The following is a 71,646-nucleotide window of genomic DNA, read 5'->3' on the forward strand; positions in this document are numbered from 1 at the left end:
AATGGTTGATTCAATTTACGCAGCATTGGAAAAAATAGATGCAAAAAATGTTTCTCTAATCATTGGAGAAACTGGTTGGCCTACTGCAGGGAATGAGCCTTACACAAGTAAGGAAAATGCTAAGACATATAACACAAACTTGATTCAACATGTGCAGAGTGGTAAAGGCACACCAAGAAGACCAAACCAAGCTATAGATGCGTTTATATTTGCGATGTTTAATGAGGATGAGAAGGCAGCTGGAGTGGAGCAGAATTGGGGACTCTTTTATCATGACATGACTCCTGTTTATCCTCTTCTAAGTTGTTGATTTGTAACATAGAATAAATCAAATTGTATTGAATTGTGTTTCTTAGATGGCTAAAAGTTGCCATAAACCAGTTGGTTCCGTTTGTACCTTGTATGATGAAATTATCCACTTGATCATAAATGAAAATGGTGATTTACCATGAAAATCGTGTGCCGAATGTTGATTTTTTTCTTTATAACTTTGATGTCTGTAGCCGATGATAATGAATGAAATTTCGTTCAATCGGTTCTCCTATGGTTTAATCAAATGATTTAATAAATAAGTACATAAATATTAAGAAAAGTAAAACGAAAAACAAATAAAAGTATTCATGTAGCGGTTTAACCGTTCTATTAGACAAATGTTCAGAAAGATCGAACCGATTGATATATTAATCGATTCTCGGTTCAATCAGTTGAATCAACTGATTTTGTCTGATTTTTAAAACATTATATAATATATGATAATTTTTTTGAGGGAAATGATATTCTTACTAAGATAAATCAAACTTCAACATAATAGGTTAAAAGTTATGTTCATATTAATTTTTTTTGAAGGACATTACGTTTAGATTAATAGAAATGGATAGAATGAAGGCTAACAACCTTTAATATTATTAATCATTTTTGCTCGAGATATTAAAAAGGTATTTTTTTTTGAATTTTTAATTATTTTCTCCTAGATATATAAATCAAACTTCAACATAATATGTTATAAAAGTTGTTTACCTGATTTGCTTGTCCTGTTATTTGTTTCTTCAGTTTTTTAGGACTTGTTGTAACTCTTGGTAATCTTCCCTGACATGATTTCTACTGAAAATAGTACCGTTAATGATATTTTATTTTGGCTTGTTCAAGAAAAAAGAAATGCTCTTTATCTTGTTGTTCTTGCTTTAATTGTGGATTTGTTTTACACATAAGGTGCTAAGATTAGATCTAAATTTCATTATTGTCTGATTTGAGTCTGAATAATACAACATAAAGCCTAACACCTTTTCTCACCATTGCACCTCCTTCCATGTGTTGATACACTGGGACAGAAGAAGGACCGCAGTAGCATTAAGTCGTGAAAAGTGAGTATTATGTGGACTTGACAATACTAGAAATTATTACAATTACAACACATAATATACTCTCTTCTTTATACTCCTGCGTAACACATACTCTACTCTAATTAATACAAAACTTATTACACTACCATATCCAAACAACAGCAACAACAACAAAATTGATGAAATAACAGAAGGATACTAGTATAATCCCAATAATAACACATTAAATTCAACTATTTGGAATAATTTTTCATTTGCGTTGAACAGTAATGGGACTCCTTACAATATGCTTTCCATTTGTCCATTGCAGTTCTCCAAATTGGTATTTTCCCCTTGGAGTCACACTTGTTGCTTGCACAATAACTTGAAATTTCTTCTTTTCACCTATTTTCTTGAAATTCAAGGAACTTGGTACAACAGCAATTTTATATCCAGGCAATTGGACTTTTGCAAAATATGTACTTGGTGGCCCAACATTGGTGACTATACGAGTGACATTAACAACATTTAAACCAATATTTGGTAATGTGATTGAAGGATAATTCAAGTCATCTATGCTATGAGTTCCTGAACAAGTAAATGTCATGTTGAAATTAAGTGCTGAAATGAGTTGTTGGTTGTATCCAGAAGCACATAAGAAGTTCAAGTAATCCTTAATCCCTAGGTCATAAACAAGTCCTGGGTCCATTGCACTGTTGGGTTGAATATGTCCTGAACCATAAGCAAATGGATTTGCAGTTGTGTTTTCGAATGCATCACTTATAGGCTTGTTGGTGTTATCTCTTGTGGTTGCTGCAAGGCACATTTCTTCACAAGTAAGTAATAAGTAAACAATATTAAAAATAGACCTATACAATTGTTATATATGATTTTAATCGTGATAATAAGTGTGATTGTAGAGGTTACTTGGGCAGGAAGTTACTAACTAACCGCTTGTTAGCTGTTTTCTAACTAGAGTTAGTTGTTATTCTAACTGTAATTAGTAGAGTATTGTCAATTATAGAAGTTATAAATAAGCGCATAAACACTACGTAAATCTGATTTCTGATTTGATCAATAAAATTGTTTAGCTTCTTATCTGAAGCTTTTCTCTTCCATCAATGGAGTTTCATCTTCTATTTTAACATAGGAAAAGAAGTCCAAATGACCAAATCTAGTGATAAATGTGAGTTTGTTGAGAAACTCAGAGATCATAAAAAATGTTAGCCACCAATTTTATCCTCTTCAACATTGATCAATGAAATTAAAAATCAATTTCATATTTTTATGTCTCTAATTTCATTCAATGATTCAACTTTTTATATAGTACTTAGTTATGATTTCATATATATGATTAGGATTTTCTCTTAACTAATCCTATATAATCTTGATAATAGTCATACATATATGAAAAATTAATTTAACTTCTAACTTAAATCCAATATCAATTATGATTGTATATGTGATTAGAGTGTGCTCCTTGTGTGTAGAGTGAGAGAGAAAATACCGGTGGTCATGATAGCTGATTTAATAGCCGCAGGACTCCAATTCAGATGAAGTGTTTTGATTAATCCAGCAGTCCCAGCAACATGAGGGCAAGACATAGAAGTTCCTTGCATTACATTGAATGGGAAACCTCGACGATTGTCTGTTGGTAAGTTAGATGCACTTGCAAACAATGAATAGGCTGCAAGTATGTTCACACCGGGCGCCGTTACATCAGGCTGAAACAAAATAAATAAATAAATAACAAAATTAAAAAAATCCATTGAATAGAAATAAAGACAGATACAGTAAAGACAGATGCAAAGTACTATAGATACTTTATAACTAGTTCAAGTGTATAACACCTTTAGTATTGATGGCTGAATTTCACTTGGTCCTCTAGATGAGTATGAAGCCATAACTGGAGCTGGCTTTCTTCCAATGAGTGTTTTTGCTTGTGACATTCTTATTTTAGTAACTGACTTTATTGTATCACTGCAAAATACAAATATATGAGAGTATGATGCAGTATAAATATGTCAATTTTAAAAGCTTGTCACAAGATGAATAATTTTTTTTTTTTTTGGTTGATAGCAAGAAGGGTATACTAGTACATGATTTCACTAAAAAAAGGTATATATATAGTTAATAATTACGTGGTACTTATGCCTATACTATGTCCTCTTGTTAATTGATGCTTGTCATAATAGTTGATAGTAGACAAAACATGAGGCTCAGAGAGAAGTATTCTCCCATTGATTCTTGGTTGATTTCTCAAAATCACTCCCTTTGCTCTTGCCGATTTAGCTTCTTGACCCTGAGCAACTGAACTTATGGAAAATTCTTTTCTTGGATATTGATATCCTGTAGATGAAATTAATTTAAAATTAAAATTTACTATAACATAATTAAATATAAAAGAATGAGATCACATTAGTTTAGGAGTTTATTTTGCTTTCTTTGAGAATAGGTGGTTTAGGGAAAAATATTTCAATAAAAGAATATTTCAATAAGCTCTTAATTATCGAAAAATAAATAAAAGAACGACATCCCATTATCGAATAAATGATGAATAGGTACCAAACAATACTCCAGATGTCAAAGTGTTCGAAGTTATTTCCCCTTCTCGAACACACGCCACTATTTTTCCACTTGCTTTAGAAGGATCAAGTGTTCCTGGTCTACAAAATCGTCTGCAATGATACGCATATAAAAAAGGTGTAAGAGACAATACTCTAACAAATGCTTCAGTAATAACATCAACAGAATTGCACATTTTATTTGTAAAGAAAAATTCTGTTGGAATTTACACTTACGCATCTCGATTTGTCACATTGGTAAATTTAACATCCGTAGAATCCACTAGAGTGAAAGACTGGTTAGGTGGCAAGTTTACAAATAGACTGGCTCCCTAGTAATATAAAAGTTGGAAAGAAATTATTCCAAATCTATGTTGATGATGATTAATCAATAACATCAATACTAGTTTTTCAAAAACAAAGAATACCAGAATATTACCGTGACAGTTTTGTTACCAATGGTCATAGTACTGCTGAAGTCTCTATCAATTGTACTTGCAGCAACTGTGAATACCCATGGAGCAACATTAGTAACACTTCCAGGGGTTGGTCCATCATTTCCAGCAGATGCAACTAATAAAATATTTCTAGCAAGCGCATGAAATGCACCTATTGAAATCATATCCTTCAAAATTCCTTGAGAATCTGTAATAGTACTGCTTCCAAGAGAAAGTGAGATTATATCAACACCATCACTAATGGCTTGCTCAATAGCAGCTAATATATCAGCACTATAGCAAATAGCACTTTGAGACCAACACACTTTGTAGGTTGCAACTCTAGCTCTTGGTGAACCACCTTTTACAGTACCATTGCCAATACCAAATATGCTTGCACCTGGTAGGAAGTTTCCACATGCTGTTGATAGTGTATGCGTACCGTGGCCTACAAAGTCACGTGCTGTTTGTTGCGAACGAGGAAGTTTGCCGTTATCACGTTCATATGCTTTGTTGAAAAATCTTGCTCCAATTAGCTTCCTGGTTTGTTTATGTAGTGCAATTCATCAACAAATAAAATGATTGTTAGAGCTTACATATATGTGCATAATGAATTAGACTCAAATAAAAATTAAAATATTGTTTTATTCTTAATCAGATTCAAAGAGGAATCATTGCCGTAAAGAGTTATGTAATAGGAGTGTAATTCTTAAAAATAAATTGGAGAAAGATTATTTTGGTGTTACTTGCTTGCATTTGTTACCTTATTAATTGTTGTGCATAAGGAATTTGCATTCTTCTGACAATCAATACAATGTTTTTACTTAGGTAAAAATTAAGTAAATATTCAACCTGTTGCATGGAAGTTTCTTTGAACCTTTGAGTTTGTTAATTTGACAGATGTTTCCCCCACGCCATTTTGTTGGAATTGGGCCTATTCCTCTGTCGCTAAAACTCTTCGTTTCCGGCCAAACACCTAATGCAAACAAGGATAATTTACTTTGAATAGTTTAGGCATCTAAGTTTACTTAATTAAAAAAGAAACAGATATTTCACATGAAGATTAAAATATTAGCAAAAAAGAAGATTATAATATTGATCTGTCAATGTGATCTTCACTTTTTCATACAATAATCAATAATAAAAATGATAAAATTGGAATTCTTGTAACCTGTGACCAACTTGATTTAATTATTACAACATGCATGTAAATGTAATCCTCCCTTTCGCAAATTTCAAATAAAGGTACAAAGCACAAAGATATTAAGAACTCAAGAAAGCATATTGTCCACTCAAAGAAAGCACGTGGTTTTTGTCTCCATATAGGTTAATTAATCTAAGAAAGAAAAAATGCAAAGCATCCAATTGTTCAATAGCAAACATTATCCCAACATTGATGGTCTATCAAGTCACTGAGATTATAAATTAATGGCGAATAGGAAACTGCTAAGAGTGTTCTTATGACACTTGTTATGGAAACTAAAATAGAAATACAATTTTGGAAAATGTAAGAAAGTGTATATTGAACTTTTTAAATGTTTAAAAATTATTATTTCAAATACAAAGTATCTATATTTTGTTTTCTTATCAAAGTGAACTACATGACCCTTAAAAACAAATTTGTGTGTCGCCGCTTCTGTCTTTGCAGTCATCATCATCGCTGCTTCCGGCGCGACCATCTCCTCGATGCCATTCCCCCTACCTCATTTTTCTACTGATTTCTCTTTTACTTTAATGACAAATTCTCTCTCTCTCTCTCTCTCTCTCTCTCTCTCTCTCTTATTATATTTATTTACTTTAGATTCTTATGAGATGTTAACTTTTGATTGGATATGATCAAATCCTATTAGTTAGTCATGTGACTATCTAAGAATTACTCCTTGAATACAAAAAAAAAAAAAGAAAAAGAAAACTGTATTTAGTTTAACAAGGACCAAAGATTCTTATGTATTTAGTTGAACCAACCAACAGATTGGCCAGTTTCCGGTTCAACCTGGCAGTCGCTATATTTCTCGATAGATTTTGACAGTGATCAATGATTAACCGATAATGTTTTTCTTTGTAGTACATTCAATTCTATTTTTTATACTCTTTATGCTGGAGATGAATTTTTGTTAGTATTGATATATTTCATTTTGACTTATTCTAAAAAAAAAACAGAACATTTTTCTGAAAATTGTAATTATAATTAACTATGATTAAATAAACGATTTTGATTGGATATTATAGAGCATAGAATTATTGTGGCAAATATGAAAAGTTAAGTACCTGAATCGATGTTAGCTATGATGGTATTTTCACCAAACCTTCCCTTTTGCCAAGCTGAGTTGATATCATTTGTACTTAGTCCAAGAAATTCCCAAGAACGTGTAGTGTGCAGTTTATGCTCTTTGCTCAAGAACACAGATACCACCTTTGGATTTTCTGCATATAGGTTAAAAAAGAAATACAAAATGAGAAATATTTAATTAAAAATTTAAAACATTAGATCTACAAAATGTTTGTGACAGTGGAACCATGCTAATTCTGTTACTCACTTGCAATTTGTGCAGCTTCTTCTTCTTCAAGTATAGCTGCAAAGCCATTGATCTGTTTATTATATGAATAAATTATTGCTTCTTTTGCATTCTCTTTGCTGTGAATCATCCATACATATTAGTTAATCAATCAATTTCTTATAAAGAAAAGAGCAAGTAAAATATTGCAATGGTTAATTTTCTTATTGTATGCACCTTCCCAAGATTGAACCCAGTAAATCATAATGAGAAGATGTAGCAGTTTCAAGGTCAATAGAGGAAGGGGTTGGACCATGTGAATGTGCTCCCAAGTATACAATGTAACACTGTAAATGATAAATAGGATAATAATAACAAACAAATAGCTTAAGAAATTTAATGAAATCATGATCTTTATTACAATGTATAAAAGTTTATTACAATCTATATGTTTGTGTGATTAGGAAGCAAATTTGGCTTACCTTTTTTCTAGCGTGAACATTAACCAGCAAAAATGTGAAAATTAGAAGAGATGAAAAAAGAAAATGAAGATATAAAATGGAGCAACCCATTCTTATCTGTTTGTGGAAAGTGTTTTAGCTTAGCTTTATGCTCTATGCTTAATTCCCCTCTGAAATATATAATGACATACGGGATAATAAAAGACAGCTTAAGGCTAATTTATTCTTTGCTTTTTAGAAAGCTAAATGAAAGTATTATGTTCGTGAAAGTTGTCAACTTAGTGGTAAGAATTTTTACTTTTAACTTTAAAATGAGAGTGTTGTAAAATGAATATTAGTGACACCATTATTGATAAGAATTTCCCCTTGCCATTTTTTTTCTTTCAAAATGCAATGTGAAATTTTAGAGTTAAATAAGTTTTTGGTTTCTTTCTTTTTTTTAGAAGCAGTTTTCGGTCTCCATAAATATGTATCAATTTTTCATTTTTAACCCGTCTAAAAAATTCCTTCAAACAATAGTCCTCCAAATATTTTCCATCAAGATATTTGATTTCCACCGTTAGCATCGTATAGAGTGACTAAAAATGAAATTTAATATGTTTATAGAAACAAAAAACTTATGTTAAAAGTTAAGTTTTTAGTGATAATATATAATTGCCACAATAGTTGGGTAGTTCAACTAGTTTGAACCAAGTGTTTAAGGAGTTTGAGGTCCTGAATTCAAACTCTAACGAATGAGTAATACAGAAAAAACCTTCAATAATGCAGATCTGCATAAACATTACTGAAGGATAAATCCGTCAGTAATACTTGGAAGAATCTGCTAGGGAGATTACTGAGGATTATTGTGTCAGTAATTATTGACGGACTGTTCCGTCAGTACTGACGTCAATATTACATGGGAAAATTAAAATTCCGCCAGGAACATTACTGACGTCAGTATTACCGAGTGATATTTTTTGTTACCAGTCCCTCAATAATATCCATTACTGACAGATTTTGTGCATTACTGAGGGTTTAGTTCCGCCAGTAATAAGCAAATTTCTTGTAGTGGAAGGCTTGTGAGCATTTCCATATGATTAGATCAGGTGAAGAGAGCTAGGATCAAATAGGTTGATCTAACATGCTTTTATATAGCTCTTTAAGTGAGTTCTCAAATAATTGCATGTAACTCCCTTAACTATATCATTATCATCAACTATTATCGTGTAATGCTTAAATAAATCTGCGCTAAGTTGAGAAATTGATCCCATATTTACTTGTGGGGACAGTTTGATTAAAAAAAGAAAAGAATAAACAGTAAAGAACGTGGCAAAAATAAATAAATGAAAAGCTCCCATCCAATAAATATTTATTTAGTGCTACACTACCTTTGAGGCAGACTTAATTTGACCACCAAGCTTAATCACAGAATCATTTTTTTTAAAAAATGTAATAGCATCCAGTCAAAAAATGTAATTACATATTCACACATACCCTACCCACTATGAGCAAAAAAAAAATTCAGACATATAGCCACGTGATTATTGTTTGTTTGCTTTGACACTGAATCAAACTTATATATACAGATCCGTGAAAAGAACGTAAATCATCCATCAACATTGATTAAAAATAAATCCATCCAGCTATTTGAATAATGTTACTACTCAAGTTGTCCATGCTTATGTTCATAATTCTCTGTGTCCTTGCGACATTGTGCGTAGCTGAAGACATTGAAGCAAAAATAGCTCTGTTGAAGTGGAAAAATAGCTTTGACATCCAAAGCCAAACACTCTTGTCAACTTGGAAAAATAGCACAAATCCATGCAAAAAATGGAGAGGAATTGAGTGTGACAAATCCAATTTAATTTCTACCATAGATCTTGCAAATTTTGGACTAAAAGGTACACTTCACTCTCTCACCTTCTCTTCATTTCCCAACCTCCTCACCATAAGTATCTTCAACAACTCCTTTTACGGAACCATCCCCCCACAAATTGGTAACATGTCAAAAATAAGGACATTAATTATTTCTCGAAATTATTTTGACGGTTCAATCCCACAAGAAATGTTTACATTAACAAGTTTAGAAAACCTTGATATTTCATTTTGTAAACTAAATGGAGCAATTCCTAATACCATAGGAAATTTAACCAATCTATCATATCTTGCTTTAGGAGGCAACAATTTGTCTGGTGGACCTATTCCTCCTGAGATTGGAAAATTAAACAAATTATTGTTTCTATCAATTCAAAAAAGTAACCTAGTTGGTTCCATTCCACAAGAAATTGGGTTGTTGACAAATCTTGCTTATATTGATTTGTCAATAAACTCTCTATCTGGTGGTATCCCTGAAACTATAGGGAACTTGAGCAAATTAGATAGACTTGTCCTTTCTAATAACACCAAGATGTCTGGTCCAATTCCACATTCCTTGTGGAACATGTCTAGCTTGACCGTACTCTACTTTGATAACATAGGTCTTTCTGGTTCAATCCCTGATTCCATACAAAACTTGGTTAATTTGAAGGAACTTGCACTTGATATCAATCACCTTTCTGGATTCATTCCTTCCACTATTGGAAACTTGAAAAATCTCATTTATTTGTATTTGGGAAGTAATAATCTTTCTGGACCAATTCCTGCGTCTCTAGGAAATTTGATCAATTTGCAAGTCTTTAGTGTCCAAGAAAACAACCTCACTGGAATTATTCCAGCTTCAATTGGAAATTTGAAGCGGCTCACTGTTTTTGAAGTAGCTACCAATAAACTTCATGGTAGAATTCCAAATGGTCTTTATAACATAACCAATTGGTTTTCCTTTGTTGTGTCCGAAAATGATTTTGTTGGCCATTTGCCATCTCAAATATGCTCTGGTGGATCGTTAACGTTATTAAATGCTGATCACAACCGTTTCACCGGTCCAATACCAACAAGTTTGAAAAACTGTTCTAGCATTGAAAGAATCACGCTTCAGGGTAATCAAATAGAAGGTGATATATCACAAGATTTTGGTGTGTATCCAAATTTGCGACACTTTAATGTCAGTTATAATAAATTTCATGGACACATTTCACCAAACTGGGGAAAGTGTCTTAATCTTGATACTTTCCAGATATGCAACAATAATGTTTCTGGGGTTATACCATCAGAACTTATTGGTTTAACCAAGCTAGGTAGGCTTCATCTTTCTTCAAATCAATTTACTGGGAAACTTCCAAAGGAATTAGGAAACATGACATCATTAGTTGAACTCAAGATTAACAACAATTATTTCTCAAATAACATCCCAACAGAAATTGGATTGCTGCAAACACTTAGAGAGTTGGATCTAGGAGGAAACGAATTGAGTGGCACGATACCGAAAGAAGTTATGAAGCTACCGAGGTTACAAAAATTGAATTTGAGCAGAAACAGAATTGAAGGAAGTATTCCCTCTCAGTTTGGTTCAGATCTTGAATCACTTGACCTCAGTGGCAATTTTTTGAATGGAAAAATACCAACAGCTCTTGAAGATTTGGTGCAGTTGTCAATGTTGGATCTCTCACATAATATGCTTTCAGGAACCATTCCTCAAAATTTTAAAAGGAGTTTGGTTTTTGTTAATATATCAGACAACCACTTAGAAGGGCCGCTTCCAAAAATTCCAGCTTTTCTTCTTGCATCATTTGCATCATTAAAAAATAACAAAGATTTGTGTGGAAATATCATAGGTTTGGATCCTTGTGCTACAAGCCATAGTCGAAAGAGCAAAAATGTCCTTCAATCGACATTCATTGCTTTAGGAGCTGTAATATTAGTGTTGTGTGTGGTTGGAGCTTTGATGTATATAATGTGTCGAAGAAAAAAACCAAATGAAGAAAGTGAAACTGAAGAAGTACAGAGGGGAGTACTATTTTCCATTTGGAGTCATGATGGAAAAATGATGTTTGAAAATATTATTGAAGCTACTGAGAATTTTGATGACAAATATCTCATTGGAGTTGGAAGTCAAGGAAATGTTTACAAGGCAGAGTTATCAGCAGGTTTGGCTGTTGCTGTGAAGAAACTACATCTAGTAACAGATGAAGAAATGTCATGTTTCAGTTCAAAGTCTTTTAAGAGTGAGATTGAAACCTTGACAGGAATTAAACATAGGAACATCATAAAACTTCATGGATTTTGCTCACATTCTAAATTCTCATTTTTGGTTTACAAGTTCTTGGAAGGTGGAAGCTTAGATCAAATACTAAACAATGACACACAAGCCGTTGCATTTGATTGGGAAAAGAGGGTGAATGTTGTTAAAGGTGTGGCCAATGCTTTGTCCTACTTGCATCATGATTGCTCAACTCCTATAATTCATCGTGATATATCAAGCAAGAATATTCTTCTGAATCTTGACTATGAAGCTCATGTCTCCGACTTCGGGACAGCAAAGTTTCTAAAGCCTGGCTTACAAAGTTGGACACAATTTGCAGGCACTTTTGGGTATGCAGCACCAGGTTAGAACCATTTCCACTCTTATATAGAAATTGAAATTATCATATATATTTTCTCATATAATATTTAAAACTCATATTGTTTGTGCAACATATAACTTATAAGTGCATTTGTTTGTTTGTAGAGTTGGCACAAACAACGGAAGTGAATGAGAAATGTGATGTATACAGTTTTGGAGTACTTGCTTTGGAAATCATAATAGGAAAACATCCAGGAGATCTCATTTCATTATTTTTGTCACCATCTACAAGGCCAATGGCTGATAATATGTTGTTAATAGATGTTTTAGATCAAAGACCTCAACAAGTAATGGAACCAATAGATGAGGAGGTTATCTTGATTGCAAGATTGGCATTTGTTTGCTTGAGTCAAAATCCACATTCCCGACCAAGCATGGGTCAAGTTTGTAAGATGCTTGCAATAGGAAAATCACCTTTGGTGGGAAAGAAACTTCACATGATAAGACTAGGACAACTTCACTAACTCGGTGAAATAATTTATTGTACATATACGTTATAATGGTAATAACATCCTTGTCTTTTTGTTGTTTCTTCAGTATTGTAAGCTTCGTGGTAAGAGTTTGAAAATTGCATATGGGAAGATTGTATAAATGAACAAATTTACACCAATTTCTTTCTCCCTTACCATTGCACTAATTTCTACCTCAAAATGAACATGGAAAACGCTTATATAACAAAATGAACATGAAAAACAGATTCATTCATGAACAGCAGTAGTGAAGGTTCAGCAGCAGTAGTAATGGTGATAAATTCATCATTAATTTAATGGTCTTTTTAACGAGTGCCCCCGGGCGGGGCATTCTTTAAGCATTCTAAAATAAGCAATTATTCTTTTAAAAAGTCAAATATTTCAATTTTCAAGACAATGATTGCATGTATTTTTATAAATACTTACTCCTTATGGTCTTTAAAGAGTGCCCCGGGGGCACTCGTTAACATTTCTCTTAATTTAAATGCAAAAGTGCTGATCATTTAATTAGGTGTAGAAAATTAAAACATTGGAGAAGAAGTTAATGAACAAATTTAAATTTAAAAATCATGTCTAAATATTGAGCGACTAAAATTGATCACATGGGGAAGAGTTTCTTTATTGATCACGGAATGCTTGACTAACTGGCTCCCCGGAGTTGCGATTTCTGTAATAGAATAGAAAAGAATGGTAAATGGTGGTTACGAATGGTGTAGATGCGGTGATGTTTGGTTGGGAGTTTCCTCACAAACAGACCCGTGAGGGTGCATATATACAAGGCAGGGGTCCAGTCTCCAGTTCGTGGTGTGTCAATTATGGAAGACGTCCAAAAAGTTTTGATGGGAGGGCAGTGGTTTTTCAATAAACACATGTTGATAATCGGAGCTATGAACGGAGAAGAGGAGATGTCACAAGTGCAGATGTATACGGTGCTATTTAGGATACAAATTCACACCTTATCAACAAGGCATATGACAGAGAAGGTGGGAAAGCAACTGGCGGAGGTGATCGGGAAGTTCCTACTGCATATACCAACACAAGTTCTACACATTGCTTAAATAGAAATGGAGATGTTGACTTAAAAAAGGTGTACCAAAATTTTAAAATACCAAATATCCTTTCAACTACATACCTTAATGACACATGCTGGAGATTGAATAACTCATTTTTACTTCGAGGGTCATTACCATGACGTGCAAAATCTTGTAGATGATATCGCACAACTCAATATAAAGTTAAAAACTTGCGTTAATTGAAAACCCATAGTCCACTAAGCAATATTCCTTTAGTTATATATACAATACATATAAAATCAGTATGAAAGTTAAAATAGAAAAAACATACCTATAATTTAAAATCACTTTTGGTTGTGCAGGATATATAGATATCACACTCTCATACATCAATTATTAGATCACATATACTCTAGTTGTTATAAAACTCATTACTATTATAAATCTCATTAGACTACCATATCCAGGCAGCAGCAGCAACAACAAGAGAATTCATGAAATTACAAAAGCAAACTGGTATAATCCAATAGTCAAATATGCATTTACATATATGCATCAACATTTTATTGTTATAACCTAACCAATTCTGAAATTATATCTTTCATTTGCGCCGAACAGTAATGGGACTCCTCACAATGTGTTTTCCATTTGTCCATCGCAATTCCCCAAATTGGTATTTCCTCCTTGGAGTCACACTTGTTGCTTGCACAATAACTTGAAATGTCTTCTTTTCTCCTATTTTCTTGAAATTCAAGGAATTTGGTACAACAACAATTTTATATCCAGGCAATTGAGCTTTAGCAAAATATGTACTTGGTGGCCCAACATTGGTGACTGTACGAGTGACGTTAACAACATTTAAACCAATATTTGGTAATGTGATTGAAGGATAATTCAAGTCATCTATGCTATGAGTTCCTGAACATGTAAATTTCATGCTGAAATTTAGTGCTGAAATGAGTTGTTGGTTGTATCCAGAAGCACATAAAAAGTTCAAGTAATCCTTAATCCCTAGATCATAAACAAGTCCTGGATCCATTGCACTGTTTGGTTGAATATGTCCTGAACCATATGCAAATGGATTTGCCAGTGTTTTATCAAATCCATCGCGTATAGGCTTGTTGGTGTTATCTCTTGTGCTTGCTGCAAGACCACATTTTTTGACAAGTAATAAGTAATCAATTTAAAAATTAAACTTATGCGGAAAAATAATCTTGATATAAAACATTCATCAATATATGAAATTGTTTAACTTAAATTGGAATCTACTACACTATTAGAAAAATTGAATTGAATTAACATTTAAAAAAAGTTGGTATCCAATTTTATCATCTTCAACACCTAGCAATGAAATTAAAAATCATTTTGTTCTGACTTTATTTTCCTTCGATCAGTGAATTATGAATTTATAGGATTGCTAGCAATATCATTCTAACATTCTCTTTCATACATTCATTTTTTTATTCGATGAAATTTTTGTTGGTTCCGCCATTTTGGGAATGATCCCCACATAAAGTGATAAGACCAACATGAATTTCACTGAATAAGAGAGTGAGTGTTGGAAAGACAACGTCAGGGTGATTGTTGATAGCATTACTCATGAATTTATACTTAATAAAATGGTTGTTTGCACTTTATAAATCATATATAATCTTGATAAATAATCATGCAAATGGATATGCAAAATTATATAACTTAAAACTTAAATCCACTATCAATTACTAATGCAAAATTATATAACTTAAAACTTAAATCCACTATCAATTACTAATGCAAAATTATATAACTTAAAACTTAAATCCACTATCAATTACTAATATATGATTAGGATTTGCTCCTATATGTAGCGTGCGAGTGATGAGAGAGGAAATACCAGTGGTCATGATCGCTGATTTAATAGCTGCAGGACTCCAATTAGGATGAAGTGTTTTGATAAGTCCAGCAGTGCCAACAACATGTGGGCAAGACATAGAAGTTCCTTGCATTACATTGAACCGAAAACCTCGACGATTGTCTGTCGGTAAGTTAGATGCACTTGCAAAAAATGAATAGGAAGCAAGTATGTTCACACCTGGTGCAGTTACATCAGGCTGAAATACAAACAAAAGCAAAACCATATTTAAAAATCAACATAAATTAATGAGGTTAGAAAAATAACAAGTGAAGTTGAATACCACATTATCATTCAAAATATCAAGTCATTTAGATGTATGAGTTTTTTCACTTATATGTTGCTCAAATTTAACACATCAACATATAACAAGTATATAACAGATCCAAGTGTATAATAACACCTTGAGTATTGATGGTTGAACTTGATTTGGTCCTCTAGATGAGAATGAAGCCATAACTGGAGCTGGATTTCTTCCAAAGAGTGTTTTTGGTTGGGACAATCTTATTGTTGTAGCTGACTCTATTGTATCCCTGCAAAATAAAAATATATGATTATGTGTAAATTGTTCCCTTCATTTGTAACATGTAATTTTATGATGTCACACTTTTAAAAGCATGTCACAAGAAGGGTATTATTATTATTTTTTTGGTTGGTGGCATGAAGGGATTCTGGTACATGATTTAACTGAAACAAAGGTATATATAGTTAGTCCCTCCGTCTCAAAATAATAGTAGTTTAAGGTTTCTGCACGATTTTTAAGGAAATGATTAGTACAATATCATCTACTAAAATATCCTTATTAGTTGTAGTTAGTGGAGTAATTAAGTTGGATTAAATTCAATAAATAAGGGTATAATAGTGGAAAAAATATTAAATCTTGCATTGGTATTCTAAAGTGATGATGATTTTAAGAAAGAAAAACAATGTTAAAGAGCAGAAGAAGTAATAATTACGTTGTGCCTATACTATGTCCTCTTGTTAATTGATGCTTGTCATAATAGTTGATGGTAGACAAAACATGAGGCTCAGAAAGAAGTATTCTCCCATTAATTCTTGGTTGATTTCTCAAAATCACTCCTTTTGCACGCCCCGATAAAGCTTCTTTACTCTGAGCAATTGAATTTATGGAAAATTCTTTGGTTCCTTGTAGTTTTGTTGGATGTTTATGTCCTGGAGATAAAATCAAATTAAATTTAAATTTATGATAAAATAATGAATTATAAAAGAATAACATCACATTAATTTAGAAGTTTATTTTGAGGTGTAGGCGTTTATTGTATGGTTGTTTAGGGTTTCCTTGGTGACCTTTTTTCTATTTATCCTTTTGGATAAAATATTTCAATAAAGTCTTAATTATCGAAAAGTAAATAAAAGAATAGGTACCTGGCGATATCGAAGTGTTCAAAAATATTTCCCCTTCTCGAACACACGCCACTATTTTTCCACTTGCTTTAGAAGGATCAAGTGTTCCTGGTCGACAAAATCGTCTGCAATGATATGCATACAAAAAAAGGTGTAAGAGACAATACTTTAATATATGTACATATTATTTTGGGGGGAAAAGTTTTTGAGATTCACACTTACGCATCTCGATTTGTGACATTGGCAAATTTAGCATCAGTAGAATCCACAAGAGTGAAAGACTCGTTAGGTGGTAAGTCTACAAAAAGACTAGCTCCCTAGTAATACATAAAGTTAGAAAGCAAAATTATTCCAAATCTATGATGATTAATTAATTACTCCAATTGATCTCTATTATAAGAGAAAAATTCATTTAGTAAATGATGTATCTAATTTCTATTATACTATCTATAAATAAAAAGTTTCTAATATACTAAATACATCATTATATTGAATGAATCTAAATATAAACTTTCTTTTGTAATAAACCCTAGAGTAATACATCAAATAATAAGTTTTCAAAAACAGAATACTAGCATATTACCATGACAGTTTTGTTACCAATGGTCATAGTACTGCTGAAGTCTCTATCAATTGTACTAGCAGCAACAGTGAACACCCAAGGAGCAACATTACCAACACTTCCAGGGGTAGGTCCATCATTTCCAGCAGATGCAACTAACAATATATTTCTAGAAAGTGCATGAAATGCACCTATTGAAACCTCGTCCGTAAAAATTTCATTAGAGTCTGAACTTGTTCTGCCTCCAACAGAAACTGAGATTATATCAACACCATCATGAATTGCTTGATCAATAGCAGATAATACATCAACACCATAGCAAATAACACCATTTGAATCTGCATTTGTTTGAGGCCAACACGCTTTGTAGGTTACAACTCTTGATTTTGGTGAACCACCTTTAATTGTACCATTGCCAATGCCAAATATGCTTGCACCTGGTACGAAGTTTCCACCTGCTGTTGACAGTGTATGAGTACCGTGCCCGACAAAGTCACGTGCTGTTTGTTGCGAACGAGGAAGTTTTCCGTTACGTGCCTCGTAAGCGTTATTGAAAAATCTTGCTCCAATTAGCTTCCTGGGTTGTTTATGTAGTGCAATTCATTAACAAATAAAATGATTGTTAGGGCTTATCTATATGTGCATAATGAACAACTTTATTTTTCTTTCCTCTTAAGCCATCAATATTGATTAGATTATTGTAAGAACGAATTAGACTCAATATAAAAATTAAATTATTATTTTATTTTTAATCAGAAAAGAGGAATCATTGCTGGAAAGAGTTATGTTCATAAGGAATTTGCCTTCTTCTGACAATCAATACAATGTTTTTACTTAGGTAAAAATTAAGTAAATATTCAACCTGTTACATGGAACTTTCTTAGAACCTTTGAGTTTGTTAATTTGACAGATGTTTCCCCCACGCCATTTTTCCGGAATTGGGCCTATTCCTCTGTCGTTAAAACTCTCCGATTCCGGCCAAACACCTAATCCAAACAATAGGATAACATATTTTGAATAATTAATGTAGTCATTACGGTTTAATTAATTAAGTAATCAGATCTTCCACATGAAGATTATAATATTACTAAAAATGAAGATTATAATATTGATCTGTCAATGTTATCTTCACTTTTTCATACAATAATCAATAATAAAAATGATACTCCCTCCGTTTCAAAATGAGTGTCACTTTAGCCAAAAAAATTTGTTTTAAAATGAATGTCGCTTTACATTTCCAATACAACTTAATTTTTTTCTTCCAAGTTTACCCTCTCAAACTTTTCTCTCACACAATTTTCAATGCAACTTTAAGTTTGTTTTTTCTAATAAAGTAAGGACAATTTAGTAAAAGCGTTATATCCAATGATTATTTTATTCCATTTCTTAATCTGGGTGCCAAAGCCTAAAACGACACTCATTTTGAAACGGAGGGAGTAGTAAATTGGAATTCTTGTAACTTGTGACAAACTTGACTTAATTATTACAACTTGCATGTAAATGTAATCCTTCCTTTCGCAAATTTCAAATAAAGGAACAAAGCACAAAGATATTGTGGTAAAACAATATATTTTTTATATTAAAAACTCAAGAAAGCATCTCGCCCACTTAAAGAAATTGCATGTGGTTTTTGTCTCCATACAGGTTAATTAATTAATCTAAGAAATTAAAAATAAAGGCAAAGCATCCAATTGTTCTATATATAACAAACATTATATCAACATTGATGGTTTATTAAGTCACTATGTTTATATGCACATGACCATAAATATTAAATTATATACACGAGATCATATATAAATACCATATTGTTAATTGTTTTAGCTTAGTGGCAGGGCTTGACTCATTTTTATGTTCGTTTCAATGTTAATTAACGGATAATGTTTTTTTTTCTTTTTCTTTCATGTAGTACCTTAAATTCTATCTTTTATACTCTTTGTGCTGGAGAGGAATTTTTGTTGGTATTCATATATTTTCTAAAAATTGTAATTGTAACTAAATAAATGATTTTGATTGGATTATAGAGCAGAGAACTAATGTGGCAAAAATGAAAAGTTAGTACCTGAATCGATGTTACCTATGATGGTATTTTCACCAAACCTTCCCTTTTGCCAAACTGAGTTGATATCATTTGTACGCAGTCCAAGAAATTCCCAAGAACGTGTAGTGTGCAGTTTATGCTCTTTGCTCAAGAACACAGATACCACCTTTGGGTTTTCTGCATATATGTTGAAAACATCGTATGTGTAGTGAAGTTGAAAAATTAAAACATTAGATAAATCTAGAAAACATTGTGTTTCTGACTTGCAATTTGTGCAGCTTCTTCCTCTTCAAGTATAGCTGCAAATCCATTGATCTGTTTATTATATGAATATATAATTGCTTCTTTTGCATTCTCCTTGCTGTGAATGATCAATACAAATTAGTTAATCAATCAATTTCTTCTAAAGAAAAGATCAAGTAAAATAATGGAATGGTTAATTTTCTAATTGTATATACCTTCCCAAGATTGAACCCAGTAGATCATAATGAGAAGATGTAGCAGTTTCAAGGTCATCAGAGCAAGGAGTTGGACCATGTGAATGTACTCCCAAATATACAATGTAGCACTGTAGAAAAATAGGAAATCAAAAACCAATAGCTTATGAAATTAATGAAATCATGATCTTAATTACAATTTATATGTTCATTACAAAGTATGTCTGTGTTATTAAGAAGCAAAACTGGCTTTACCTCTTTGCTGGTATGAACATCATTCAGCAACAAAGTGAAAATAAGAAGAGATGAAACAAAAAGGTGATGAAATGAAATGGAGTGACACATTTTTCTGTTTATGGAAAGTGCTTAGCTTAACCTTTGGGGATCTATGCTAATTGCTCTCCTTTTGTAATGAAAGGCATAAATAATGGCATATGAGATAAAAGACAGCTTAAGAGTATTTTAGTTTTATTCTTAGCTTTTTGGATAGATAAATAAAATATTATATTATAAATATGGAAAAGGAGACAGAACCTAAAAATGCGACCATGTGCTTTTTGGTAAAGCTCAAAAACGGGAATGAGCTTGACATTCAAATCTTGGGTTGGCTTGCCTCTTTTGGATGAAAAAAAAATTTGATTAACAAGGACTATTGACCTTGTGTGTTTCAAGTTTTCTGATGAACAATCACTATTCACGACAACGGATATTTGGCACCTGTCACAAAATCATGCAAAAAATGTGTGATACAGGAGTTTTTAAAAAATCAAGGAGTCGGAGGACAACGGAATTGCTAAATTAAGTTTTATCGGTTGGATATTGAAGTTCCATGATTCTTAACATGCACCCACACTCCTAAATTTTTTTATTTAACTCTTACTTTTCCTATTCTATTTCCTCTCCATCTTGAACCTTCTTTCTCTCCGTTGAATCTGAACATCCTTAACATAGATAGATTATAAGACTGATAATGATGAAAATCAACAAAAACCATTTGACACAATCCAACTTTCCTAATTGACACAAAATTTGGTTGGTGTCAAGTGAATTCAAAGACCTGGTAGAGCTCTCATTGGAATAGTTGACACACAAAAAATGAAAACTTAGTAACACAATTTTATTTTGTTTCTTTCCTAAATTATGGAAGCTTGAATCTTTATTGTTGGCAGCGCAACTCACTTTTGCACCTTACACTTGCACCGATACCAGATGTTAATGAAATTCACTTTTGCACATTCACTCACTAGTTACCAGAGAAGAAGAAGAATATAATAACAGAAAAAGATAAAGTTGTTTGAGTAAGTTTAGAGAGATAGATGAAAGCACTCTTGTGGAGTTTCTGAATTGATCACTTCACTTGTGATTCTCACTATACTCATTGTGTAATGATTCACTTTACACTCTCGTGTTTATTTTCACATACACTACAGTTATTTATACATCACAAAATATACAACAGTATTTAAAAGTAACTAACAGACAATAAAAACTAACTAACTGCCACTACAAAAACATTCTGAACTCAACGATTTGAACTCTGTCTCTTCTTACTTTCACTACAAGTAAGCTATTAGTTACTAACAAATATACCTAATTTGAATTACACACTAACACGCCTCCTTAGTTCAGATTTTCACAGACATGTAATTTGAACAACAAAAATTGTTCCATGATTCAATTCACTCCTAATTGAACTTGACATGCTCCAAGACAAGTGAACTTGACCAATGAATTTTACATAAACACTTTTCTGCAATATCGCAGCTTTAGCTCTCCTCATTTGCATATATCATCCCAACTTGTGCTATTTCTCTTGCTTCAGGACCATTTCATTCATGCCAGCTGCAATTGATTTGCACCACACTTTACATAGTTGATAATAGGCAACCGGTTCATCAATCTGTTTAGTCTCACTAGCATAATCACACATACCAATGTGTTCCTCAAGAGACACCAACCTACTCAGCAGATAATGACTATTCTTGTATCAACGTTGTAGAGAATCACCATCTGCCAAAGCAACATTGACAATCAATCTAAAAGAACTCTAACCTCCAACACTAGCTTTGAAATATTTGCTTCAACTAACTTTGAATCTGTGGCAAATCTAATCTTTGCATGCTCTGACTGCGTTTCATACAGAGCCTTCATCCTTGATATCATGGCACTAAGATCAAATACACTTTGGCTAATCTCCCATGTTTGATCTACAACCACAATACCCCGTTGCACTTCAAGGGTATTAATTACCGGCAAAACTACAGTTGGAACCACTACCAGCAATACTGTAGTACGCATTGTCACCACTGACTTAACCTCCAGTTTCATTAATTCTTGATAGACAATTCGATCTAACCCTCATGGTAGTGAAGTGATATATCCTTTTTTCTTTGATTCTTTAACCTCCTTGACGCAAACATCACAACCAATGCCGAATTCTCAAGTGAACAACATTTGCTGCTGTTACTAGATGTAGCTTCTTCACAGCAACAACCAAACTTGCTGATAACTCTGCCTTGTAAACATTTAATTGACTTCCTACTCCAATGAGATATTTGTCATCAAAATTCTCAGTAGCCTCAATGATATTTTCAAACATCATTTTCCCATCATGACTCCAAATTGAAAATAGTACTCCCCTCTGTGCTTCTTCAGTTTGACTTTCTTCATTTGGTGTTTTGCTTTGACACAATATATACATCGAAACTTCAACCACAAACAACACAAATATTAGAGCTCCTAAAGCAAGGAAACCATATTGGAGTTCAAGTGCCTATTCTTGTTCATATTTAACTTTCAGTACTGTTCGGTTTTATGAAGAATTTCATTTGAATCGCAATGTTAAACGACGAATTTGTGTTATGAGAATTGGAATTGAATGAGAAATGTATTGAGAAAACATCCAGGAGATCTCATTTCATTATTTTTGTCACCATCTACAAGGCCAACGTTTGATAATATGTTGTTGATATACTACAACAAGTTATAGAACCAATTGATGAGGAGGTTATCCTGATAACAAGATTGGCATTTGGTTGCTTGAGTCAAAATCCACTTTCTCAACCAAGCATGGATAAAGTATCTAAGATGCTTGCAATAGGAAAATCAAAAGCAACTTCACATGATAAGACTAGGACAACTTCACTAACTCAATGAAATTGTCTACTGTACATATATAATAATGATACTAACAGCCTCGTCTTTTTGTTGTTTCTTCAGTTCTAAGCATTGTAGAGTTTGGCTTAGAAATCATGCCTAAATATTGAGCGAATAAAATTGATCACACGGGGAAGAGTTTCTTACCTTTATTTATCACGACATGCTTGGCTAACTGGCTCCCAGGAGTAGCGATTTCTGTAAAAGAGTAGAAAAGCACGACAAATGTTCGTTACAAATCCTGTAGATGCAGCGATGTTTGGTTGGGCGTTACCTCACAAACAGACCCGGGAGGATGCATATGTTGAGGGGAAACAAGGCCGGCATATGTTCTCCAGTTTGTGTCAATTAAGGAAGCAAATTTGTGCACGTTCCTATTCCAATTTTTTCACCAGCTTGATGTCCAAAAAGTTTTGATAGGAGGGCCATGGTTTTCCAATAAACACATGTTGATAATCAGAGCTATGAACAGAGAAGAGGAGGCGTCACAAGTGCATCTGTATACGGTGCCTTTTTGGATACAGATCACAACTTATCAGCAAGGCATGTGACAGAGAAGGTGGGTAAGCAACTGACGGAGGCGTTTGGGGAGTTCCTGCTGCATATGCCAATTGACTTAAAAATGGTGAATTGAAATTTAAAACTATGAAATATCCTTTCAATCACATTCCTTAATGACACATGCTTAAGATTGAATAATTCTTTTTTATCTTTAGTCCACTAAACATTTGCGTCAATTGAATAACCTAGTCCACTAAACAATATTTATCTAATTACATAGTACATATAAAATCAGTGTGAAAGTTAAAATAGAAAAAATACTTATAATTTAAAATCACTTATGGTTGTGCACGATATATAGATATCACACTCTAATATACATCAATTATTAGGGTACATATACACTAGTTATTATAATACTCATACTAAGCATTTATGCTTATTATAAAACTCATTAGACTACCATACATACCCAAGCAACAACAACAACAAAATAGATGAAATAACAAAAGCAAACTGGTATAGTCTAATAGCCAAACATGCATTTACATATATGCATCTACATTTTATTGTCATAACTCAACCAACACTGAAATAATCTTTCATTTGCGCCGAACAGTAACGGGGCTCCTTACAACGTGTTTTCCATTTGTCCATCGCAATTCTCCAAATTGGTATTTCTTCCTTGGAGTCACACTTGTTGCTTGCACAATAACTTGAAATTTCTTCTTTTCACCTATTTTCTTGAAATTTAAGGAATCTGGAACAACAACAATTTTATATCCAGGCAATTGAGCTTTAGCAAAATATGTACTTGGTGGCCCAACATTGGTGACTATGCGAGTGACATTAACAGCATTCAACCCAAGATATGGTAATGTGATTGAAGGGTAATTCAAGTCATTTATGCTATGTGATCCTGAACAAGTAAATGTCATGTTGAAATTAAGTGCTGAAATGAGTTGTTGGTTGTATCCAGAAGCACATAAGAAGTTTAAGTAATCCTTAATGCCTAGATCATATACAAGTCCAGGATCTATTGCAAGGTCAGGTTGAACATGCCCTGAACCATAAGCAAAGGGAGTGGCTAGTTTTTTTTCAAATGCATCCTGAATTGGCCTGTTTGTGTTATCTAGTGTAGTTGCTGCAAGGATGTATAATTAAATAAGTTAGGACTCTTGTGGTTAATAGAAAATATATGTATTGTGTGTGCTTGTGTGTACCGGTGGTCATGATAGCTGATTTAATAGCTGCTGGACTCCAATTAGGATGCAATGTTTTGATAAGTCCTGCAATGCCGGCCACATGAGGGCAAGACATAGAAGTTCCTTGCATTACATTGAATGAAAATTTTTTGCGATTGTCTATTAGTAAATTAGACACACTTGCGAACAACGAATAGGCAGCTAGTATGTTCACACCAGGTGCAGTAACATCGGGCTGAAACAAAAGAAAATTAATTTACAAAGAGTACTATAGATACTTTATAACTAGTTCAAGTGTATGACACCTTGAGTATTGATGTCTGAATTCTATTTGGTCCTCTAGATGAGTATGATGCCATAACTGGAGCTGGATTTCTTCCAAAGAGTGTTTTTGGTCTTGACATTCTTATTTTAGTAACCGACTTTATGGTATCACTGCAAAACACAAGTATGTGATTATGTATAAATGGTGCCTTTATTTGTAATATGTAATTTCATGATGTCACAATGTTAAAAGCTTGTCACAAGATGAGTAATTTTCTTTTTGTTGATAGCAAGGTATATATTGTTAATAATTACGTGGTGGTTGCGCCTATTCTATGTCCTCTTGTAAATTGATGCCTATCATAATAGTTGACAGTAGACAAAACATGAGGCTCAGAAAGAACCGTTATCCCATTAATTTCTGGTTGATTTTTCAAAATCATTGCCTCGGCACCGGCCGAAAAAGCCTCCTTACCCTGAGAAACTGAGTTTGTGACAAATCCTGTAGGTAAATATAAATAAATATTAATATTTATATAAAACGAATAATATGGCATTAATGATGAGTAAGTACCTAACAAATGTCCAGATACAAAAGTGTTATTTGGCAATATCTCTTCTGCAACACACTCCACTATTTTACCACTCACTTTTGAAGGATCAAGTGTTCCTGGTTTACAAAATCGACTGCAATGATATGCATATAAAAATGTTCTAGTAAAAACCATCAATAAATGCTTAATTATACACAGATTATTTGGAAGATAAAAAGAAACTTTTGGAATGTGCACGTACGCAGCTTGATTAGTCACATTGGCAAATTTAACATCAGTAGAATGGACTAGAGTGAAAGACTGGTCAGGTGGCAACTTTACAAAAAGACTGGCTCCCTATTAATATAAAAATATCGAAAACAATTATTCCAAATCTATAGTAATAATAAATAAATTAATAAGATCAATAATAATTGAAAAAAAAAAAAAAAACTAGAAGAGGAATATGAGAATATTAAGGAGGATACCGTGACTGTTTTGTTGCCAATGGTCATAGTACTGCTGAAGTCTCTATCAATTGTACTTGCAGCAACTGTGAATACCCAAGGAGCTATATTCGCAACACTTCCAGGGGTTGGTCCATCATTTCCTGCAGAGGCAACTAATAATATATTTCTAGAAAGTGCATGGAATGCTCCAATTGAAACCTCGTCTGTAAAAATATCTTCGGGATTTTTAAGGTATTGGCCAGCAGCTGAAAGTGAGATTATATCAACACCATCACTAATTGCTTGCTCAATGGCAGCTAACACATCAGCACCAAAGCACATAGCAGCACTTGCATCTCTGGTTTTTGGAGACCAACACACTTTATAGGTTACAACTCTTGATTTTGGAGAGCCACCTTTCACCGTACCATTGCCAATACCAAATATGCTTGCACCTGGTACGAAGTTTCCACCTGCTGTTGATAGTGTATGAGTACCGTGGCCTAGAAAGTCACGTGCTGTTTGTTGTGAACGAGGAAGTTTGCCGTTATACAGTTCATATGCTCTGTTGAAAAATCTTGCTCCAATTAACTTCCTGGTTTGTTTATGTAGTGCAATTAATCAACAAATAAAATGATTGTTAGAGCGAGCGGGCGTGCATAATGAACAATTTTTTTTTTTTTTCCTTCTAATGCCATCAGTATTGTTAAAACTAGATCAGATTATTTGTAAGGAATTTGCCTTCTTCTGACAATCAATACAATGTTTTTACTTATACAAAAACTAAGCAAATATTCAAACTTTTTTTTTTGAGAGGAGTAAATATTCAACCTGTTACATGGAACTTTCTTTGAACCTTTGAGTTTGTTAATTTGACAGATGTTACCCCCACGCCATTTTGCTGGAATTGGACCTATTCCTCTGTCGTCAAAACTCTTCGATTCGGGCCAAACACCTAAACCAAAATATTGGATAATGTATTTTGTATAATTTAGGCATCTAGGTCTATTTAATTAAGAAGCAGATCTTTCACACGAAGATTATATATATATTAGGTTTTTTCTAGATTACTCTCTCTTGTTTAGGGGGTATTTACCCTCTCATGATATCAACCAATCAAATTGACTCATATATATATATATATATATATATATATATATATATATATATATATATATATATATATATATATATATATATATATATATATATATATATATATATATATTACATTTTGATTGGTTGATATCATGAGAGGATAATTACCCCCTAAACAAGAGAGGGTAACGTCGGCCTCACCATATTATTAGAGAAAAAAAAATTATAATATTGAATCTGTCAATTGGAATTCTTGTAACTTGTGACCCACATGACTAAATTATTACAAACATTGTGTAATTGTAAATGGGAACAATTGTAAATGGAAAGGATCTTAACTCAGTACAAAGATATTGTCGTAATATAAAATAATTTTTTATACTAACAATTCAAGAAAGCATCTTTGCTTACTCAAAGAAAGCTTGCGGTTTGAGACAAAAATAAAAAACAATTCTCCAACTTGAATTATCAATTTTGAGTAATTTATAGAACAATTCCGATTGTTCTATAAATTACTCAAAAATAAAAAACAATCCGATTGTTCTATAACAAGTATTATACACCCTACTTTAAATAACATGATCATAAATTACGCAAAACCATAAATATTAAATTACATAATATAGACATGACCATAAATTTTAAATTATATACATAAGATCATATATAAAATAATGAAGGTGATTGATGGTTAAATTGACATCACCATCATTTCAGAGTCAAGTTGGAGAAATATTGAGAATTGACTCAAAATTGATGATTGAAATTCGGCAAAAATCGGGTCCCGATTTGGAGAAATCGTGACACGAATTGGTTAAGATTTTGGAGGTTTTGACTCGGCAAAAATCGTGGCCCGGAGGTATGAAATCGTGACACGATTTCTAGATAACGTTAGTATTGCATTATGTACTAATGTGAAATCGTGGCACAATTTAGACAGAATCTGTGCACTATATAAGACTTCATTCTTCATGTTTTGGGTAAAGCTTCAAGAGAAAAAACTTGAAAAATCAAAGGAGATAATTTTAGGCTTGAGGGTCTCTGGTGACAGTTCTCCGTGCTCGGAAAACATTTGTAAACACCTTGGTGAGTGAAATCATTGAGTCTCTTGTTCTTGGGAAGAGATTGATAGCAATTAGGGTTTGTTATTTGTGAGCTTGTTGAAGTTAATTTCTTGTAACCTTTTTGTATCTCTTTATAAAGAACTCATTGATAGTAGATTTGAGAGATCAATGTATAAAATTTCTTGGTGTGTTTGTTCCTCTTCTCTCTTTATCTTATGCTTGTGGTTTTGTACTTTACATTTGGTTCTTGGATTAGATCTAGGTCCACTATTATTGTTGCTTGATATTACTTTAATATTGATCATTCCTTCCATTTTGCTCCACACATCTAAGTTTATTGGTGTGATTTTGAGTCCAAATTCACACCATATATTATACTTACGTTTCATTATTGTAATATAACAACATTCAATCAAATCCCTAGTAAGTTGCAAATGTATTTATAAGCAAACAATTATTAAAAGAAATGGCAACTAACTTTATCACAAGTTGTTATGCCTTAAACCACATAAAGTTAGTCAGAATGCATCTTTGCTCCATTTAAGAAGCCTCCATTTACCCCTGTTCGCTTCTTAGATGTGTTACATGTGGCAAAAATAAAACCAAGGGCTGAGATTAAAAGATTTGAAAAAATACACTTGTTTTATAAATTAGAAAAGCCACGCGCGTTTCCTCTTCTGCTATCTCTGATACAGCAACGCACCTTCCTTCTTCCTCTTCTCAAAATCACTGTGCATCTCCCTCTCCCCATCGACGGCGCTGCCGACGCCGCACCTCTGCCTCCATCCACCGGTGGCGCTATCAAGTTCATCAAAAATAACAAACTTATAAGGAATTTTTGAATCACTGTTTTAAGAATCGAAATCCAAAATATCAAAATCTTGTATTTTCTTTTTCATGGTTTAAATCAAGCTCAAAGATGTTGGTTTTCATCCCTTAAGACTCGTTTTTTTAACCTAAAGGATTAAGAGGATTGTCAGTTTAAAATCCATTCAATCCCTTTGTTGTGATTCTAATTTTAATTACTTAATTTGTTCTTCAATTTTAGAAAGACCCTCTGTTTTGATTAATTAATCTCGTCAAAATTGTGGTTATAGATTTTGCAATGAAACTGGGAAATTGAAAGGGGAATGAAGGAGGTGGAGGAGAAAGGGATTAGGTGACCAAGAGTGGAGAAAGCATGTGATGATGTCTTTTAATCTCAGCCTTTAGATTTGTTTTTGCCACATGTCACACATCTGTAAATTAAAAAGGAGCAAATGGAGCAAACACAAATGGAGCAAAGATGCACTCAGTTAGTCACAACTTAATTGGTTGTGATATACTGATAGTGTATAACTTTTAAACAAACAATACCCGAAGATTATACTATTTTTATTAATACTAAAAATGAATATTAACATATCCAATTGTCTTTTAACTTCTTCATTGATTACAAAGAATATTTAAGGTTGTCAAAATCGGGATTTTGTCCTCGTGAGCGTAGCTCAGTTGGTTGGGACAATGCATAAAATATGCAAAGGTCAGGGTTCAAACCCCGGCCACTACCAAAAATCGGGATTTTGATTCAGGTCGAAAGGGAATAACAAAATCGCAAATCGTAAAATCACAATCAAAATTGAATGATTTTACTCAAGGACTTTTGTAGAATTGATATAGGATAGTAAAATTGGAAATCGTAAAATCGCAATCAAAATCGAGGATTCTACCAAAAGAAAAATAATGCGAAATATATGTTATAAATTGCATATAGTCATAAATGACTCAAAATTCAAAGTCCACAGAATACATATACAAAAATGACTCAAAGCCTAAATATCAAATATTCTTTAGTAGTCATAATAATACTAAACAATCTAGACAAATATTTGAAGCCAAATCCTAGATGTCTGATGATGACATGCTGTCATTACGTAATTTTTAGGACTTATTGTGACATTTTGATAGAGTTCTCATGCAATTTATACTGTTCTGGAGTGCAAAAAGCTGAAATATTGAAGTCTGTTTGAAGCAAATCGCGCCACGCCAAATTCAAGCCTTGCCGCGATTTTTGAAGAGAAATTTCACATCTCCCTGTTTTAGAGGAATCGCAGCGCGCCATAATACAGCCGCGGCGCGATTTTATGCTTTCAGGCCCAAAACTCTATAAATACTGCACTAATCCTGAAGAACAAGGGTTACGATTTTGGAGAGCAAAGTGCGATTTTGAGACATCGGAGACGGCTAGAAGGGCGATTTCTTCAACCTTTTACCAATTCATGTATGTTTTAATTATTTCATTGATTATGCTATTTGTAAACTCGATTATGAGTAGCTAAATCTCTTAGAGATTAGATCCGAGATGAATCTTTGTAACCCTAATTGACACATGTTGCTGTGAAACTCTATTTTGTTTATGAATTCAATTCTAGTTTATTCAATTCAATTGTTCTTAATGCTTTTTATATCTTGATCACATATAACTTGATTTTGTGAGAACGAATGACCACTGACCATGGCTTTCGACTTAGACCTAATTGAATTGTTCTAATAAACAGGGTTAGTCTAGGAATAGATAATCGTTTGTTAGTGATAATAGGTTAACGTTCGATAAAACCTTCAAGAATTATTAGACCACCCAAGGGATTGGGGGCTGTAGTTTGAGAAGAGGGTTCTAATTCAAGGGATTGATTAGAGCTATTTTGTTAATCATCGTAAATTAGAAGAAGATTCATAACAAATAGGTGTGGTATACCAATTAGGGGAACTTAGAGGATTCGACGGATCTGATCTCATCTCTCTCCTTATTTTCTTAATCAAATCTATTTTCTTTTATTTGAATTCATAAAATCAAACCAAATCTACTTCCTAGTGGCAAAACCTAAATAAACTTTACACATCCTATTTCTATAACGCAATTGAATTATTGAAGTTAAAAACAGTCCTCGTGGGATCAATATTTTTACTACTTCGATAGTATTTGGTGCACTTGCCAAACGTCTATCACTGGACTAAATACTTGATCATAAGTGAGTAAGTGACTATTAAGTTTCAAGGCAAAGAAATGCGTAACAAACACTTAAAGAATGAAAAAACAATAAATCAAATCCATGACATCTATTTATAGCTGAACCGTGTCATGGGTATTTATAGAACCAGGTCATGGGTACAAATCGGGTCATTTGACGAACCAGGTCAAAAATTGACCCGTATAAAAAAAAGGCTGAACAAAATCCTTTAAAATCATGCGATTTTGAAAGAATTTCACGATATTATACGATTTTGTACGATTTTGCCTATTTTGGGATTCTGCTAAGAATTTGAGTTGTTGAAGCTAACTAAAATCGCAAAATCATAGGTTTTGGGACTTAAGTCGCGATTTTGAAAGGGAAGGTTTTGGGACTTATGTTCGCTTCAACGTTTTCTACTTCTGGTCCTTGCTGAATAGATTACTCTTTTGAATATGAAAAATGATGCTTTGTCAATTCGTTGAGTTTTGTCATTGCCGAGTTATGTTCAGGCTGGCTTGCGCTATGAATTTGGTTACAAAAAAAAAACATACTTTGCTGAGTGTGTTTTTTTTTTTTTATGCTTTGTCAATTCGTTGAGTTTTGTCATTGCCGAGTTATGTTCAGGCTGGCTTGCTCTATGAATTTGGTTACAACAAAAAAACATACTTTGCTGAGTGTTTTTTTTTTTTTTAATAAGGTAAATTAGCTCACTTAAATTGGCAGTGGAGAGAATCGAACCTGAGACCTCGAGGAGGAGCACATTTCCAGATCCCAAGTCAATACCACCAAGCCAACCCAAGTGGGTTTTGCCGAGTGTGTTGTTGCTTCTGTCTTTGCAGTCACCATCACGCCTACTTCCACCCAGCCATCGATGCCGGTGTGGCCATCTTCTCCTCTTTCTCTTTCTCCTTTATACTGATTTCTCTTTTATTTTAATGGCAAATTTTCTCGCTTTAGATTCTTTTGAGATGTCAACTTTTGATTGGATGTGATCAAATCCTATTTGTTGTGACCATCTAAAAATTACTCCTCAAGTACAATTATATAAAAAAAAAAAGTTCTTATGTATTTGGTTTAATAAGGACTGGATACATATACTTTTTTACTTATACTTAAAGCTGGAGACAATATTTTAAAATTTTGATTGAAAGTCTAATTGATGAGACCATGATTGAAAGTCTAATTTTACTAAGAAAAAACCATGATCGAACCAACCAACAAATTGGTCGGTTTTCAGCCCCACTGATCGGTCCTGTGAGTTATGACAACACTGGTTGGATAATTACATTTCTCAACATATTTTGTCGATGATCATTAATTAATTAACGGGGAATGTTTTTCTAAAAATTGTAATTATAGGACTAATGTGGTCAAATTATAAAGTTAAGTACCTGTATCAATGTTAGCTATGATGGTATTTTCACCAAACCTTCCCTTTTGCCAAGCTGAGTTGATATCATTTGTACGCAATCCAAGAAATTCCCATGAACGTGTAGTGTGTAGTTTATGCTCTTTGCTCAAGAACACAGATACCACCTTTGGGTTTTCTGCATATATGTTGGAAAAAAATATATAAAATGAGAATTATTTAGTTGACAAATTAAAACATTAGATCTACAAAATGTTTATGATAATTATGTTTCTGACTTGCAATTAGTGCAGCTTCTTCCTCTTCAAGTATAGCTGCAAAGCCATTGATCTGTTTATTATATGAATAAATTATTGCTTCCTTTGCATTCTCCTTGCTGTGAATGATCAATTATCAACATACACATACACAGTTAATCAATTAATTCCTTCTAAAGAAAAATTAAGTTGAATATTGAAATGTTTTTCTCATTATTATATATACCTTCCTAAGATTGAACCAAGTAAATCATAATGAGAAGATGTAGCAGTGTCAAGGTCAACAGAGGAAGGGGTTGGACCATGTGAATGTGCTCCCAAGTATATAATGTAACACTGTAAAATATGAAAAACCAATATCTAATGAAATTAATCGAAATCATCATCTTAATTACAATGTACAGGTTCATTACAAAGTATATATATTTGCGTGTGATTAATTAGAAGCAAAACTGGCTTTACCTTTTTGCTGGCATGAACATCAATCAGCAACAAAGTGAAAATAAGAAGTGAGGAAACAAGAAGGTGATGAAGACATAAAATGGAGCGACCCATGCTTAATTCCCTTCCTCATGTAACGAAAGTCGTATATAATGGGCATATGGGATAAAAGACATCTGAAGTCTAATTTTTTTTGGGTACAATTTATTATTAGCTTTTAGGAAAGCAAAATGAATATTATGTCTCTCAAAGATGTCGGTTTATTAGCAAGAGTTTGATTGATTTTGTAAATTTAAAGAACAAAGTTGAAAGAGGATTTGATATCTCAACTGATTTGAACTCAAAGATTAAAGTTCATGGTTGAGGTCCCAGGAAAAAGAAAAATATACTAACATTGTTGTTAACAAAAATTTCGCATAGATTTCCCTGATTTAAGTTGTGATTGCAATTCTTTTCTCCAAATATTTTTTACTAGCAGAAAAACAATCACATATTTACATTTTTATATTGTATTTCACTGTTTATATATTTTTTATTTTGTCTTCTAGTTTAAATTTAAAAAAAAAGGTTGTTATGGGATAATATGTAGAAAAAAATGTTCAACTAAAAGATAGTAAATTTCTTATAATTTAGGCAGAGATTTAAATTTGAAAATAGAATTGGATTCTTAAGGGTAACTTTGTCATAAAAAGGGTCCCACCAAAAAGTAGTTAGTTAATGGTTAACTTTAAAGTTGTTTTTATACAATGGTATTGGTATCGATTCAACCTATCAACCATATCATTATTTAAGTTAATTTTTTTTTTACTGAATTGTTTATTTATATTTTTTACAAAGTTATAGCTATGTCAAAAAAAATTAAGGCCATGTTTAGATTGATGGAATGTGGTGGGATGAGATGGAATGTGGTGGGATGAGTTAAGATTTTATTGTTTAGATATTCATTAAAAGGATGGAATGGAACACAATGGAATACATTCCATCACTTACTCCCATTTTGTTTACCCTCTAATTTGGACGGAATGAGATGAAATCTTTAATATGTTAATTTTTTATTTGCTAAATTATAAAGATATCTTGTCTTCTTTACAATTTTTCCTCAAACTTGTCATGTGTTTCTTCGATCTACAATGTCATTGTCACTCAATCTGCATGTTAACTTTTGCTTTCGGTAGTTCATGATTATAAACATTGCTAACGTTAAATAACAACACAGTGACCCACCATTATTTCTGAACCTAATAGTGGTTCTTTGATCCAAACAGCATGCGCCACTTTCTATTTCAAAGAGAAACATTTGCTTCATTTTTTTATACTAATTAATTATTGATGATTAGCTTTTCTCTCTTTCATCCTGTTATATTCTTTTTTTTAGAGAAATAATATTTGTACATCCATTTTTTGACAACTTTTTTGACAAATTTCTCTCTCATACTCACATTATATTCTTATTCTCTCTCTTCCTTTTTCTCTCTCCATTGTTTTGGACCAATGAAAAGAGAGAAAATGAAAGTTGTCATTAAAGTTGTCCAAAATGGTTGTACATATATCACTACTCTTTTTTTTATGTGTTCATCTAATTATATTCTAATTTAAGAACATGTAATATTTTTACTTTTTTTATTAATTTAATTTAGCACTGTTTATATAAATTATAATACCTTGGTCATTTTCGTTTAAAGATAACAGTGTTTTCGGTGAATAAGATACTATGTTTTAACTTTATGTAACAATATTTTTCATAGAAGGATAAAAATGGAATAAATAATTTATAACTTATTCCGTTTCGTCCATTTTCCAAATAATGGAACGAATAATTTGTTCCGCTCCATCATAAAATATTCAAACAATGGAATGAAGTAATTGTTCCGCTCCATTTCATTCCACTCTGTTCCCTTCCATTTCATTCCGCTCCATTCCGTTCGTTTTAATGTATCCAAACAAAAGAGTTTAATTTTATACATTGGCGGTGTAAAAAAAAAATACATGCATCCAATCAAATCACTGGATGATACATGTATAAAACAAATTATATTGTCAATGCATAAAAATTAATCTAAAAAATTAATGCTAGTCAGTTAATATATACTTTCTTTCAAAAAAATAATTTACTCCATTCCACAACGAGTGATCCATTTGTAAAAAAAAAAATCCCAAAAAGAATGACTCATTTCATTCACCAATACAAATATTAATTATCTTTTTCCAATTGTACCATCTATTTAATAATAATTTTATCACTCAAATTCAATATCTCCCACTTTGTATTGATTCAAATTCAGCTGTCGTAACTATTTTTGCGCTTCTACAACATTTCTCGCAAAACCTCTATCAACATTTGGTTGATTTCCTTTGGAGCCTTTGGAAGCATAGAAATCTCAAGTTATGGAAAGATGTATCAGAGACATGTGCACAAGTTATCAATCAAACTCGCCACTTAATGGAGGATTGGAGCATGGCAAACATTTCTCTATCACTTGCACGTCACTCTTATAATACAACAAACATTGTTCAACAAACAACATTAGCGCTGGTGTTGTAAGCTTTTGCAAGTGTAGTCCATGATAAGTACTCTTACACGTTAATGTTGAGTACTGCTTCGGCTAGGTGGCAGCAGCCTCAAGGTGGTCATCTCAAATACAACGTTTATGCCTTCTTTTTCGAGCAGCTAAATAGAACATGTATTGGGATGTGCATACAGGATGAAGATGCCACTTATGTATTGGAAAAGACTATGTCTATTACTCCAATGTGCACAATGTCCATAAAAACGCACCTATGCACCTTTTTCGTACACAACCTCCTTCTGTGTCCAAGGGCGCAACTCATGAAACAATTGGCTAAAAAAATCCACCGCATCATTGTAAATACTAAGTACATCATTGTTACCATAACACTTTATGAACACTTTGTCACCACCCATCAAAATGACATGAAAATCATCATCCACAATCTTCTATTGAATAAATGGTATGTTTCTCCCTTCAAAACCCATAGCTACAACTCCTTTTCTTGACCATTTAACATCCGACTTAACTGAGTTGTATTTCCTCTTAGCAATAACATCATCACCCTTCTTCCTCTTCTTCAAAGTATCAATCCCTTTGGAAGCTAATCCTCTTGATAGTACAATAGTAGCATCCAAATGTGCAATAGTCGTGGCAGGAGCAGGATCGGTCAAATCATCTGTAGGTACATAAACTGCTTGAATAGAAGTTATAGACCCTTCTTTGTTAGAAGTAATTCGTTCTTGCAAAGTACCCACTTCAGTACCCAAGGTGGGTTGATAACCCACAACAGAAGGCATTCGGCCCAATAGGGCAGATACGTCCCCCTATTCCTAAAGCAACATAATCATATGACATCCTATCTGACCCTCCCACGTCTTCCATATCTCCTTACACACGTTCCACCCTTTTCACCTATGCTATATCTAAACATTTCACCTCATTTTCTTCCTCATTACTCGTCGCCTTCTCATTCACCACCACTAACTCAGCCTTCCTAATCACCTGCTTAGCTTGCAACCTCCTTTCTCCCTCTATTCTCAAATTTTTTCTCCCTCACCCCTTGTATCCTTCCCCTCCACCTCCTTGTCCTTCTTTCTCAATATGTCAAAATGGGCTGCACTAGCCCAAACTTAAAACTAACAAAAGCTAACATTGTTCAAAGCCTTAGTTAACTTCTTCCACATCTCTCACATTATCAAAACCTTACAAAACTGTAAGCCTGACCACCAACATTTCTCTTGCAACAATGTATAAGTGTGACAAAATTCCACGTGCCTCAAAGCCCTTATGAAATAAGAACAAAAGAATCTGTTCTAGAAAATTAGTAAAGTAAAATGGCGCTGAAGTACTGTGTGTTTTATCTTGGTTTTCGGGTGTCAAACATTGATTACATTTGAACCTTTTTAACCTTTGATATCTTATTTTTTCTTGGGAAGGGAAAAAATAAGCAAAACCCTTGAGAATCGAGGTCCGGGAGTTGTTTTCGCTACGGGAAGGTGTTAGGCACCCATAACGACTATAGTAACCTATAGGAACCGTCTTTACTTTCTACGCGCGCGCTTTATTTTTAAATGCTATTTGAAAAAATGATATTTACACCTAAGAGTTTACTAAGTGAAGAATTGGAGGGAGAAGAATGTTTGAATTTTTATTTTATTTGAATTGAAGGAATTTTGATTCCTTGCCTACGTACCCGTTTAAGGGATCAAATCCACCGTAGTTCTCTTCCAAAAAATGTTTTTGTTTTCGTTGGTTGATTTTAAGTTTGAAAATTGGAATTTTGAAGAATGAAAGGGAGAGGCCTCAAGGGCATAAGATTGTGAAATTGTGAGGTTGAATTAGTTATTTTGCAAAAAAGTCTAAGTATGATTAAGAATTTGTTAAGATTTTTGTTTAAGAAAATAAAAGGAAAATCAATGGGATTTTTCCCAAAGTTTATTTAGAAAATTATTTGAGTGATATTGTTCATATTTTTTGGAAAAGAGAGTTTTTTCTAAGTTTCAAAGTTCCTAGACATACATCTAAAGCATTCAATCCTAAACATACATCTAAACATGCATATCCTAGCCATACATCTAAAGTGAGGTGTGTGCGTGTGTCGGTGCTTGTGTCGGTGTACATCATTAGAGTCCATTGTCCTTTACATCATTGGCCTAGATACATGCTATGGTCTTGCAAGATTTTTAAAATTGCATAATAGTAAAGTACAAAAATTCCTAAGTTTTTACATTCTAATTTTTGCATGAACTTTAAAGTAAAAAAAAAAGATGAAAACCAAGGATATAAGATGATGAGATGAAGATGATGAAAGATGCTCATGAAACATGAAACAAAATGGTTAGTAATATAAGGCACAAAATGATAGAAGGGATAGGTAAGAAAATGTTAAGCAAATCGATGAGAATTAACACTAAAGTGGCAAAATATGCCTAAAATTTACCATGACATGAAAGCGAGATTATGACCTATAATTTTCATATCCTTTGCAAATTTCCAAAGAGTTTTATTTCAGCATATGATATGAAACTTGCAAGGCAACATCAAGCTTCAAAAGTTTTGGCATACTTTAGACCTATTTTGCACCAATTTGCACATGGTAGTATTCAAACAATTTGCAATACAAGAAATCAACATCATACATCACAAAACAGCACCAAATATTCCAAATTAAACACCAAACGATATCTCAAAGTTATTCATCAAGCACCAATTATCACGAGCCAAAATATTGGAACCGAAATATGCAAAAAAAAAAAAAAAATCCACAAAATTTGACGAAAAGTCACAAAAGTCACAAACAAACTCACATACATTTTTGATGCAATTTTCAACATGTAAAACAAACGTTCCATGCCAACAATTGATCACAACAACTTCGCAAAAAAGCGTTAGAAATTTGATCAAGATTCGAACAAAAATTGACACAAATCACTAATCAAGAATCAAAATATTTTTCACATGTTGCGATCAAGACTTGGCATGTAAGACACATCAAAAATCATCAAGAAGCATAAAAAGAACTACTAGTATTTTGGTGGAATTTTCAAAAGCTTTTAGGCATGGCAGGGGGTGCAGTTCGCATTTAACCGCGTCAAACTAGCCAAAATATATAGTAAACAGAAATTCAGCACAAACAAACTCCCAAGCCCAAAGCATAAGGCCCAAATCCATAACAGAAGGTACAAGAACCACATGATTAACATCAAAACACTGAGAAGCTGAGGGACCATGGTATTATGGTGATCTAGCATACGTGGAATCAAATGGAAGGAGAATGGCAAAAAGAAGTATCACGTACAGGGACAAAAAACCATTGAAGCAAATCTTCTTTCTTTCTAAACGTGATTCCCTCTCTTCTCTCTCTCTATTCGATTCTCAATTCAGATTTCAAAACAATATTTCAATCTTTCTAGACTTACAATGTAACCATGTAAAGAAAGCAAAAAAGAATTACCTCAAGTTCTTGCAGTTTTGGCTCGATCTTTTCTTTTCCTTCCTTCTTCGGATCTGCACTAGTTCGTCGTTATTGTGGTGCCTTCGTAGCTCGTATTTCTTCTCTTGAAATTCACGGTCTGAACTTGATGTTCTCCCCTTGAGATTCGGTTGTACCAAACGTGATGGTTGTGGCTTGGAATGAGTCCGATTCGAATTGGTAATTGAATGACATGAATTGGTGAATTGGAGGTTGATGATGATGGATATTAATGAATTGGAGAAGATTGAAGGTTGTTAGGGTGATTATGGAGGTTGAAGGTGGTGGTTATGGAGGTTGAGGTGAGGTTGAAGATGAAGTTGTGGTGGTTGTTAGAGAGAGAAAGTGAAAAAAAAAAAGTTAGTTAGGGTGGAGATTGTGGTGGTTGAAGGTTGTTGTGGTGGTTGAAAATGAAGATGGAGGTGGTTAGCGTTTGTTAGGGTGGTGATGGAGGTGGTTGGAGAAGTTTGTTAGGGTGGTGGGAGAAGAGGAGGTTGCGGCTAGAAAGAGAAGAGGGAGAGGGAAAAGGAAAAAAATGATTTTGTGATTTTTGTGTAAAAAAAAGATTAGTGAGAAAATGATTAGTTTTTTTTGACCTTGACCAATGGGACCTATTATATAGGTGATGTGGGAACGTTTGGACCAATAGGAGTAGGACATGTGGCACCTGAAAATTATTTGGACTAACAAATGGACTAAAATACCAAATGACAAAAAGGACCAAAAAGTAATTAAAATAAAATTGGTAAAAAAATGTAATTTTGAAAATAACGAAAAGTGAAACAATTAAAAATGACAAAACGGATTAAAACGAACCAATTACTTAAACGAGGTACTTTAAAGTAACCTCTCTCTGTCAAAATTTTGCGTGAAATGACCAAAATGCCCCTAGGGACTAAAACGACTTAAAATGATTCAGATGTAATTTTAAAATGGTGTTTTGACATGGAATTAAAGCAAGAGTTTATACAAGCAAATTAAAAGACTCAGAGACAATTTTTAGAAATTAAACAGGGTTTTTACACATGAAAAGACTAAAATGCCCTTAGGGGCTACACTGACTCAAAATGACTTCAAATGCAATTTTTAAAAATGGATTCTAACAGGGAATTAAAGCAAGATTCATTCAAACCAATTGAAATGACTTAGGGACAATTTTTTCAAAGATTGAAAGAAATTTTAACATAGGAAATGACCAAAATGCCCCTAGGGGCTAAACTGACTAAAAAATGACCCAACTGATATTTTTTAAATGAATTTTGACATGAGATTGAAACAAGGACTCATACACACCAATTGAAGAGACTCAAACAATTTTCTAAAATTAAAATGAGTTGAATGCAGGGAATGACTAAAATACCCTTTTCCATGGATTTTGCAAATAACAATGAAATAAGATGCAGAGAAAGATGCAATTGATCAGAGACAATTTCAAATGACTTAAAATGCAAGAAAAGAAGAATTGAGCAAGTATTTTTAGGTCCAAAATTAGGGTATAACACTGTGTGCATCCTTATTCTTACTCGATCTCGTCCTACGAGCACCATGTCTCTCACGACGCACCACTTATCTCCCTCTGTTAAAAGAACTATGTACACGTTAAGTCAAATTGTAATGTGCATAAATAAAATCATCCCTCTCGTACCTGCATTTTCCTGTTGAAAACCTAAACCTTGATCGCAATCTCCTCCGAACCGGTAACCTTGACCTCCAAACCGATTAAACATGTTTGAACCCAAACCCCTTTGCCTAGAGCCTTCCCAAAAACATGTCATGTCCTCAATCATATGGTTGAATTGCTTTTCGACGTCGCATACTCACCACGAACCATCCATCCCTATCCCTCACCCCCAAATATATCTCTCCCTGAATGGAATCCTATCCTACCCAATGTCCCTCACCGTCGACGAAAAAGAGTGCCAACACGGTTGCCCTTATCTGGAGCTCTCTCTCTCTCTCTCTCTCTCTCTCTCTCTCTCTCTCTCTCATGTTATTAAATATCCTATTGATTGTTTGATTTAGTTAATAAAATTTTTGAGATAATTTATGAAATGGTCATATTAACTAGTGTCCTGAGGCATTAGTTAAGAAGCAAAGCTTTCCTTAAATACTAAAAACAAAGCTAGGCCCGTGACCAATTTTAGTATCAAGAAAATGCCAGATTGAATAATACTTAAATGATTTGCCAAATATCTATATCTAATCAAATATTTAAAGCGTCAAGTTAACATGTGCCCTCGTGAGCTTAGTTCAGTTAATATGGACAATACATAAAATATGCAGGTCCGGGTTTCGAACTCCGGCCACCACAAAAAAAAAATTAGTAAAATAATTTTTAATCTTTTAAGGAATAAATTTGCAAAATTTTCAATATATAATATTATTTTTGATATACTAAAAACAATTAGGCTAAATTGCATATTTGGTCCCTTAACTTATTTATTGTTTTTATTTTGATCACATAACCAATTAACATTAGGTTTTGGGCCCCGAACTTATATTCCGGTAGTCATATCAATCATTTCTGTCAAAAATGTTAACCAAATGTTTAAGGTGGATACACATTGTACGTGATCCACCAAAGACCTCATTAAAATGTTTAATGTTAACCTTTTGATCTTTCTAAAATAAAAAAATACAATCATTAGATCATACATGTGTACTAATGCATCATCCCCTAATTTTTTGTATATTTCTTCCTCTTATTCTCTACTTCTCTTCTTCGTCTTCATCAAAGTCTTCATACATTCATCAAATAACTCAAATTGACCCATATTAAACTTATGATATAAACTATTGAAGCATAAACAGTTCATCACCTAAGAAATTTACAAGCAAAATCAGTTAACTTAGTACTACTATTGTATAATCCATACTGGTTTTGATACGAAATGGATGAATTGTGAAAGATTATGAATATGCATTTTTGTCCAAGTAAACCTCCAAGCTTTGATATATTCTTTCTAATGAGGAAAGCATAATAAGCCTGCTTAAACCTGCCCCGTTGCCATGCCTAGTTTCTTCTTCATTACCATCACTCTCAATTTCCTCAAATAACAACAAATCATTAACACACCATTAAACATCTTTAACGGGTATGTTTTTTCTTTGGCTTAATTAATGATTTGGTCCCTTAAGTTATTTGTTGGTTACATTTTGGTCCCATAAGTTATTAACGTTACAATTTGGTCCCTTAAGTTATTTGTTGGTTACATTTTGGTCCCATAAGTTATTAACGTTACAATTTGGTCCCTTAACTTATTTTTTGGTTTCGTTTTGGTACCTTAACTTATTTGTTGGTTTCGTTTTGATCTCTTAACTCTAATACATTCATCCTAACATAAAGGACCAGAGTGGTTGACGGAGGAAGAGTTAAGGTACCAAAACGAAACCAAAAAATAAGTTAAGGTACCAAATTGTAACGTTAATAACTTATGGGACCAAAATGTAACCAACAAATAACTTAAGGGACCAAATTGTAACGTTAATAACTTATGGGACCAAAATGTAACCAACAAATAACTTTAAGGGACCAAATCATTAATTAAGCCTTTTTCTTTCGTGTGAAAAATGATGGGGTTGTGAAAAAATATTTGCTTTTTGAGTTTGGATTGGTGGGTGAGGTTCTAATTGATTCATTTCTTAAACATTCAGGGGTTTATGGTTGAGTTGTCATTTGGGTATGTGGTTGGTAATGGAACGACAAAGAAAATGAAGTGATGGACTGGAAAGAACAAAGATGGATTAAGGTGAAGAAGAAGAAATGTTGAACATGAAGAACATAATTAAATACCCTCTATTTCGCTCATTGTTTTCTATGAAGATGATGATGAAACTAAGGATTCACCGAGTTTGAGTAAAGAACTATGGAATCACAAACCCATCTTACAAACATTCACCCACATTTTTTTCAACAGGTTCTTAGATTTTGGAATGAAGAATAATAAAGATCATGAAATAGAGGGTCTTTTGAAGTAATTAATTTGATAATATTTTAGTTTTTTTTTATTATTTCTATTCTTTTTCTGGAAAAAAGTTTTGGTTTGTTTGATGGAGTTGACGATGATAATAATGTAGAAGCGAAGGAAAGAAAGAGATGAATAAATTAGGTGTTGATGGTTCACCGTTAAATTCAATGGACATTCAAGATCTAATGTTTTATCTTTTAACATAAAGATCAAATGGTTAGAATTAAAATGATTAATTAATAAGGCCTATGGTAACATAAATGGACCAATTTGGTTAACGAAACTAATGTTAAAAGACGTAAATGTAACAATCATCGGTTACGAGACCAACTAAAAATTATAAATAAATTTTGAGAACCAAATATGTAATTTAGCCAAACACATGTTAGCATTTCTTGTTCCCTAAAATAAATGTTAGCATTTCTTGTGTTTAAAAAAAAAAATGCATAAAATTGAAAAATGTATAGTATTTACGTGTGTGGGGACATTTTGATAAAAAAAAAAAAGGAGAGATTATAGGGTCATCTGAATAAGTAATCATTAAAAAAGTAATCTTATCTTTTTTTGATAGAAACTAAAAAAAAGTAATCTTGTTCCCCTCAAAGAAAAAAGTAATCTTATCCCGTCAAAAGAAGAAAGCAATTGTTACCAAGAAAAAGAAAAAAAAAAAAAAAAGAACAAAGCAATCGCATCTAATCAAAAGAAAAATGCAATCGCATCCAAGGAAATGGGAACAAGTGTTTCAGGGCATTTTTAAAAGATTATACCTCCGTATCAAAATAATTGTCTATTTAATATTTTTTCTTTGTTTAAAAATAATTGTCACATTAAAATATCAATATAATATTTAACATTTTTTTCATTATTATACTCTTATTTATTAAATTTCATGTAATACCTATTCTTTTTCCAAATTTTTCATAGAACGGGTATACATAGATATCCTTTTATGTACCGGTAGTATTGCTAGATCCATAAACAACGTTTTATTGATTTTCTTGAATCAACAAACAAAATACTAAATATAAATAAATCCATTTAAAAAAATTGAACAAAGAATTGAAAATGAAATTATAATTCCATTGATGTCAATATTCGACAAATCTTGAAATATTACGAAGACCTTGCATATATTATGCATTATCACTACCAACTGGTCTAAGCTCATGGCGACATGATGTATCTTATTTGTCACAAGCATATGTGTTTACATCCAACTTAACTACTCCACTAACTACAATTAATAAAGATATTTTAGTAAGTCATACTAATTTTATCATTGAAAACAACACAATTAATCATTTTCTTAAAAATCGTACACAAACCTTAAATGACTATTATTTTGAGATGGAAAGAGTAAATAGTAAGTATTTATAAAAATATGTGTATTTGATGTATTAAAAATTGAAATATTTGATATTTTTAAAAAATTATTATTTGATGGGTCATGTTAACTTGTGCCCTAAGGGCACAAGTTAAGAAACTATAAAAAGAAATAAGAAATAAATTTTGTATTGAAAGTATAAATATTTAAACATTTGTAATGTTTGAATACACAATTTCCAAGAAAATAATTCTATATTTAGCTTTTTAACTTGTGCTTGAGAGCAAAAGTGAGCATTTCCCTTATTTGATTTGGAAGTGTTCAAGAATACTCGTTAACAAGACGCGACAATATATACGCACATATCGCATTGGATTCTGGAGCCATTTGATGGCTGTTTTTGATATTGATGTCAGCTTTCCAACCAATGTGTTTGCTATCCTACAACACCTGGATAAGCAGCAAATTTTTTTTTCCAGTGTGACCCTCTAGAGTATATGGAAGCATCCCGAAACAATAAGGTATGAAACATTACTGAAACACCTCTAGTTATTTGTGCTCGTGCAGGTTCTCTTTTTACTAGTGGAGGAATGCTCGGACTATTCGGCATCCTATCCCTCATAATCCGGACACCCCAAATGATTTGAAGTGGATTAAACCAAGTCCCGGTAGGTTTACTTGTAATGATGATGCGTCCTTCTCTCAAGCTCGGAATCAAGTCGGTATTGGTGTTTGCATTCGAGATGATGAAGGTCGCTTTGTTTTAGCCAAGACTGAATGGATGACTCCGCTTCTTGATGTGAATTTGGGTGAGGCTTTGGGTTTATTATCAGCAATTGGTTCGCGATCTGCAACTAGGTATTGTGGTCTTGGAGCTTGACTCCAAAACTGTGGTAGATGGTCTTTATGGTAGTAAAAGTGGCGTCTTTAATTTTAGCGCAGTAATTAATGATTGCAGACGTCTGTTAGCTTCTGATTTAGTAACCTCTGATGTTAGGTTCATTCGGAGATAAGCCAATGAAGCCACTCATAGCTTTGCTAGAGTGGCTTTGCGTCAAGCTAGTTTCCATATTCATATTATGATTTCATCTTCTATCTCTACTATTATTATGAATGAAATGCAATAAGTTTCTTTTTGTCAATTAAAAAAAAAATCAATGTGATCATTGTTGGTTTGCTTTTTTTTTTTTGTTACATTTTAGTTTGTTTGCTTTAAGTTCAAACTTATATATACAGATCCGTGAAAAACTCGTAAAAATAAATCCAGCTACTTGAATAATGGTACTACTCAAGTTGAACATGATTATATTCATAATTCTCTGTGTCTTTTCGACACTCTGTGTAGCTGAAGACAGTGAAGCAAAATTAGCTTTGTTGAAGTGGAAAAATAGCTTTGACAACCAAAGCCAAGCTCTCTTGCCAACTTGGAAAAATACCACAAATCCATGCAAAAAATGGAGAGGAATTGAGTGTGACAAATCCAATTTAATTTCTACCATAGATCTTGCAAATTTTGGACTAAAAGGTACACTTCACTCTCTCACCTTCTCTTCATTTCCCAACCTCCTCACCATAAGCATCTTCAACAACTCCTTTTACGGAACCATCCCCCCACAAATTGGTAACATGTCAAAAATAAGGACATTAATTATTTCTCGAAATTATTTTGACGGTTCAATCCCACAAGAAATGTTTACATTAACAAGTTTAGAAAACCTTGATATTTCATTTTGTAAACTAAATGGAACAATTCCTAATACCATAGGAAATTTAACCAATCTATCATATCTTGCTTTAGGAGGCAACAATTTGTCTGGTGGACCTATTCCTCCTGAGATTGGAAAATTAAACAAATTATTGTTTCTATCAATTCAAAAAAGTAACCTAGTTGGTTCCATTCCACAAGAAATTGGGTTGTTGACAAATCTTGCTTATATTGATTTGTCAAGAAACTCTCTATCCGGTGGTATCCCTGAAACCATAGGGAACTTGAGCAAATTAGATACACTTGTCCTTTCTAATAACACCAAGATGTCTGGTCCAATTCCACATTCCTTGTGGAACATGTCTAGCTTGACCGTACTCTACTTTGATAGCATAGGTCTTTCTGGTTCAATCCCTGATTCCATACAAAACTTGGTTAATTTGAAGGAACTTGCACTTGATATCAATCACCTTTCTGGATCCATTCCTTCCACTATTGGAAACTTGAAAAATCTCATTTATTTGTATTTGGGAAGTAATAATCTTTCTGGACCAATTCCTGTGTCTCTAGGAAATTTGATCAATTTGCAAGTCCTTAGTGTCCAAGAAAACAACCTCACTGGAACTATTCCAGCTTCAATTGGAAATTTGAAGCGGCTCACTGTTTTTGAAGTAGCTACCAATAAACTTCATGGTAGAATTCCAAATGGTCTTTATGACATAACCAATTGGTTTTCCTTTATTGTGTCCGAAAATGATTTTGTTGGCCATTTGCCGTCTCAAATATGCTCTGGTGGATCCTTAATGTTATTAAATGCTGATCACAACCGTTTCACCGGTCCAATACCAACAAGTTTGAAAAACTGTTCTAGCATTGAAAGAATCAGGCTGGAGGTGAATCAAATAGAAGGTGATATAGCACAAGATTTTGGTGTATATCCGAAGTTGCAATACCTAGATCTGAGTGACAATAAATTTCATGGACAAATTTCACCAAACTGGGGGAAGTCTCTTGATCTTGAGACCTTTATAATATCTAACAACAATATTTCTGGTGTTATACCATTAGATTTTATTGGTTTAACCAAGCTGGGTGTGCTTCATCTTTCTTCAAATCAATTGACTGGGAAACTCCCAATGGAAGTACTAGGAGGCATGAAATCCTTATTTGATCTCAAGATTAGCAACAATCATTTCTCAGATAACATCCCAACAGAAATTGGATTGCTGCAAATACTTCAAGAGTTGGATCTCGGAGGAAATGAGTTGAGTGGCACGATACCAAAAGAACTTGTAGAGCTACCGAATTTACGAATGTTGAATTTGAGCAGAAACAAAATTGAAGGAATTATTCCAATTAAGTTTGGTTCAGGTTTGGAATCTCTTGATCTCAGTGGCAATTTTTTGAAAGGAAATATACCAACAGGTCTTGCAGACTTGGTGCGGTTGTCAAAGTTAAATCTCTCACATAATATGCTTTCAGGAACCATTCCTCAAAATTTTGGAAGGAATTTGGTTTTTGTTAATATATCAGACAACCAGTTAGAAGGTCCGCTACCGAAAATTCCGGCTTTTCTTAATGCTTCATTTGAATCATTCAAAAATAACAACGGCTTATGCGGAAATATCATAGGTTTGGTTCCTTGTACTACAAGCCAAAGTCAAAAGAGCAAAAATGTCCTTCAATCGGTATTCATTGCTTTAGGAGCTCTAATATTAGTGTTGTTTCTGGTTGGAGCTTTGATGTATATATTGTTTCGAAGAAAAAAACCAAATGAAGAAAGGCAAACTGAAGAAGCACATAGGGGAGTACTATTTTCAATTTGGAGTGATGATGGAAAAATGATGTTTGAAAATATTATTGAAGCTACTGAGAATTTTGATGACAAATATCTCATTGGAGTTGGAAGTCAAGGAAATGTTTACAAGGCAGAGTTATCAACAGGTTTGGTTGTTGCTGTGAAGAAGCTTCATTTGGTAACAGATGAAGAAATGTCATGTTTGATCAGTTGCAAGTCTTTTATAAGTGAGATTGAAACCTTGACAGGAATCAAACACAGGAACATCATAAAGCTTCACGGATTTTGCTCACATTCTAAATTCTCATTTTTGGTTTACAAGTTCTTGGAAGGTGGAAGCTTAGATCAAACACTAAACAATGACACACAAGCCACTGCATTTGATTGGGAAAAGAGGGTGAATGTTGTTAAAGGTGTGGCCAATGCTTTATCGTACTTGCATCATGATTGCTCACCTCCTATTATTCATCGTGATATATCGAGCAAGAATATTCTTCTCAATCTTGACTATGAAGCTCATGTCTCCGACTTTGGGACAGCTAAGTTTCTTAAGCCTGACTTACATAGTTGGACACAATTTGCAGGCACTTTTGGGTATGCAGCTCCAGGTTAGAACCATTTCCCCTCTTATATAGAAATTGAAATTATCATATCATTTTTTACATAATATTTGTGCAACATATAACTTATATTTGAAACTCATTCTTTGTTTGCAGAGTTGGCACAAACAATGGAAGTGAATGAGAAATGTGATGTATACAGTTTTGGAGTACTTGCTTTGCAAATCATAATGGGAAAACATCCAGGAGATCTCATTTCATTATTTTTGTCACCATCTACAAGGCCAACGGCTGATAATATGTTGTTGATAGATGTTTTAGATCAACGACTTCAACAAGTTATAGAACCAATTGATGAGGAGGTTATCTTGATAACGAGATTGGCATTTGCTTGCTTGAGTCAGAATCCACTTTCTCGACCAAGCATGGATCAAGTATGTAAGATGCTTGCAATAGGAAAATCACCTTTGGTGGGAAAGCAACTTCACATGATAAGACTAGGACAACTTCACTAACTCAATGAAATTGTCTACTGTATGTAAATATATAATAATGATACTAACATTCTCGTCTTTCTGTTGTTTCTTCAGTTATAAGCTTTGTGGTTAGAGTTTGGCTTTGAAAATTCCATATGGAAAGATTGTACAAATGAACAAACTTACACCAATTTCTTTCTCCCTTTCTATTGCACCAATTACTACCTCAAAATGAAAATGAAAAACAGTGAACATCAGTAGTAATGGTTATAAATTCATCATTTAAATGCAAAAATGCTGGAAATAAATTCGTCATTTAATTAGGCGTAGAAAATTAAAGCAATGGAGAAGATATCAATGAACGAATTTAATTTAGAAATCATGTCTAAATATTGAGCGAATAAAATTGATCACACGGGGAAGAGTTTCTTACCTTTATTTATCACGACATGTAACTGGATCCCCGGAGTTGTGATTCTCTAAAAGAGTAGAAAAGCACGGCGAATGTTGGTTACAAATCGTGTAGATGCGGCAATGTGTGTTGAGGGAAAACAAGGAAAGCGTATGTTCTCCAGTGTGTGTCAATTAAGGAAGCAAATTTGTGCAGGTTCGTATTCCAATTTTTTCACCATCTTGATGTCCAAAAAATTTCGATGGGAGGGCCATGGTTTTTCAATAAACACATGTAGATAATCGGAGCTATGAACAAAGAAGAGGAGACATCACAAGTGCAGCTATGCAGTGCCTTTTTGGATACAGATCACAAGTTATTAGCAAGGCATTGTGACAAAGAAGGTGGGTAAGCAACTGGCGGAGGCGTTTGGGGAGTTCCTGCTGCATATGCCAACAACACAAGTTCTGCATGCATGTGTCTTAAAAAGAAATGGAGATGTTGGCTTAAAAATGGTGAATCGAAATTTAAAACTATGAAATATATATCCTTTCAATCACATTCCTTAATGACACATGCTGAAGATTGAATAATTTGTTTTTATCTTTAGTCCACTAAACATTTGCATCAATTGAATAACCTAGTCCACTAAACAATATTTATCTAATTACTTAGTACATAAAAAATCAGTGTGAAAGTTAAAATAGAAAGAAATACTTATAATTTAAAATCACTTATGGTTGTGCACGATATATTGATACCATACTCTCATATACATCAATTATTAGGGTACATATACACTAGTTATTATAATACTCATTACTAAGCATATATACTTATTATAAAACTCATTAGACTACCATACATACCCAAGCAACAACAGCAACAAAATTGATGAAATAACAAAAGCAAACTGGTATAATCTAATAGCCAAACATGCATTTACATATATGCATCTACATTTTATTGTCATAACTGAACCAACTCAGAAATAATCCTTCATTTGCGCTTAACAGTAACGGGGCTCCTTACAATGTGTTTTCCATTTGTCCATCGCAATTCTCCAAATTGGTATTTCCTCCTTGGAGTCACACTTGTTGCTTGCACAATAACTTTAAATGTCTTCTTTTCACCTATTTTCTTGAAATTCAAGGAACTTGGTACAACAACAATTTTATATCCAGGCAATTGAACTTTAGCAAAATATGTACTTGGCGGCCCAACATTGGTAACTGTACGAGTGACAGTAATAGCATTTAATCCAAGATTTGGTAACGTGATTGAAGGGTAATTTAAGTCATCTATGCTATGAGTTCCTGAACAAGTAAATGTCATGTTGAAATTAAGTGCTGAAATGAGTTGCTTGTTGTATCCAGAGGCACATAAGAAGTTTAAGTAATCCTTAATGCTTAGATCATAAACAAGTCCAGGATCTATTGCACTGTTGGGTTGAATATGTCCTGAACCATAAGCAAATGGATTTGCCAGTGTTTTATCAAATGCGTCGCTTATAGGCTTGTTGGTGTTATCTCTTGTGGTTGCTGCAAGCCAACATATTTTGACAAGTAAGTAATGACTAATCATTTTAAAAATCAGAAATCAATTTGTTCTGCCTTTATTTTCCATTGATCAATGAATTATGAATTTATAGGAATGCTAGAAATATTCATTCTAACACTCTCTCACACAATTTTGGGAATGATCCCCACATAAAGTAGTAAGACCCACATGAATTTCAATGGATAAGAGAATGAAAGTTGGAAAGAAAATGATAGAGTGATTGTTGGTAGCATTACTCATGAATTTATATATGGTTAGGATTTGCACTTAATAAATCATTTACAATCTTGATAAATAATCATACATATGAATATGCAATATTTTCTAACTTAAACTTAAATCAACTATCAATTACTAATATATGATTAGGATTTGCTCCTATATGTAGCATGTGAGTGATAAGAGAGGAAATACCAGTGGTCATGATAGCTGATTTAATAGCTGCAGGACTCCAATTAGGATGAAGTGTTTTGATAAGTCCAGCAGTCCCAGCAACATGAGGGCAAGACATAGAAGTTCCTTGCATTACATTGAACGGAAAACCTCGGCGATTGTCTGTTAGTAAATTAGATGCACTTGCAAACAATGAATAGGCAGCAAGTATGTTCACACCTGGCGCAGTTACATCAGGCTGAAACAAAAACCATATTGATAAATCAACATAAATTAATAAGGAGTGCTATATTTCAGGAGAGCAACGCTACATTAATTCATCTCATTGGGTTAAGAGCAACTATACAACTCAGGTTGGACATCACATATTAACCCGAAACCTTAAAACATTTAAGTATATGAGTGTTTTCACTTATACGTTGTTCAACGCCTACTCTTTCATTCAATGTGGAATTTCTAACTCTCACTTGACATGTCATTATATAGCGAGTAGATAACAAATTCTAGTGTACTACAAACACCTTGAGTATATATGGTTGAACTTGATTTGGTCCTCTAGATGAGAATGAAGCCATAACTGGAGCTGGCTTTCTTCCAAAGAGTGTTATTGCTTGGGAAAATCTTATTTTTGTACCCGACTCTATTGTATCCCTGCAAATAAAAATATATGATTATGTATAAATAGTTCCCTTAATCTTGTAACATGTGATTTAATGATGTTACAAGAAGGGTCCATTTTCTTTTTTGAAGGAAAGAAGGGTGCATATAATTTCACTAAAAAAAGGTTCATGTATGTAATTAATAATTACGTGGCAGTTACGCCTAAACGAGGAGGTGCTGTAACTGCTGCTCCCCCATTTCCACCGACAGTAGACAAAACATGAGGCTCAGAAAGAAGTGTTTTCCCATTAACTTTTGGTTGATTTTCCAAAAACATTCCCTTTGCACCTGCAGATAAAGCTTCTTGACCCTCAGCAACTGATTTTATTTTCCCTTCTCGAGCACATGCCACTATTTTACCCTTCACTTTTGAAGGATCAAGTGTTCTTGGTCTACAAAATCGACTGCAACAATATGTAGATAAAAAATTAGTTGTAAGAAACCATGAGCAAGACTTGTGTGGTCACAATCATAATCATAATCGTGAATTTAAAAAAATAGGAGATGATGAATGCAATTGAAGCTGTTGGAATTTACACTTACGCATCTCGGGTTGTGGCATTGGCAAATTTAGCATCAATAGAATTTACTAGAGTAAAAGACTGGTTAGGTGGTAAGTCTACAAAAAGACTGGCTCCCTAAAAATAAAAAAATAACATAAAAAACAATTATTTTACTAGTATAATAATAAATTAACAGCAATAATTTGTCAAAAAAATAAGCAGAATATTAAGAATGATACCCTGATTATTTGGTCACCAATGGTTATGGTACTGCTGAAGTCTCTGTCAATTGTACTAGCAGCAACTGTGAATACCCAAGGAGCAACATTAACAACACTTCCAGGGGTAGGTCCTTCATTTCCCGCAGATGCAACTAACAATATATTTCTGGCAAGCGCATGAAATGCACCTATTGAAACCTCATCAGTAAAAATTTGTTCAGAATTTGTACTAGATTGGCCTCCAGCAGAAACAGAAATTATATCAACACCATCATTAATTGCTTGATCAATAGCAGATAATACATCCGCACCAAAGCAACTAGCAGCATCGGTTAGAGACCAACACACTTTGTAGGTTGCAACCCTAGCTCTTGGTGAACCTCCTTTTATGGTACCATTGCCAATACCAAATATGCTTGCACCTGGTACGAAGTTTCCACCGGCGGTTGATAGTGTATGAGTACCGTGACCTACAAAGTCACGTGCTGTACGCTGCGATGTGGGAAGTTTGCCATTATATCGCTCATAAGCATCGCTGAAAAATCTGGCTCCAATTAGCTTCCTGATATGTTTATGTAGGGCAGTTAATCAACAGAAAGATTGTTAGAGTAACTTCCTCTATTTCCCTCAATATTGTCGCAACAACATCGGACCGACCAGTTTAATAGATCATCTAATGTGTTCAATAATCTCCTTTTAATATTTTCTTTTACAAACGATTTTAATATTATTTAAACTTAATGTGCAATTTAAAAAAAATAGTACTAAGCATAATTGTATAGTCCAAGATAATCATAAAAAAGGGATGTAGGTTGAAAGGGAACCTGTTACAAAGAAATTTCTTAGAACCTTTGAGTTTGTTAATTTGACAGATATTACCCCCACGCCATTTTGCTGGAATTGGGCCAATTCCTCTGTCGCTAAAACTCCTTGATTCGGGCCAAACACCTAATCCAAACAATAGGATAATAGGTATTTTGAATAATTAATTAAGTCATCTAAGTTTAATAAAATCATTAATAAAAAAAGAAACAGATCTTTCACATGGATATTATAATATTGAATCTGTCAATGTTATAGTATCTAATTTAATAAAAATAATTGAAATTCTTTGACTCGTGAACTGCACTAGACTTAATTATTACCACGTGTATTGTGATAAAATAAAATAGTGTATTGTGATAACAATCATTAAGTCAAGAAAGCATCTTGCCAACTCAAAAAAGCCTGTTGTTTTTGTCTCCAAGTAAATCTAAGAAAGAAAGAGAAAAATAAAAAAAGGGCAAATCATTTAATTTTTTTTTTTTTTTTTGACATTTTAAAGGTCTGTCAAGTCACCATAATGTTAGAGGAGATACCATAATGTTAGTATTTGTTTATTTCTGAATGGACCAATATTATATTTCACTGGCTAGTTTCTCATGATCTTAACGTAGCAGCGTTCAATAAAATCCAAAACAAAAAGGAGAAACGACAAGAACATTCTTTTTTTAATATTCTTTAAAGAAAATGGTAAACTAATTTTTTTCTTCTCCTCTAATTTCTTTTTTCGTGATATGTAGCGGAAAGCGAAACTCACAATTTATGCGTTAAGCAATATAAACTAAGATCATATGTTATGTGTTGAACAACAAAGATGGAGATATGTGAAGCAAGATGCAGGTGAGATTGATCACATGAGCTACAGTACACAGAAACGAAAATATTTTTCAAATTCATTAATATGAACAGTGAGATTTATTAACTTTAAGGTTTAGATTTGGTGTAAGTTACGTGAAAATATAGCCACCGAAGATTGACCAGAAAATGCAAGACAAAATATTAAACTGCATGAAAATGAATGAATTTTATTTTATAAACAAAAACAAATTGTTGGTTTTTTCTAAGTTAACCTTGAAGAATACAACAAAATAAAATTAACATGGGTGAATTCTCTGGTAGATTAAAAATTAATTTATGAATACCATTTATAAATTTACTCATGTGATCAATTTCTATTAATTGTTGAAAAAGTACACAATTTTTCTAGGATAATACATACCTCACCAGAAATGAGAATATAAGAAATAAACTAAATTTGAAGAGAGAAAAAAAAACTAAATCCATTTTTTTTTAAAGAATAAGTCACCATTTTTTGTTACTAATAAAAGAAACTTGAAACCTTATACTTAAGACATAAATCTAAAAAATATATCAAAATCAAATATAGACTCGATGATTCATACACAAATCCAAAGAAAGGTACACGATTCCCTATCCCAGTATCCCCTATGACTGATATATTTATTTTTATATATCCCCTATGACTGATATATTTATTTTTATATACAAAACCCTATAATTGACAGGAAATAAGACAAAGGGTTATCAAAGAGAAAAAGACAAAGAGAAGGTGACGTGATAAATGTGATAAGTTTTTGGTGTGATAGAAAGAGAAAGATAAAAATAAAACGAAGCATTGGCGGTAATTATTATTAAATAAACAATTTTGATTGGATTATAGAACATTGAATGTGGTAAAATTATAAAGTTTAGTACCTGTATCAATGTTAGCTATGATGGTATTTTCACCAAACCTTCCCTTTTGCCAAGCTGAGTTGATATCATTTCCATGCAATCCAAGAAATTCCCATGAACGTGTAGTGTGTAGTTTATGCTCTTTGCTCAAGAACACAGATACCACCTTTGGGTTTTCTGCATAATAAAGTTGAAAACATCATGTAATGAAGCTGAAAAATTTAAACATTAGATAGATCTACAAAATTTGTTTTTCTCACTTGCAAGTTGTGCAGCTTCTTCCTCTTCAAGCATAGCTGCAAAGCCATTGATCTGTTTATTATATGAATAAATTATTGCTTCTTTTGCCTCCTCCTTACTGTGAATGATCAGTATATAATAGTTAATCAATCAATTTCCTCTAAAGAAAAGCTTGAGCTGAATATTATAATCGAAAGTTTTTTCTCATTATTATATACCTTCCCAAGATTGAAGCCAGTAGATCATAATGAGAAGATGTAGCAGTTTCAAGGTCAACAGAGGAAGGAGTTGGACCATGTGAGTGTGCTCCCATGTAAACAATGTAGCACTGAAAAAAAAGAATAATAGTAAAAAAACAATACCTTATGAAATTAATGAAAGGATCATCTTAATTACAATGTACATATGTAATTAAGAAGCAAAACTAGCTTACATTTTTGCTTGCATGAACATGATTCAGCATCAAGATGAAAATAAGAAGTGATGAGAAAAGAAGATGATGAAAAGATAAAATGTAGCGACCCATTTTTCCGTCTATGGAAAATGGTTAGCTTAGCTTAGGGGATCTATGCTGATTCATCTCCTTATGTAATGAAAGGCACAAATATTTATATTGTTTTTCTATCGTATTATGTGTAAATTTACATACTTTAAAAAGTTCAAAATAGTAAGTTTGTTGAATTTTTTTTTTGTTACTTTAAATATATAAACTTTTTAATAAATAGTTCTTGTTCTTTAATAAAAAGTTATTACTTTTATTACGTTTAACATGTGCAATATTACATATATATTAGACAAATTCATACTTATGGGAATGGGAGAAAGACAGCTCAAGTATTCTTATTCTTAGCTTTTCGGTAAGCTAAATAAGATATTATATTATATATAAATATATAAATTAATCAATAGAATCCAGATCATATCCTAAGTTTGTCTAAAAATTGTAACCAATTTAGATTGGTTATCTTGGCTCCTTTAGATGAAAAATTTTTGGTTAGTAAAGACTATTCACCTTGTTGACTTCAAGTTCTCTTATGAATAACCACAATTAATAACAATGGATGATTAGTCCCTGTCACACCAGAAAATTAAGTGAATAGAAAAAATGCAAAGAGGAATGATATTTGAACAACAATTTGAGATAAATTTTGTGACAACTTTTTTTTAATTTTTTTTATTGGTCAAAAACAATAGAGAGAGAGGGAAAGAAAGAGAGGAAATAAAAACAAAATGTATGTATCAGAGAGTTGTCACAAAATGTTTATATAGATATCATTTCTCAAGGACAAAACAGAATCACACTCCTAGCCACATTCCTAATTTACAATAGAGTGAAAATTTTCACATCAGTACCAACACCCTTTCATACCAGCAGTTGATTACATACATTACATTCTTAAAGTTAGTAGTAAATAAAATATTATCTACCCTTAATTTAAAGTGTATTATACTTCCTCTACTTCAAAATATTATTTAACCTTATTTGTAATCAGTAGTGCCTAAATCTCATATCTTACAATAAATAAATACAAGTTCTGGCTGAGACCCTAGTGCGTGTATTATCTTGGAATTGGATATTGGATTTTTTTTTTTTTTGGAAAATAGGTGTATGAAATGTTAGAGCATCAACAACGGAATCATACTTTTTTGGTACTTAAATGAGACTTACATGTATATATCATTTATTTATTATTTTATAATAGTAGTATCTAATAAATACTCAACTTCTCCGACTCAACACCTTACACAAATTTTGTAAAAGAAACTCATTAGTCATATGTCAATAACTCTTTCATTATTCTTGTCAAAAAAAAAAAAACTCTTTCATTATATTTTAATATTATGAGAAGCCACATAGGTTTTGACCAAATCAAAATTGTTCGTTGTAAAAGGGGAAAAAGTTAGGGGATTTAAATGTTATTTTTGGGTCAAAATCACAACTAATGGAAAGTTAGAGGGATAAAAGTGTGTTTAAACTATTATTTAAAAACGTCCTCTCCCTTTGAATATTGTTTTTTTTTTTGTGAAACCTTTGAATATTGTTTTAATTGCTTCAATTTTAGCTTCTTATGTCTTTTTCATTTTAAGCTCCATGTTGCTTCATTTTATTTCCATTGCTCTTGTCAATTCATTGTTTTAATTCCAAAAAAAGGATTGTTGCTCTTTGTTTCATATTTGCATGCTGGGCTATAACTTTTGCAATTCATTGTTTGCTAAACATAATATCCTATCTTCATCTCTCTCTCTTTCGACAAATAAACAATTAAACGAAGAAAACAAATAGATTGAAGAAATTAAAGCATATAAGATCAAGAAACTCATATCTATGTTGGATCTTGAAGGATTTTAGGTATGTTGGTTTTTGAATATTTTTTAAGATTAGATGTTGATGTTGATGATGGTGTGGTGATGGGATGATGTCGATGGCGGTGGTGTTGTAATTCTTTTTTCTGAGTTGTGGCGGTAATGGTGGTGGCGTATGATTTTTTGCGGGTTATGGTGGTGGTGTTGGATTATTTTTTCTGGGTTATGTTCTTTTATTTTTCTGGACTTTTGTCCTTGAACTTGATAAATATGGTATAAAGTTCATATGAAGATCAAGAAGAAGGAAAAGAAATAGAAGGAATTAGATAAAGAAAAGTTATGTGTTGATGGTTCGCTATTAGATTCAATGATCTTGCAAGATCCAAAAGTCTATTTTTGTTTTAGAATGATCAAAATGTTAAAATTAAATAAATTAATATGATATGGTATACCATCTACAATGTTGATCCACCCCAGGCATTTTAGGTTAAAATCAAAAGAGTGAGACCAAATTAACAAATGGAGATGAAATTAAGGGATTAAGTAGGACTAAAACAAAACATATTACAAGGAAAAATGTGCATTTTATACTAAATATTTATAATATACCAAATAACTTAAGCATGTATTCCCTCAAAAAAAAAAAAAACTTAAGCATGTGTTTATGGCCAAATACGTCTATAGGTCTTTTAAGTTTGATAAAAATACTCAATTACTCCTTTAAATTTTTTAAGTTTTATATATGTCATATAAGTTCTGGAGGTGATTTTGCCACTCCTTTTTTGTATCTTGTCTACATCTTTATCAATATATTTTGGGTTGGTTAGTGCTTTGCTACCAACTTTTCTTTAAAATATATATATATATATATATATATATATATATATATATATGTATGTCATTTAAATTGTTAATTTATTGCACCATTAACTCTATAGTCAAACTCCGTTACAAAAATGTTGATGTGGAAAATTTGATGTTGAAGCGGCGCTTCTAGCCAGCAAATTGTATTTCTTTTTAATTGAAAAAAGTTATATTCATCATTTGTTCCTTAATCTTCTTCATCATCACCATTTACCAAAATCTCACCCCTTTTCATTCAAAACCCTTTTCAACCCATTTGTTATAATTTCATACAAGATAAAATAGAAAAATATGCAAACAAAAAGAGAAATAGAAGGGAATCGGAAACACTCATTCTTTCTTCTTTCTTGCATCAGCCAAAATCGGAAACACTAGATCTCAATATCAACCAAACAATAATCAAAATCACAACAAACACCCGTCAAGATGATGATTTCATCAATATTGATTCAAGTTTCATAGAAAACACCAAAGACAAAATGAAAGAAATTGCTTCAGTTCTTCCAAAAATGGTCAAGGAATTTCACAAGATTCATCTCATCACATTACAATATTCATTAATATAAATAAAAAGATAATAGATTTTTTAATTTTTTGGGTTTGAGTTTTTTTTCTCTTGATTTTCTTCCTTGTTTGCCCTTCATGTCTTCTTCATTCAGCAAGGTGTTGTTAAGCTTCAAAACCATTTCCCCTATTCTTCATTTGTGTTTGTTCTTCTCTTTGATTTCTCTATTTTTATTTGTTCTAGTGATTTGATTTCTACCTTTATTGTTTTTCTATGAAGTTGTTCTTCTGCTACTTCAAAGATTTTGTGGGAAGAGAAATGATGGTAGAACTCAAGAATGATTTAGCCATCAAATGATTAAGTTGTTAGATTTTGAAACTCTAAAAAATTTAAGTTGGGATCGTTAGATTATGATTTATGAAACTCTAAGAATTTTATTATGAAAGTCGGAATTTAATTGGTAGTGTTAGGTTTTGAAAATGAAGAAAATGAAAAGAGATGTTGAATTTTTTTGGGTTTGAATGTGGAGATGAAAAAAAATTGGATTTGAAGATGAAGGTAGAAGAAAGAGGATGAAATGATGTGAATGGAAGGAAGAAGATGAATATTGATGAGTTTGTCGGGGCTGAATAAAATATTACTTTTTCTGCTGACTAGAACCTGCCCCTTCAGCATCAAATTTGCCACTTGATGGCCATGTCATCGTTTTTTAACGAAGATTGATTGTAGGGGAAAGGTGCAATCAATTAACAACTTAACATACTTATTTGAAACTTAAAAAACTTAAAGAACTAACCTGGTATTTTTTGTTGGAACAAAATGTGTTTAACAATAAACCTTAAAGAGTTTTGATGATAACAAGGTATTAAAAATTGAAAATTGGATTAGCTAATATTTGTTCAAGTGTACAGGACCATAATTATAAAGTTACATCATCATTGGTTCTGAATGAGCAAATAAAGAGCTATGGAAACAACAAAAATTTGAAGCTTGGACGCTCCTGAAGGCAACTTGCTCCTGAAGAAAAAGCGCTCCTGAAGAAATAGCGCTCCTGAAGAATAGTGCTCCTGAAGACAAGAGGTCCAGAAGTCACATCATCAGAAGCTGCATCATCAGAAGTCACATCATCAGAAGCTGCATCATCAGAAGCTGCATCATCAGAAGCTGCCTCATCAGAAGCCATTTCACCAGAAGCTGAATATCAACTGGATTTGCAAAGAATCAAGAATTGAAGAATCATCAATGCAAAAGCTGTCTATTGGATTCGAAAACACAAACAAAGGATTAGTGGAGCTTGCAACGGTCATTTCAAAGGTGTTTGAAGGTGTGTGTTTGCAATTTGGACGAAAGCGTTGACATTGTACTTTGTACGAATTGTACAACCACGTTCTCCACTACTCTGTTTTGTGTCTGCACTTCAAGACAAGAAAACAGCTCCAGAATACGGTCTCGCCTGCATAGATGTTCCTTTGGATAAGGAATGGATTTCAAATTGTTCTTCATAGGACAACAACCAAATCAGGCAAAAGATCATTGGTGAAAGATCAAGCTTCAACAACGACTCTTTGGTGTGCTGGCAATTTCACAACGTCTCTTTCACACCTCTATATAAAGGAGTGAAGACCTAGAGAATTGGCAATGCAAGAACGCTGAACGAAAGACTCACAAGATTCTCACAAGTACCAAACCTCTGCTGAAATTGTTCTGCATTCACTTAGAATTTCTGTGTCTCAAAGTCATATCTTAGAAATTCTTAAGTCCATTGAGTCTGTATCTGATTTGTATTGTGAGCACCTCTGATTGTATATCAAGTGTTCAACCTTAAACAATTTTCTGTGTAATTTTGTTTAGTTAGGAAGTCTCTTGCAGTTGTGCTTGAGCAGGAAGTCTCTTGATTGTGTTCTTGAGCAAAGGAAGTCTCTTGCTTGTGTGCTTGAGCATTGGAAGTCTCTTGCTTGTGTGCTTGAGCATTTGTAATCAGATATTACTCATAGTGAAATCTCCTTGGAAGTGCAAGGGGGACTGGACTACTTCCGGATTGTGGAAGGAACCAGTATAATTGCTTTGTGTCGTTCTTCTTCTCTCTCTCTGTTTTATTCCGCTGCATTTAGATTCTGATCATCACTTCAGAAGCTGTCTCACTTAGCTTCTGATCAGTGTATTCAGTTATTTAGAGAAACGAAGAATTTTTCAAAACACAATTCAACCCCCCTTCTTGTGTTTTTCTCACCTTCAATTGGTATCTAGAGCCTTGGTCTGTTGTGTATCACTTAACCGTGCAACAGTCAAAGATCTGAGAAAAACATGACTACTCCTCCTCCTGATGGTGATACTAGCTATAAAAATGTCTCACATGATTATAGTGATAGTAAGAAAACCAGTGTTGGAAAAGTTCCAAAGTTCAATGGAGATGCTGAAGAGTTCTCTTGGTGGAAGACCAATTTTTACAGTTACATCATGAGCCTAGATGAAGAATTGTGGGATATTCTGGAAGACGGCGTTGGTGGTTTAGTCCTTGATGAAGAAGGAGCTGCTGTGGATAGAAAGAAACATACTCCAGAACTGAGGAAACTTTACAAGAAGCATCATATTATCAGAGGAGCTCTTGTCACTGCCATACCCAAAGCAGAATACATGAAGATGAGTGACAAATCCACTGCTAAAGCTATGTTTGCTTCTCTCTGTTCAAATTATGAAGGGAGCAAGAAGGTCAAAGAAGCAAAGGCTCTCCTGCTTGTACATCAGTATGAGTTATTCAAAATGAAGGATGATGAAACTATTGAGGAGATGTACTCAAGGTTTCAAACCTTAGTTTCTGGTCTACAGATTCTAAAGAAGAGCTATGTTGCTTCTGATCATGTAAGCAAGATACTCAGAAGCTTACCTGCCAGATGGAGACCAAAAGTGACTGCCATTGAGGAAGCTAAAGATTTAAACACTTTAAGTGTCGAAGATCTTGTTAGTTCTCTCAAAGTTCATGAGTTAAGTCTTAATGAACATGAGTCTACTAAGAAGAGTAAATCAATAGCTCTTCCATCCAAAGGCAAGTCATCAAAAGCTCTCAAAGTGGTTGAATCTGAAGAGGAAGAACAGTCAAGTTCAGACTCTGAACCAGATGCTGCTGAAATGGCCATGCTCTCAAACAGACTTCAATATCTGGCCAAGAAGAACAGAAAGTTTCTCTCCAGAAGGGGTAACTCCAGAAGCTCAAGGAAAGAAGATCAGAAGGGATGCTTCAACTGTAAGAAGCCAGGTCACTTCATTGCTGAATGCCCTGATCTTCAAAGAGAAAAGTCAAAGGACAAGTCAAAGAGGTCTACCTTCAAACCAAGCAAACTCAAGAAGCAGATTAAGCAGAGTTTAATGGCAACCTGGGATGATTTGGGTAGTGAATCTGGATCTGATAAAGAGGAAGCTGATGAAGATGCAAAGGTAGCTGTTGGGTTGGTAGCAACAGCAACTTCAGAAGCTGGATCAGATTCAGACTCAGAAGATGAAAATGAGGTATATTCCAAAATTCCCAGAGATGAACTTGTTGAGTCACTTAAAGAACTTCTTACACATTTTGAAGTAAGAACCAATGAGTTGAAGGATTTAAAAGAAAAATATGCTGATTTGGTACAACAGCAAAAATCAACTCTATTGGATCTGAAAGCTTCTGAACAGGGACTTAGGGGCTTTGACTTCATGTGTAAAACATATGAAGATCAGCTCAGGTTCTTATGTCAGAAGCTACAAGAAAAGTGTAATGAAAAACCTTTAAGTAATCATGAAATTGCTCTTGAAGACTTCATTATATCTGGCATTGACAGAAGCAGAGTGGCTTCTATGATTTATAGCATTTACAAGAACAATGGCAGAGGAATTGGCTTTCCAGAAGTGAAACTGGAGAAAACCAATCTAAAGTCTTGTTGTGAATGCATCAAGGAAGGTCTGAAAACATTCTTTGTACCAGAAGGGGCTGAGTTGGAAACTGTTGTTCAATCAGAACCTGAAGCTTCTAGTTCTAAGGCTAAGATTACTTCAAAGCCAAAGAACTCTAAGTCAAAGGCTATGATCAAATCTGATTCCAAAACTTCAAAGGTTAGGATCCTGAAAAGATCAGAACCTATTCCTCAGAGTCTGGTGAAACCAAAATCTGGGGTTCTGAAGTCTAAGTTTCAGAAGAAGACAGTTACTGCTTCTGAAGTACCAAAACCTAAGGTGATGGTTAATCAGAAGCAACCCAACTCACAGCACAAGGTACAAGAAGTGAAGAGTAAAGCCTTAAGTACTAACCTTCCAGGACCCATAGAACAATGGGTACCTAAATCTAAAAATGTCAATGATGCAGGTATGTCTAAGAGCAGTGCCAAAGCAAAGATCATGGTACCTAGACAGCGGTTGCTCAAGACACATGACAGGAGACAAGTCCATGTTCCTCAGCCTAACAATGAAAGAGGGAGGAAATGTGAAATTTGGAGGCAACCAGTCAGGCAGGATCATAGGTACAGGAACTATTGGTAATTCCTCTACCTCAATTAATAATGTATGGTTGGTAGATGGTCTTGAACATAACCTTTTGAGCATAAGTCAATTTTGTGATAATGGTTATGATGTGCTTTTTGAAAAACCCAACTGTACAGTAATCAACAAGAAAGACAAATCCATTGTGTTCAAGGGAAAGAGAGTTGACAATGTCTATAAAATCAATTTTTCTGAACTGGCTGATCAGAAGGTGATCTGCCTACTATCAGTGAATGATAAGAAATGGATGTGGCACAGAAGGTTGGGACATGCTAACTGGAGGTTAATCTCTAAGCTTAGTAAGTTACAACTTGTGAAAGGGCTACCAGACATTGACTATCATTCAGATGCACTTTGTGGTGCATGTCAGAGAGGGAAAATTGTGAAATCATCTTTTAAAACCAAAGACATTGTCTCAACCTCAAGACCTTTAGAATTACTCCATATTGATTTATTTGGACCAGTGAGTACTGCATCCTTATATGGAAGTAGATATGGATTAGTCATTGTTGATGATTACAGCAGATGGACTTGGGTGAAATTCATAAAGAGTAAAGATGTTGCGTGTGATGTATTCAGTAGCTTCTGCACTCAAATTCAATCTGAAAAAGAATCAAAAATTTTGAAAGTCAGAAGTGATCATGGTGGAGAATTTGAAAATGAGCCATTTGAAGCTTTTTGTGAAAAACATGGAATTTTCCATGAATTCTCTTCTCCTAGAACACCACAACAAAATGGAGTTGTAGAGAGAAAGAATAGAACTTTACAAGAAATGGCCAGAACCATGATTCATGAAAACAATTTACCAAAACATTTTTGGGCAGAAGCAGTGAATACAGCATGCTATGTTCAAAACAGGATCTATATTAGACCTATTTTGGAGAAAACAGCATATGAACTCTTTAAAGGAAGAAAACCCAATATCTCTTACTTTCATCAATTTGGATGTACTTGTTACATTCTGAACAACAAGCTCTACCTAAAGAAATTTGATGCCAAGGCCCAAAGAGGAATCTTTTTAGGTTACTCTGAAAGGTCAAAGGCATACAGAGTGTATAATTCAGAAACACTCTGTGTTGAAGAATCTATGCACGTTAAATTTGATGACAAGGAGCTTGAAGATAAAACTTCAAAGCAGGGTGAAAGTTTTGCAGAGATACAGGTTCCTGAAGCTACTCCAGAACCTGATCAGATAGCTGAGTCTGAAGATAGTCCAGAAGCTGAACCCACATCAGAAGCGCAAGATGAAACTGCTTCTGATGAAGCACAAGATGGCTCACATCAAGAAGATCCTCCCAGAAACACATTCAAACACAAGTCTTCACATCCTGAGGAGCTAATCATTGGAAACAAAGATAGTCCAAGAAGAACAAGATCACATTTCAGACAAGAAGAGTCAATGATTGGACTAATCTCAATGATTGAACCTACAACAGTTGATGAAGCACTTTCAGATGATGGATGGATCCTAGCTATGCAAGAAGAGTTGAATCAATTTCAAAGAAATGATGTGTGGGATCTGGTACCCAAACCTCAGCACAAGAACATTATTGGAACAAAATGGGTATTCAGAAACAAGCTGAATGAGCAAGGTGAAGTAACAAGAAACAAAGCCAGACTTGTTGCACAAGGGTATAGTCAACAAGAAGGCATTGATTACACTGAAACGTTTGCTCCAGTTGCAAGATTGGAAGCAATCAGGTTACTTCTTTCCTATGCAGTTAATCATGGCATAATATTATATCAGATGGATGTCAAGAGTGCATTTCTCAATGGTGTCATAGAAGAAGAAGTGTATGTTAAGCAACCTCCTGGATTTGAGGATATTAAATATCCTGACCATATTTTTAAACTGAAGAAATCACTATATGGCTTGAAACAAGCTCCCAGAGCTTGGTATGATAGACTAAGTAATTTCTTAATCAAAAATGATTTTAAGAGAGGACAGGTTGACACTACACTCTTCAGAAGGACCCTTGGGAAAGATATTCTTGTTGTGCAAATATATGTTGATGATATAATATTTGGTTCTACTAATGCATCTCTTTGCAAGGAATTTTCTGAGTTAATGCAGGATGAATTTGAAATGAGCATGATGGGAGAGCTGAAGTTCTTCCTTGGCATTCAAATCAATCAATGCAAAGATGGAGTCTATGTTCATCAATCAAAGTACACAAAGGAGCTTCTGAAGAAGTTCAAACTTGAAGATTGTAAAGTGATGAACACTCCAATGCATCCTACGTGCAACCTGAGCAAAGAAGATGAAGGAGCTAAAGTAGATCAGAAGCTGTATAGAGGTATGATTGGTTCTTTGTTATACCTCACTGCATCTAGGCCAGATATTTTATTCAGTGTATGCTTGTGTGCAAGATTCCAATCAGATCCTAGAGAATCTCATATGACTGCTGTCAAGAGAATCTTCAGGTATTTGAAGGGAACAACTAATCTTGGACTCCTTTATAGGAAATCCTTAGATTATAAGCTAATTGGATTCTGTGATGCTGATTATGCTGGTGATAGGATTGAAAGAAAATCAACCAGTGGCAATTGTCAATTTCTGGGTGATAATCTTATATCCTGGGCTAGCAAAAGACAAACAACTATTGCTATGTCTACAGCAGAAGCAGAATACATTTCAGCTGCAAGTTGTTGTACACAACTACTTTGGATGAAACATCAGTTGGAAGATTATCAGATAACTGCTAACAGTATTCCCATTTATTGTGATAATACTGCTGCTATTTGTTTGTCTAAAAATCCAATTTTGCATTCAAGAGCTAAGCACATTGAAATCAAACACCATTTTATCAGAGATTATGTTCAAAAAGGAATTTTAGATATACAATTCATTGATACTGAAAATCAATGGGCTGATATATTTACTAAGCCTTTAACTGTTGAAAGATTTGATTTTATAAAGAAAAATTTGAACATGCACTTCGTGTCTGATTAAATGTTTGCTTGCTCCTGAATAGGATTTTAGGTTCTGAAGTTAGTTCAGAAGCAGTAGTCCATCAGAAGCTCTTTATTGAGGTTCTGAGGAAAACTCGCTTCTGATGATGACATCAGCATCTGAAGTCCAGAAGCTGGATTTGTTGCTTCTGAATAGTTGAATAAGTGGAAACGTTGGGAGTTACTTTTTAAAGTAACTTCTGGCCCACTAACCTGGTAGTTACTCTGTGAACTTCTTACGTGGCCTGTATGTGTTGGTGTATAACTAAAAGGGCAATGATGATTTAAAAGCTTTGAAAGTACTTTTCACGCGCCCCCAATTTTGTCATTAATGTTATGTTTGTTTGTCTCTTTTGAATTGCAATCGCTTTACTTTTAACACTTTGTCAATTCACACACTACTCACTCACAACAAACACATTTGCTCTCAAACCGTTTGCGAAGTAAGCGCATTCTCTCAACCTTAGAACCCTAAAATCTTCATCTTCTTCAAATCTTCGTCAATCATCAAATGGCATCATCAAGCTCGCAACGAAAAGATTCAGTATCTACTTCAAGAATGGTCCCTGAATATGACTACAGAGGAAGAAGCATGAAATTGGAAGAATGGGATTTGCAAGTTCAGATAGAGAATCCAGTGGACTTTGATTCTCTGAATTTTCATAGGTGTTCTATCAGAAGCTACTATGAAGAGCAAGGACTCATGGATTATTTCAGAATGTTGAATGGACCAACATATGAAGCTCTGGTTAGACACTTCTGGGTAAGAGCAAAATTTTACAACAAAGCGGCATCCTTATCTGAGGAAAGTCAAATGGTGCTAATGTATCCTGAATTAGAAGGGAAAACAAGAGAAGAAATGGGTCTTGCGCCATTTGTTGAAGATGAAATCAGATCCAGCATCTGTGGTATTCCAATAAGAATTGCACAATGGCACATAGAGTATGTTCTCAAGGCTGCAGCCTCTGGATACTACTCTGGAATTGATCTTTCAGATGCTGCTGAAAAACGCATTTGGAAAAAGCAAGCCAACTTGGTGATTTACAATTCTGAGAAGGAGAAGAAATATGCTGAATTGAGCATGGAAACCAAGATGCTTCTGAAGATTCAGAATGAGACCCTGTTTCCAAGTGGTGACTGTGTGAAACCAAATCTAGCTCAGAAGGTCCTTCTCCAGCACTTCATCAAGAAGGAAAAGGTGAATGTGCCCAAATACGTGTTCAAGTACTTGGTAGAGTGTTTGAAGCAGAGTCAGCTACTGGATAAACCCTGGGTTCCTTATGGAAGACTCCTCTCAGAGATATTCTATCAAGGAGGTATCTTGAACAGTCTCAGTCAATCTCAAGGCTTCACAGATCAGCTACTTGACACAAAAACTGGAAAATTCATTAATGCTCATACTCTATTGAATATGAAGCTAATCAGTGAAGTCACCAAACTTCAAACTGATTTAAGTGAATCACTTGTTATGTCTGATCTTATGAAGGACTTTCCACCCATCTGCAAGAAGGATCCCATTGAAGTGCAATTGTACTATATCAAGGAACATTTTGAGGCAACCAATGAGAAAATCAGATTGGAAGATATTCCAGAGGAAATGTATGGTGGTGCTCTGCCACGAGCCAGAGGCAGAAAGTCAAAAAGGAAGATGACTGCAGAGCAATATCTAGAGGTTGAACAAACTACTAAAAAGGCAAAAGTTGCTGCTGACAAGCTCAAAATTGGTAGTTCATCAGTACCTTCTATTGAAGAAGTCATTGAAGACATGGACTCCAGGATGATCATGGGTGTTGACATTCCTCTTGATCAACCTGCTATACCAAAGAGGAAGAGAAAGCCAGCCTTGAGGAGAACCAAGGATTTTCCTCATATCACCTTAAGAGCTCAAGCTGCTTCTGATTTGAAGTTAAAAGAGTTACAAGAGAAGAAAGCAGCCGCTGAAAAGGTTCTGGAAATTGCTGCTGAGCTACGAGAGTCTGTAGTTTCAGAAGCCAAGCAACTGTTGCAGGTGTCCAGTGAATCTGCTAAAGAGGATTCTGATCCTGAACCAGAAAAGGTAATTAATATATCTTCAGATTCCGCATCCGCATCATTATCAGATTCTGATGATTCTGATGATGATGTACCCTTAGCTCAACTTTTTCAAAAACCAGTAAAAAGCCAATCAACATCAACCAAAACCAACGATAAGCCCTCTTCGTCAACTTCTTATGAACCAGTTGGCCACATAGTTAATGAGAAGTTAGCTGAACTGGCTGTGCAAAGAGAAAGAGTCATTGATTCTATCTTTCGCCTTAACCCTCAACCCCTTTGCATTCAACCTCTCAACATGATTCCTCCTGAAAATGTTGAGTCCACCTCAGAAAAAGCCTCTGAAGCAACTCCAGAAGCAGCTGCTTCTGAAAACGTTGTTTCAGAAAACCCCCATCAACAAACACCTGAACCACAAAAACCCACAACACCCCCACAATCACCAATAGCCATCATTGACCCCCAACTCAACACTCAAACATCAACTTCACCACAACAACCACCATCTGAAACTGAATTTCAACCTTTACCTGAACACTCTCCTGAACCAACTCCCATGGATGTTGACATCTCTCTAGTCAATGTTCAAGCCTCAACCTCCACCACACACATTGATTCTGACCAGCCCTCATCTTCTAACACACAAACACACCTTACCATTCCAGTTCCTAACCCTATTCAAGACTTAGAAATCAGTGATTCTGATCTTGAAATCCTTGAACATCCACCCACAAACATCCTGGAATCTGGATATATCAGTTCTGAGCTTCAGACAATCCTTAGTCAATTGCTTAATCTTGTGGATCAACGAAGGACAATTGATCTCACAAGTGCATATGAAGACTCCTGGGCATCACTTCAGAACCGGGCAACTGAGCTAATTGAAAGCTTAAGGGCTAAGTGCATCAGAAGCAAGGAAGCTTCTGTCAGGAAGTTAATGGAGCATCTGAATCAGAGTCTCAGAGTAAGAAGTTCTACACTGCTCCTGGCAAACCAGCCTTTCTTCTTAGAAACGGATTACTTGACCAGAGAAGCAAGGTTGTGTAAGCTTCTGAAGAAACAGATGGCACAGCAGCAGCAAGAAGCTAAGGAAAGGGAACAGGCTCTTCTCCAGAGGCAACAACAGCTTGAAGAACTGTTGCAGAAGAAGATTGAAGAAATGGAGGAGATGAAGAAACAACATCAAACCAACACTTAGTTGCACACCCTTGTGTTTTTCTTTTTGTTTGTTGTTTGTTTTGAATTCCTAGTCCTTGCTTCTGAAACCATTCTGTTTTAATTCTCTTTGCTTCTGAATGCTTACTGATTCTGACTGTTTAGCTGCTTCTGACAATTGAATATACATGTTTTTTTTTGCTCTGATTTATTTAGTTCATTGCTTAGTATACTCTCTCACGTTTGAGTTTTTCTCATATCTTTTTGTCTTTTGTGCTTAGATTTATTTTATTTTTTGATAATGACAAAAGGGGGAGTTTATGTGACAAGTATTTAAAGGCTCTGAGCCCCATTAATGGCATTTGAAATTTTTGAAAAACTTCTATCTTTTTACCTTATTGGTATAAGCTATGAATGAACGAAGGAGTATCAAAATTTCAAGTAAAGTTAATTGAACCATTCTTCTTATCTATAAGTAAATTCTTTCAATGATTCAATTTTGCTTTTAAGCTCTGATAATAATTATTGCGCGCAAAATGAATTTAATTAACCTGGATAGAACTTAGGGGGAGCTTACAAACCTCACCTTAAAGACTATCAGACTCAGGGGGAGTTTGAGCTTACAAACCTCAGATTCTGAGCTTACAAACCTCAGAACCCCAAAGTCAACTTGTTAATTAGATTAACAACAATTGATCAATTTTAAATACTTTTGTTTGTCATCATCAAAAAGGGGGAGATTGTTGGAACAAAATGTGTTTAACAATAAACCTTAAAGAGTTTTGATGATAACAAGGTATTAAAAATTGAAAATTGGATTAGCTAATATTTGTTCAAGTGTACAGGACCATAATTATAAAGTTACATCATCATTGGTTCTGAATGAGCAAATAAAGAGCTATGGAAACAACAAAAATTTGAAGCTTGGACGCTCCTGAAGGCAACTTGCTCCTGAAGAAAAAGCGCTCCTGAAGAAATAGCGCTCCTGAAGAATAGTGCTCCTGAAGACAAGAGGTCCAGAAGTCACATCATCAGAAGCTGCATCATCAGAAGTCACATCATCAGAAGCTGCATCATCAGAAGCTGCATCATCAGAAGCTGCCTCATCAGAAGCCATTTCACCAGAAGCTGAATATCAACTGGATTTGCAAAGAATCAAGAATTGAAGAATCATCAATGCAAAAGCTGTCTATTGGATTCGAAAACACAAACAAAGGATTAGTGGAGCTTGCAACGGTCATTTCAAAGGTGTTTGAAGGTGTGTGTTTGCAATTTGGACGAAAGCGTTGACATTGTACTTTGTACGAATTGTACAACCACGTTCTCCACTACTCTGTTTTGTGTCTGCACTTCAAGACAAGAAAACAGCTCCAGAATACGGTCTCGCCTGCATAGATGTTCCTTTGGATAAGGAATGGATTTCAAATTGTTCTTCATAGGACAACAACCAAATCAGGCAAAAGATCATTGGTGAAAGATCAAGCTTCAACAACGACTCTTTGGTGTGCTGGCAATTTCACAACGTCTCTTTCACACCTCTATATAAAGGAGTGAAGACCTAGAGAATTGGCAATGCAAGAACGCTGAACGAAAGACTCACAAGATTCTCACAAGTACCAAACCTCTGCTGAAATTGTTCTGCATTCACTTAGAATTTCTGTGTCTCAAAGTCATATCTTAGAAATTCTTAAGTCCATTGAGTCTGTATCTGATTTGTATTGTGAGCACCTCTGATTGTATATCAAGTGTTCAACCTTAAACAATTTTTTGTGTAATTTTGTTTAGTTAGGAAGTCTCTTGCAGTTGTGCTTGAGCAGGAAGTCTCTTGATTGTGTTCTTGAGCAAAGGAAGTCTCTTGCTTGTGTGCTTGAGCATTGGAAGTCTCTTGCTTGTGTGCTTGAGCATTTGTAATCAGATATTACTCATAGTGAAATCTCCTTGGAAGTGCAAGGGGGACTGGACTACTTCCGGATTGTGGAAGGAACCAGTATAATTGCTTTGTGTCGTTCTTCTTCTCTCTCTCTGTTTTATTCCGCTGCATTTAGATTCTGATCATCACTTCAGAAGCTGTCTCACTTAGCTTCTGATCAGTGTATTCAGTTATTTAGAGAAACGAAGAATTTTTCAAAACACAATTCAACCCCCCTTCTTGTGTTTTTCTCACCTTCA

The 71,646-nt window shown here is 33.7% G+C and overlaps 7 protein-coding genes across 8 annotated transcripts in view; 3 read left to right on the top strand and 4 right to left on the bottom strand.

Moving 5' to 3' along the window:
• Positions 1-455, top strand: part of LOC146908993 (glucan endo-1,3-beta-glucosidase-like) — a 1,486-nt gene extending 1,031 nt beyond the window's left edge. Inside the window, exon 2 of the mRNA XM_085724810.1 lies at positions 1-455. This exon is cut by the window's left edge and continues 631 nt beyond it. Within this exon, the coding sequence (XP_085580936.1) occupies positions 1-310 (310 nt within the window). The 3' untranslated portion in view covers positions 311-455.
• Positions 456-1,360: 905 nt separating this feature from the next.
• LOC146908994 (subtilisin-like protease Glyma18g48580) lies at positions 1,361-7,467 on the bottom strand. Of its 2 annotated transcripts, XM_085729761.1 has the most exons (13): positions 7,298-7,446; positions 7,053-7,162; positions 6,858-6,955; positions 6,589-6,744; positions 5,173-5,296; positions 4,493-4,860; positions 4,323-4,387; positions 4,121-4,215; positions 3,885-3,997; positions 3,461-3,668; positions 3,170-3,299; positions 2,827-3,043; positions 1,361-2,132 (listed from the first exon to the last, which is right to left on the bottom strand). In XM_085729761.1, exons 1-13 carry the CDS (start codon positions 7,385-7,387, stop codon positions 1,591-1,593), a joined length of 2,316 nt encoding a protein of 771 aa, XP_085585887.1. In that variant the 5' UTR covers positions 7,388-7,446; the 3' UTR covers positions 1,361-1,590. The 2 variants fall into 2 exon arrangements, with proteins under 2 accessions (XP_085585887.1, XP_085585886.1); XM_085729760.1 differs by having other exon boundaries at positions 4,323-4,860; positions 7,298-7,467.
• A 1,399-nt stretch (positions 7,468-8,866) lies between these two features.
• On the top strand, positions 8,867-12,379 carry LOC146908995 (uncharacterized). Its single transcript, XM_085729762.1, has 2 exons — positions 8,867-11,739; positions 11,862-12,379. Exons 1-2 carry the CDS (start codon positions 8,913-8,915, stop codon positions 12,218-12,220), a joined length of 3,186 nt encoding a protein of 1,061 aa, XP_085585888.1. The 5' UTR covers positions 8,867-8,912; the 3' UTR covers positions 12,221-12,379.
• A 1,191-nt stretch (positions 12,380-13,570) lies between these two features.
• On the bottom strand, positions 13,571-19,991 carry LOC146908996 (subtilisin-like protease Glyma18g48580). The gene is made up of 12 exons (XM_085729763.1): positions 19,791-19,991; positions 19,557-19,666; positions 19,362-19,459; positions 19,120-19,275; positions 17,920-18,043; positions 17,079-17,634; positions 16,718-16,812; positions 16,517-16,620; positions 16,087-16,303; positions 15,534-15,663; positions 15,113-15,329; positions 13,571-14,382 (listed from the first exon to the last, which is right to left on the bottom strand). The coding sequence occupies exons 1-12, from the start codon at positions 19,878-19,880 to the stop codon at positions 13,841-13,843; spliced, it is 2,439 nt and encodes an 812-aa protein (XP_085585889.1). The 5' UTR covers positions 19,881-19,991; the 3' UTR covers positions 13,571-13,840.
• Positions 19,992-23,519: 3,528 nt separating this feature from the next.
• On the bottom strand, positions 23,520-32,980 carry LOC146908997 (subtilisin-like protease Glyma18g48580). The gene is made up of 12 exons (XM_085729764.1): positions 32,884-32,980; positions 32,648-32,757; positions 32,443-32,540; positions 32,187-32,342; positions 26,475-26,598; positions 25,683-26,238; positions 25,457-25,551; positions 25,236-25,348; positions 24,977-25,163; positions 24,703-24,832; positions 24,416-24,632; positions 23,520-24,336 (listed from the first exon to the last, which is right to left on the bottom strand). Exons 1-12 carry the CDS (start codon positions 32,974-32,976, stop codon positions 23,795-23,797), a joined length of 2,421 nt encoding a protein of 806 aa, XP_085585890.1. The 5' UTR covers positions 32,977-32,980; the 3' UTR covers positions 23,520-23,794.
• A 12,415-nt stretch (positions 32,981-45,395) lies between these two features.
• LOC146908998 (uncharacterized) lies at positions 45,396-48,866 on the top strand. Its single transcript, XM_085729765.1, has 2 exons — positions 45,396-48,247; positions 48,356-48,866. The coding sequence occupies exons 1-2, from the start codon at positions 45,415-45,417 to the stop codon at positions 48,712-48,714; spliced, it is 3,192 nt and encodes a 1,063-aa protein (XP_085585891.1). The 5' UTR covers positions 45,396-45,414; the 3' UTR covers positions 48,715-48,866.
• An 892-nt stretch (positions 48,867-49,758) lies between these two features.
• Positions 49,759-55,738, bottom strand: LOC146908999 (subtilisin-like protease Glyma18g48580). Its single transcript, XM_085729766.1, has 11 exons — positions 55,594-55,738; positions 55,379-55,488; positions 55,181-55,278; positions 54,942-55,097; positions 53,228-53,351; positions 52,422-52,965; positions 52,223-52,317; positions 51,829-52,083; positions 51,541-51,670; positions 51,041-51,257; positions 49,759-50,607 (listed from the first exon to the last, which is right to left on the bottom strand). The coding sequence occupies exons 1-11, from the start codon at positions 55,684-55,686 to the stop codon at positions 50,066-50,068; spliced, it is 2,364 nt and encodes a 787-aa protein (XP_085585892.1). The 5' UTR covers positions 55,687-55,738; the 3' UTR covers positions 49,759-50,065.
• Positions 55,739-71,646: the final 15,908 nt, after the last annotated feature.

Source organism: Medicago sativa, chromosome 7 (assembly GCF_051527215.1).
Source record: "Medicago sativa cultivar Bolivia chromosome 7, Bolivia_mono, whole genome shotgun sequence".
NCBI lineage: Eukaryota > Viridiplantae > Streptophyta > Magnoliopsida > Fabales > Fabaceae > Medicago > Medicago sativa.

Bases quoted from the DNA above. Each gene is read 5' to 3' on its own strand.
- LOC146908995 (XM_085729762.1), top strand. From the start codon at position 8,913: ATGTTACTACTCAAGTTGTCCATGCTTATGTTCATAATTCTCTGTGTC. The intron at 11,740-11,861 runs GTTAGAACCATT...GTTTGTTTGTAG, and splicing joins TTTTGGGTATGCAGCACCAG to AGTTGGCACAAACAACGGAA.
- LOC146908996 (XM_085729763.1), bottom strand. From the start codon at position 19,880: ATGTGTCACTCCATTTCATTTCATCACCTTTTTGTTTCATCTCTTCTT. The intron at 17,635-17,919 runs GTTGAATATTTA...TAAACAACCCAG, and splicing joins AAGAAAGTTCCATGTAACAG to GAAGCTAATTGGAGCAAGAT. The intron at 15,664-16,086 runs GTAATTATTACT...TTTATTTTGCAG, and splicing joins GGACATAGTATAGGCACAAC to GGATACAATAGAGTCAGCTA.
- LOC146908998 (XM_085729765.1), top strand. From the start codon at position 45,415: ATGGTACTACTCAAGTTGAACATGATTATATTCATAATTCTCTGTGTC. The intron at 48,248-48,355 runs GTTAGAACCATT...CTTTGTTTGCAG, and splicing joins TTTTGGGTATGCAGCTCCAG to AGTTGGCACAAACAATGGAA.
- LOC146908997 (XM_085729764.1), bottom strand. From the start codon at position 32,976: ATGGGTCGCTCCATTTTATGTCTTCATCACCTTCTTGTTTCCTCACTT. The intron at 32,758-32,883 runs GTAAAGCCAGTT...CATATTTTACAG, and splicing joins ATGTTCATGCCAGCAAAAAG to TGTTACATTATATACTTGGG. The intron at 32,541-32,647 runs GTATATATAATA...GATCATTCACAG, and splicing joins CTTGGTTCAATCTTAGGAAG to CAAGGAGAATGCAAAGGAAG.
- LOC146908994 (XM_085729760.1), bottom strand. From the start codon at position 7,387: ATGGGTTGCTCCATTTTATATCTTCATTTTCTTTTTTCATCTCTTCTA. The intron at 4,861-5,172 runs GTTGAATATTTA...TAAACAAACCAG, and splicing joins AAGAAACTTCCATGCAACAG to GAAGCTAATTGGAGCAAGAT. The intron at 3,300-3,460 runs GTAATTATTAAC...TGTATTTTGCAG, and splicing joins AGTATAGGCATAAGTACCAC to TGATACAATAAAGTCAGTTA.
- LOC146908999 (XM_085729766.1), bottom strand. From the start codon at position 55,686: ATGGGTCGCTACATTTTATCTTTTCATCATCTTCTTTTCTCATCACTT. The intron at 55,098-55,180 runs GTGAGAAAAACA...TTTATTATGCAG, and splicing joins AGAAGCTGCACAACTTGCAA to AAAACCCAAAGGTGGTATCT. The intron at 51,258-51,540 runs GTGTTTGTAGTA...TTTTTGTTTCAG, and splicing joins TTCAACCATATATACTCAAG to CCTGATGTAACTGCGCCAGG.